Source organism: Leiobunum rupestre, chromosome 10 (genome assembly GCF_980474605.1).
Source record: "Leiobunum rupestre chromosome 10, qqLeiRupe1.1.hap1, whole genome shotgun sequence".
Classification (NCBI taxonomy): Eukaryota; Metazoa; Arthropoda; class Arachnida; order Opiliones; family Sclerosomatidae; genus Leiobunum; species Leiobunum rupestre.
The window spans coordinates 43,183,252-43,243,201 of record NC_143393.1 but is presented as its reverse complement, the minus strand read 5'-3'; the positions used below and the strand labels follow the sequence as shown (position 1 = coordinate 43,243,201).

The 59,950-nt window shown below is 35.8% G+C and overlaps 4 protein-coding genes and 1 long non-coding RNA gene across 5 annotated transcripts in view; all 5 read left to right on the top strand.

Annotated features, from left to right (window-relative positions):
• Positions 1 to 4,370: 4,370 nt before the first annotated feature.
• LOC149925975 (uncharacterized) lies at positions 4,371 to 5,140 on the top strand. Its single transcript, XM_090160604.1, has 2 exons — positions 4,371 to 4,540; positions 4,602 to 5,140. The coding sequence occupies exons 1-2, from the start codon at positions 4,529 to 4,531 to the stop codon at positions 5,016 to 5,018; spliced, it is 429 nt and encodes a 142-aa protein (XP_090016730.1). The 5' UTR covers positions 4,371 to 4,528; the 3' UTR covers positions 5,019 to 5,140.
• Positions 5,141 to 6,283: 1,143 nt separating this feature from the next.
• On the top strand, positions 6,284 to 6,823 carry LOC149925974 (uncharacterized). Its single transcript, XR_016477002.1, has 2 exons — positions 6,284 to 6,464; positions 6,528 to 6,823. It is a non-coding gene; the product is annotated as an uncharacterized LOC149925974 (long non-coding RNA).
• Positions 6,824 to 22,642: 15,819 nt separating this feature from the next.
• On the top strand, positions 22,643 to 25,576 carry beta-PheRS (phenylalanine--tRNA ligase beta subunit). Its single transcript, XM_090161997.1, has 16 exons — positions 22,643 to 22,815; positions 22,910 to 22,965; positions 23,026 to 23,123; positions 23,186 to 23,242; positions 23,310 to 23,382; positions 23,449 to 23,564; positions 23,646 to 23,796; positions 23,866 to 23,974; positions 24,037 to 24,169; positions 24,236 to 24,287; positions 24,348 to 24,614; positions 24,671 to 24,751; positions 24,811 to 24,903; positions 24,970 to 25,087; positions 25,159 to 25,320; positions 25,392 to 25,576. Exons 1-16 carry the CDS (start codon positions 22,758 to 22,760, stop codon positions 25,541 to 25,543), a joined length of 1,776 nt encoding a protein of 591 aa, XP_090018123.1. The 5' UTR covers positions 22,643 to 22,757; the 3' UTR covers positions 25,544 to 25,576.
• A 5,914-nt stretch (positions 25,577 to 31,490) lies between these two features.
• LOC149925972 (uncharacterized) lies at positions 31,491 to 38,095 on the top strand. Its single transcript, XM_090160725.1, has 3 exons — positions 31,491 to 31,591; positions 34,413 to 34,660; positions 37,578 to 38,095. Exons 2-3 carry the CDS (start codon positions 34,423 to 34,425, stop codon positions 37,967 to 37,969), a joined length of 630 nt encoding a protein of 209 aa, XP_090016851.1. The 5' UTR covers positions 31,491 to 31,591; positions 34,413 to 34,422; the 3' UTR covers positions 37,970 to 38,095.
• A 20,417-nt stretch (positions 38,096 to 58,512) lies between these two features.
• Positions 58,513 to 59,950, top strand: part of LOC149925971 (uncharacterized) — a 4,197-nt gene continuing 2,759 nt past the window's right edge. Inside the window, exon 1 of the mRNA XM_090161834.1 lies at positions 58,513 to 59,950. This exon is cut by the window's right edge and continues 2,759 nt beyond it. Within this exon, the coding sequence (XP_090017960.1) occupies positions 58,513 to 59,950 (1,438 nt within the window).

Sequence of the window (59,950 nt, the reverse complement as noted above, 5' to 3'; positions counted from 1 at the left end):
CAGGGGGAATAACAATAATTGATATACTTCAAACTTAAGCCAGAAAATGTACAGCTAAATTTAGAAACGAATTCATTGATAACAAAAAGTACAATCAAGTTTATAAATGAATTCATTGATAACAAAAAGTACAATCAAGTTTATAAATGGATTCATTTATAACAAAATGTACAGCTAAATTCATTGATAACCAAATGTACAACTAAATTAATTGATAACCAAATGTACAGCTAAATTCATTGATAACCAAATGTACAACTAAATTAATTGATAACCAAATGTACAGCTAAATTCATTGATAACCAAATGTACAACTAAATTAATTGATAACCAAATGTACAGCTAAATTCATTGATAAACAAATGTACAACTAAATTAATTGATAACCAAATGTACAACTAAATTAATTGATAACCAAATGTACAACTAAATTAATTGATAACCAAATGTACAGCTAAATTTATAAATGAATTCATTGATAACAAAATGTACAGCTAAATTTATAAATGAATTCATTGATAACAAAATGTACAGCTAAATGAATTCATTGATAACAAAATGTACAGCTAAATGAATTCATTGATAACAAAATGTACAGCTAATTGAATTCATTGATAACAAAATGTACAGCTTAATGAATTCATTGATAACAAAATGTACAGCTAAATTTATAAATAAATTCATTTTTAACCAAATGTACAGCTAAATTTATAAATAAATTCATTTATAACCAAATGTACAGCTAAATTTATAAATGAATTCGTTTATAACCAAATGTACAGCTAAATTTATCGACTTAAATTTTGTTATCAGTTAATTCATTTATGTCGTATGAAAAATCTGTGTGCATGGCTAGATCATTAAGCTTTTTTGGCCACATACATTTTAGGCCATCTAGCATAAATTAAGATAATTGCGTAAAACCGGGAACGCGATTTTATGTTTGGACGAATCTATCCAAATAAATTTTTCGCTCAATATGTTACTTGCATCTTCAATATCAAAATAACTTCTTTAAAAAGACTGAATTCGGACCAAAATAAAGGCAGAAGGAATTTTTTTTTCTCTGATTGCTATTTATCCTAAATTTTATTTCTGTGAGGGCTTTGCCCCAGTATGTTTTTACCTGTTAGGGATGCATTCCCTCTATGTTGACGGGAAACAAAGAAGGTCGAAGCCTAGGGCCCCTGCCATGGGTTAATACGGCGATGATCATTGAGAGCATATGTAACCTAATCACATGTAACATCTCCATGGAAAAATTTCAGTAGCAGTCAACGAAATAAACCGGATGGATTTGATATTTTACACCGATGAGCTTTTTCGTCATAATGACGTCGTAAGTTGCTGAACGCTTTTATTCAGTCATCGGCGTTTTTTAAAATGGCGTAGCTTTTATAGTAGTTTTACGTCAGTCATCGGAAAAACCGACTCTTCCAGCCGATGACTTCGGTGAGCCAAACCTCAGCTCGCTGCTTTTGCTAGTCGAGTCGAGCCAAGCTATCAAAAAGCTCGCTCAGCTCGGCTCGTGAACAGTCCTACTTTTGTGACACACTAACCTAGGGTGCGTCTAGTCTAGTTTGTCATACTGTGTTCTGACCAAAAATAATTTATCGGTCAGGAAAATTCTTAGCGTAAGATTCGAAATAGACGCGTTTCTTTTACCAAGAATTCTTTGCCTACGTGTAAAATTCATCTAAAAACGCACAAGTTTCTGTTAGGCGTTGGCTCTAGACGACAATTCAAAATGAGCAGTATTTTAAATACTATTTTAAATACATTTTCAGTATTTGATATTTTATTTTAAATACTATTTTGTAGTAATTTGTTGCAAAATACAGAAATTTTGAAAATGAAATACTTTTATCAATAATCATATTACAATCGAACATATGATGAAATTTTTGCTACTATATCCCATATTTTTATTGCGGATTTCAATGGTTTTAAGTACGCAGTAGCGCGAGAATAAAAGGTGTGATTCCGGTGAGTTGTCCATTGATTCACAATTGTTGATTTTATCAAATGTCTCTACGCTTGCCCAACTTGTTGAAATGTTGCCCTGGAATAGTTAAGCCAATGCAAAGAATATAAAGCTTTATATTCTTTGGCCAATGCCTAAGAATGAGCTCATAAGCTTTTTAGTGGGAGAGAAAACGGATCCACAGCTGAAGCGGGGAGGCAACATTTCAACAAGATGGCCAAGGTTATTTTATAAAAAGAACTATTAATCTGTTTAACACGAGAATCTGGTCTCGCAGAACACAAAATGTTTCCTACCGAGTAGTGCTAGCCAGTGGCGTAGCGAGGAAATTTGGCGCCCAGGGCAAAACTCCCAAATTTGCGCCCCCCCCCCCCGGCTACCCATTATATACCCATTATCAGGCTTGCCCCCACCTTAGCCCGGTCAGACTTAAATTACGAAGTATGACAAACAGATAATTGTTATTATAATTAACAAAATAATTCAATTTTTACCTTCTATATTATAGCATTATCTCACAAAACTGTCCGTAAAATTGACAGCCTTCAGTCATGTTGGAGAACTTTTAAAAATATCTAAATGGCAAAACTGACTACCGAATGGCAGAAAATGCCACATTCACAATTCAACTTTTTAATTTTCAACAATAATGAGTGTAATATATAATACAATATCCGTTTTAATACTTTGGGTGCCTCTTTGGCGCCCCTCGGACCGTCGGCTCCCAGGGCGGATGCCCCGCTTGCGCTCCCCTCGCTACGCCTCTGGTGCTAGCGGCTTTGTATTTCTTACCCTTGCTTTTAAAAGAGAACGTTCTTTGTTAGTCATTTCAGCAGCGGTTATGACAATGAAAATTTTCCAATAATTTCAAATTTATCAATTTTTAAAGTAGTTAGATAGATGTATCAACTCTATCATGATAGCTTTAGAGATCTACATGTAGATGAGCCCTGTTCTTCAGATTTATAAGCGTTGCGTAGATTGCCATCTGGCCCATCTCTCGATTGAAAGAAGTTTACCCCTGTAAAGAAAACTCGGCGTCGAACAAACTGTAAACCGACCTAAAGCAAATTTTCCTAAATGGAGTATTTAGTATTTTATTTTACATACTTTTTGCAAAGAGTATTTGGTATTTTATTTTACATACTTTTTCCAAAGAGTATTTAGTATTTTATTTTAATTGCTTTTTCCAAAGTGTATTTAGTATTTTATTTTAATTACTTTTTCCAAAGAGTATTTAGAATTTTATTTCAATTACTTTTTCCAAAGAGTATTTAGTATTGTTGTTAATTTTCCAGAAAAATAAAATACGAAAACATTAACAGAAAATTTTCCGAATTGCGCAAAATTTTCCACAAATCAGAAAAATAAAAAATTGAAACATAAATTACTTTTTAAGGGTTTTTAATTTTTTTTTCAACTTTTTATCGATATAAAATGTCTAATAACAGTAAACGTACTACAAAAAATTAATAGTGTTTCATTGTTAATCAGTTTAAAGCTAGTCTCTAGAGGTTTAGTTTTATATTTCAGATTCGAAAAAATGAGGCGAAAATGCCGCTTTATTTAAATTTGCAAACAATATTAGACTTATCATGGAATTAAAACTTTTTTTAATTTTATTCCGAAAAATACAGACAATTTCCGACTTACAAGACTAGTACTTAGTATTTTATTTTAAATACTTATTATATCAATTAAGTATTTAGTAATTTATTTTAAATACTTATTCTAGCAAATATTTAGTATTTTATTTTAAATACTTATTCTAGCAAGTATTTAGTATTTTATTTTAAATACTTATTCTAGCAAGTATTTAGTATTTTATTTTAAAAACTTATTCTGGAAAGTATTTAGTATTTTATTTTAAATACTTATTTTAGCAAGTATTTAGTATTTTAACTTAAATACCGAGAATGGAGTATGTTACCCAACACTGAAAATGAGTAGGTACTAAAATTACTGTTAGACATTAAAAATCAATGACCAATAATGACGAAATATTACTTACCATTCGCCATTCAGAACTGTCTAGTTTCTCAGAATGAAAAATTTCTGAGTTTCTCAGTTAGAATTCTGACAAACTAGACGCAACCCTACTACCTTTAATTTACATATTTGACCTAAAAAGATAAAGTTCAAAACGTATAGTCGTTTTTTAAATACCGAATTTTCAATTTCGGGTAAGCCTAAAACAGAACTGATACAGCCGGAGTAGGTTACTGCCTTTTTGAAGGTAAGTATTAGAAAACTAGAAAGATATTTTAGACAATTATGCTTTATATAACGACTCGTCGGAATCGTTTTTTTTGTTATATTTCATAAAAATATTTCATTTTATTATATCTGAGTAATAACTTGGCTATGCTTTATAAGTTATCACGGAAACGATAAAAGTCACACGAAATAAACGTTCCGTATTGTTGAATGACATATCCTCCATGACGTCCAAGCTGACAATAGCCCGTATAAATCAGCCCCTTCTTTCGAACATTTCAGTTGTTGTTGAGCGTTCATTTTGAATAGGATCAAAACTTCGGCAATATGGCCTGTTTGGTAAGAGTTTCCGTGTTTTTCAAACGATTTTCTCCAACCTAAAAACCTTCAATCTTCCCAGGGACGTTTACTGTTGTTCGCTTCTTTGGTTTTGATCTCGTTTGGAGGCCCGTTGAACTATCCTTTAGTTACGCTAGAGGCAAGACCCGAAGAAACTGTAGGAACACTACCACCAAGACCCGAAGAAACTGGATTCATTGGACTACCTGGTATGGTACAAAACTGTACGAATCCGCTAGAGCCGTGCTATTCGAAAATAGACAGCGCGCGGGGAAGTCAACAAAGATTTGGAATCGGACTTTCTGGTACCCTGCAAAACTGCTCGAGCCCCACACGACGTCGCAAACAAATTAACTATCCCGAGGAACCTAATGTAAACCACATTCCGAGAGGTCAAGAGGAAAATAAAGGCTTTGGAATCCCTGGTATAGTGGAAAACTGTTCCAATCCCGAAAAGCCGTGTGATCGGAATGGTTAATTACGGGTCAAATTACTCTAACCTCATCGAGGTTACAAAACTACCCGGGCGGACATTTACTATTAACATTAGTAACATAATTATTACGTTACTTATGCTATTAAGTAATTTCTGACAAAAATATGTAAAGGGAGTGAAATAAAGTATAATTTTTTAGATTCGTACATCATGAACGTGACATAATTTTTGTTATTTTAAAGGAAATATCAATATTGTTCCCTGCCTCCTATAGTTTCTGACATTTCGCTGAGCAGTGGCGTAGCCAGAAATTCGTCAGGGGGTCAGTGGCGTAGCCAGAAATCCTTCAAGGGAGGGGATAAAACTTTGTAAAATACCTGAGAGGGGTGGAGAAGAGGGTTAAATTTTAGTAGGGCCAAAGTTACACCGAAAGGGGGTTTGGACACGGAAATCCTCCGCTTGTCTACGCCACGGAAATCCTCCGCTTGTCTACGCCACGGAAGGGGGTGTCAGAATACGTAAAGGTTCGGAGTTAAACGTAATTATACAAATTAAATTCTTTAACCATGGTCAAGGTATATAAACTAAAATAAAATAAACGACGGATACTTCATGGTTTGTACATATTTATTTCCAAAAATTTATAAAATACTGCGAGCTTTCGGGTATGACACCCCTTGTCAAGCGTATATGTTAAACTAAAGAAAACGAAAGTTAAACGTACTTTAGAGCATTGACCCTACGAATTTTAATCGTATCGAGTCAAATAAAAATATATTTAAAGAATATTGAAAGAATTAGAAATATGTCCATAAGACCCTACATCAATGTAGTAGACCAGTGCTGAACTTTGAAGTATGGAAAAGTACCCAATAAAATCATCAAATATCAAGACCAACAACTAATATTTTAATTACCTTCGACAATACATATCGTTTGTTTGCAGTGCTACCTCAGCGCACTTAGTGGCTAGATATGGGAGTATTTAAAGTGAATGCGCTTATAATACATTAAAAAAAAGTATTTTTATCGCGTCTTTTGTTTACTTAAAATAATTTATTGACGAAAAAATTTATTTAAAATAATATAGTACACAATGAACAAAAATCAACGAGTTCGAAAAATATATTTTTCCATTTGACATTACTCGTCACAATGCGTCGTTGGCGCTAAACACGTGATCATGACGTTTTCAAACTTTCGCAATTCGCATTTTTTTTATTCTCAAGATCATGGTTGACATATTTGATAAAATAAAAGCTTTTGTTTTTTCGCTTTGAAGGGAGGGGGTTAGCCTGTTAGGGGATTTTTTTGACTCTTTCGCTTTTGAGTTCTCGAAGTGAAACGCTTCGAGTACGAGTTAGGAAACCGCGACGGAGAGATCAACATAGAGTTTCTTTCGACGTTTTAAATCCGGTTTCTCGCACTGAGGATAAACACTTTGTCGCGGAAATACTTAAGCTTTTCTCAACGATGTTAAATATCAAGGTAATTGTTATTTTCTCTGAATGTAAGAATTTAATTTCAATATAAATTTATATTTCACGTTAGATTTTGATAATTTTGGTCGTGTTGTCCGTGGCTATGTCGGCCCCTGGAGGACAGGTTGACCCTTTCAATTCTTCGTTCTCCGGCGTTACGGGTCCAGTTTTGGCCACGCGGAAAGAGGTTGGGGATAATAACCAGCAAGGCATCGGAATCGGCGGAACTATTGTGAACTGTTCAGACCCTCGCAACGTCGACAAATGCTTATAAACACTTTGGATTTTAATCGGGAACTCATTAGTGATTGTTTAAATGGTTTACCATAATTACACGTATAGAGATTTTCGTAATAAAATGTTTCTTATGAAAATAAATAATCTTGGTAATAAATTTTTTTTCGTGGTGGCTGGAGCATACGTGTAGAGCCTAGCAACCCAATGCCACAGCCGCCGCCGTTAATGTTTTATCACGCCGCCGAAATCTTTTCCGAGTTTTTCTTCGTAACTTAAGTTTTAGTTCCACATGATATCTCCGACGTTGCGCTTATGATCTAGCATCTGCTACACATTAAAAAGTCAAGAACGATTTTTATAAACTTATCAAAATATAAGCAAACGATGCAAAAATCATATTATAATGCAAGTATCATTATTTTAAAGTAAAATTAACCAATAAAGATGAGGAAAAACTAATAGCATCTGCTTTAGCCGCTCCCTATCTAGGTCTCAATGGCGAACCAAAGGGGGCGCACTGATAGTTTTCGGTCGCGAATAGTCTGACCTAAAATTTGATTTCGTTAGTCGCGAGTCCTACTTTAGCTCAAAAATATTTTTATGGGCAGATTCTGTAAATGTTTCGGCGCCTTTTGTGAACACCTCGATTTTGTCCTACTCTGAGTGTTACCCCCAAGGTTGCAAGAGATGCTGCCAAAAGTAGCATAAGACCCAAAAGTGTGCCAGCACGGTGTAGTAGTTAATGAGGGTTTGCTGCAAAATAAAAAAGGGAAACGAAAGGGGGGTCGGAAAATACGTCATCAAAATCGAGGTACTCCAGCGCCGCCGAGTGAGGCGTTTTAGAACGTATATCTACGGGCGAGTAAATTGAATAGAGAAAATTGCGACAGACTATAGACTAAATATAATGTTGGTAGTAGGGTCATTCCATACGATTTCGACCACTCATGTCACCATGGGTCAATCGATTTTTTTTAAATTTTAAACACAGATAGATCTGTCTAAAAAACTTTGATATCCCAGGTTTTAGCTGAAAATATTGAGAAGGTTTATAATAAACACAGTTTAACCGAAACCCCACATTTTTTGGTATATCGTACCTCGATTTCAGTACCCCTTCGCTTTAAGTTTAATAACTTTTTATAAATATATTTTATTTTAACAAAATAACACAATCTTACACATTTTGACAAGGCCAATTCAATCAAGGACAGTAGATACAGGGACGAGAAAGCAGGGGGGAAAATTTCGATTTTAAACGTCTTCATATTCAAACAAACCGCGGCCATTGTTAAGACGTGGTTCATCATGGACAGTATTATGGTAGTTAGTTCTTACCATTTTGATGTTAAATTAAAAATAAAACTACGAGCGTAAATAATAAAATGCCCATTTGTTTTGAACACTTAAGCCTCGTTAAGAACCGCTAAAATTAGGTGACCGCCATTTTTTTTGTTTACAACTAACTCTCCTTGCGTTTAGGTCGTTTTAGGTGATATATTCCAACAGAGGCCGCCAATACACTTTCTCGTCCCTGTATCTACTGTCCTTGATTCAATGGTGGAGTTTATATAGTCCTAACTAGAATTGATACCAGGTTATTAGATGTCAAAATGTACATTTTTATTTTTGGGGGGTCTCATTCGAGGGGTTAAAGGGTCATGTGGGCGATTGAAAACACGAAATATAAACACACTATTAGATAGCTCTATAAAAGAGCTTTAAAATGAACTCTTAAAAAAGGGGTATTTTCCTTGTTTTTATTTGATAAATCAATAACCATTTTCTTGAAATTCAACACTTTTGAAATTTTTTATTTTTGATATCAAACAAAAAATGGTTTAAATCTTTTAGAAATTATTACTACGTATTTAACGATGTGTGATAAATAATGCTCGAATATTTTCTAAATCATAATCTTTAAGAATAAAGGATCTAGCCCTGGAAGAAGTCGCTGTAGACGTTGATATTAGTTGCAAAATCAAGTTAAGAGGTACATGGCATTTGTCGTCCCGCTTAGGCCATGACAGACTGTTAACTCCAATGGCAACTCGATCAGGGTTCGAGCAACATTATGAACATCCACGCCAGGCCCGGTCCCCGGTAAAATATAAATTTCGGGCCCAAGGGAGCCATTACAACTGGAGATAATTATCCTTTTTCGGAGAGAAACCCGTGTAGTCCAAGAGCCCATGCCAAAATAAGCAAGTGATAAGGTACACGGTGGGTGATACCATTTTTGAAAAACCTTTCTGATGGATATTCAATATCTACAAGTCTTAATAGCCGGAGTGGGGGCTTTTGGGAAATATAAGCCAAGTGACGTCACATTCGGAGACCCATTAGGCAACCGATAAGGTACACGATCAAAGCGTGGTCCATCTAATAACCATTAGTGTATACAAGGTGAAAGTATTAAGTCTTATAAAGAAAGTGAGGGCATACGTCATATAAGACTGATGACGTCATCACCAAAAACCACCAATAAGCAACCTATAAGGTACAAAGCCAAAAATAGCACCATTCGATAGCTCTGAACCTGTTCTTTCAGAAAAATATCAGTCTTACGACATAAATGGGGGAAAACGGCGTATAAGACTAATTTTGTCACACCCCACCCAATAAATTGAATTTAACGCGCGTTGGCCGGAATAGCCCTGAACTTGCGTGGAGATGCTTACGGACAAAGTCTTTCGTGTCGTTTCTACTATACCAGAAGACGCTGATCACGAATATTTGGGTTTAAGCACTCTAAATTGTGTTTTTTTTCATTACAAAATAGACGTTTCAAAATGTTAGCAAAGAGTATTTTTTAACGAAAGGGGCTTTAGTAAAATGTCGTTCTATAAATGAAGGTTGGCTTTCTTGTTTCGATGTTGCAGCCTGGGTAATAAGAGTAAAATAACGGGAATGTTGTGAAGTTACTCTTTTTAAAATTATAGAAAGACCTGGAAATAAGACTAAAATCCGCTAAAATCACACAAATGAAAGACTTAGAAACTGAACTGAACTTCTACGTATTTTGTAACAAAAACATGTTTGGCGGGCGTAGCTTAATTTGAAGAAGGACATATTAATTTTGTTCATTAAGTAATTAACCTTTTCAGTTTATTTAGAGCCATGTAGCAGTTAACGCCGGAAGCTCCTAAACTGCTGGATATTCGTTTGCTAAGCAGACGCTGTGATTTTTATAATGGGATATTCGTCTGCGATCGGTGGAAATGTTTATTTTCAGCCCTCCTCGATCGGACGCAAAAATAGTAGCTGCATTTTTTTTTTGGAAGCGCGGAAATTCAAGTTTCTTCGCTAAAGACACTGTACCGTGAGTTATATTTGTAACACAATTTGATTATTATGTTATATTACAAATATAATTAATGAAAATTATGTTATATTTTAAAATAGACTTGTAAATCGTTTTGATATGCTATATAGCAATCGATCAAACGTTAGGCCTAACTGGTTTTAAATGGATTCTGATATGAAATGCGTTTTACACATCGGCAACAACGCCTATTTGGAGAAGATACGGAGTTTTACGGAAGAAACACTCGAAACTGCAAGAAAATGCTTAGTAAAAAGAAAACAAATGAAAAACTCCAAGTATGCATCAATTAAATTACCTCACATTCCCAACGACGTTGATGGATTCCACCAAGTGTGCTATAGACGTTTCACCTCAATTTCTTTCTCATATTTTACAACAACAAATAAATATACCGAAGAACCAATACTGGAATCGAACAACCTTCCATTAGTAAATGTTGAAGAAACCTTGCCTCAAAGTATCGACAACTCTGACAACTTTCCCGCACCAAATGTTGTAGACAAATTTCCCCAAAGTACCGACAACTTGGAAAACCTTCCCTCTACAAATTGTGAAGGAACCTTCCCCCAAAATAGCGGAAACTCTGACGCTAGTAATGTATATAAAAAAAATTGCCTTTTTTGCCAACAAGAAGTTAAGAAACACAATCGTATAAAGTTGAAATTAATTAAATGTGAAAGTGTGCATTTCCAAGAAAACGTTAACAAATTCGCAGTGCTACTAAATGACCAGGAAATGTTGTCTCGAATAACAGGCGTCGACTTAATGGCGAAACAAGCGCATTACCACGCAATGTGTAGAGCTTCCTATCAAAAGAGGGCTGAATTAAACGAAGCTTCCACTTCCAAAAATAATAAAGAATCGTCTTGGCATTTATTGAGATCCGCTCACAAAGCGGCTTTTAACAGTTTGTGCGATTATATTGAAGAAACTGTAATTGAAAACGAAGAAGTTCACTTGTTGAAAGATTTAAATAACCAATATACAGCTTTGGTTTCCGAGAATTATAACGTGACCCCTTCTGCAATCTCTTGAATCGAAATTATTTCGGCATTTTGGAGCCAAGATATCGAAAGGAATCCAGGGAAATCAAAGAAGGGGAAATTTTTTCTATAAAAGTGACATGAAATTAGAGTCAGCTTTAAAAATGGCCTTCAACGTTGCATTTAAACTACGTAACGAAATTCTCAAAGGTGATAAAACACCATTACCATCGAACCTACGTGTAGAAGACGTTTTTCAAGGAGAAGCGCATATTCCAGACATTCTTACAAAGTTCCTCACGCTTCTTATAAATGGCCCTGATTTTAGACGTGGAAATACACCTAGAAACGCGCGTAGAATTTCGGCCATTTCCCAAGACTTAATATACGCGGTAACTAATGGTCATGTTAAACCATCAAAGCATCTACAGCTTGGTCTTGCAGTTAAAAGCATGAGTGGAAGTAGAAAACTAGTCGATGTATTAAATAATTTTGGACACACGGTAAACTACAGTTGCGTGGAATAAATTGAGACGGAACTTACTTTTTCATCTCTTGAAGATAAAAGAGTGACCCCGAAGGGTATGAAGCTAGTCGGAAACTTATCAACAGGCGTAGCTTGGGATAACTATGACACATTCGTTGACACCATTGATGGCAAATGTACCCTACATGATATTGTTGGGATTTGCTTCCAGAATGTTGACGAGTGGAATCTAGAATGTTGTGAAATATTTGATACTAACCAAGATATATCTGAAGATAGTACGCAAAGTAAACGAAAACGAAGAGCGTTAACAGCCACTGGACTGGAGTTATCACCGTATCGAAAGAGACCTCGAATGAGATCAAGTGGATTGATTCCTCTGGACGACGAGAGAAGGTCAACAATATCACTCGAATACGAAACATATGAAGTGCTCGATACGATTTGGATGATTTCGTTAGCTCTGAAAATTGACGGAACGCCCCTGTGGTGTGGGTGGAATTCCAATGTTCTCATTGATAACCAACCCCAACAAGCCATATGTTACCTTCCTCAGATAAATCAATCACCTACGTCGCTTCAAGTAGTTGTCGAAACTATGAAAAGGTCGCTAAAAATTGCGCAAGAATGTGGCCAAGAATATATCGTCGTTTCATACGACCTAGCCATAGCAAAATTGGCACTAACCATACAAGCGGATGAGACTCCAAAGTTCGACAACCTGTTCATTATGTTGGGACCGTTTCATATCTGTATGGCATTCTTTAGGGCTGTTCCTAGAAGAATCTGGCGGAACTCATATTTTGGGAGAGTCTGGAATACTCGCAGACGGTTCTTTGAATGGCTTTATTGGAGGATTGCACTACAACAGATGTAAAAGGGGTCATTTACTTCTAGCAACGTCTCTTCAAATTCTCCATTTTCGACAATTTTGTTCGACGTACGAAATAGCTGACGATATTGCGCATGACATAACTAGGCTTTACGATTTACATTAAAACTTTGACTTAGAAGAACTAACGGAAAACCTTAGAAACACGATAAATGAATACGCAGGCTACTGTGAGAAGACCGAAAAAGGAGAACATGGAAAGACGGTGCAGTACTGGTTCTTGTACATCAAAATGATCCGTCTTTATTTGAAGTTATCTCGTAGCGTTCACACGGGAAACTCTAAATTGTTCACGCACTGTATAGGTGAAATGTCAGCCCTGTTTTTTACTTTCAATCAACCGAACTACGCTAGATGGCTAGTGCGATTAGAAGACAACTTGATCAAAATGGAAGAAACCCGCCCAGGTATCACAAATCAGTTTGAAAATGGAGCACTCTCAATTCGTCGAACTAGCAAAAACTTTTCCAGGTCCGCTATCGACCTGACGTTGGAACAAACAGTCCACGCTGATGCCGCGAACGGATTGACTGGAATATCAGCGTTTACGAACTCGATATCTGCAAGACAACGAAGGGCCCAAAGTCACTTCATGAAAACCCAAATTTTGAGTAATTTGTATGATGAACTTGGGCTGCGAAGGAAAGAAGAAGTTAGCCCAGAGCTACGTCCCAATAATGTAACGAAAAACCAACAACAAATAGATCTCATTTTATTAAAAATTGACCAATGCTTAAATCCTTTCGAACAGCAGCACGATAAAACTGAACTCTATAACATTAGCACGGGGAAGTCTACTTCAGATAAAACTTCGAAATTTCTATTGAACGTCTTCCAAACGGGAAAAGAAGCACGTCAGAAGTTTATAAGTGAATGCGTGGAAGACCCAGCACGATTCGATCGACCTATTAAACGTGTTGAAACTAGTACGTTTACTTCGGAAGGAAGTAAATATCAAATAAAACAGAAGGACGGCAAAATGGTGGAAGCGAAAATGGAAAGAGATTGACTTGGAGCTAGTTTTATCGTACCCACTAACCCCGGTTCCACTGTCTCTCGTTCACGTAGATGGAACAATGAACTGTACTGAAAAGTCGGTCCTCTTGCGAAATCTGGAGAGTCGAATAACGTCTTTGGCACCACGTACCATTGATTACACTTTTGTCGATGGTATGTTTTTTCTTCATACCTTGTCCGACCTACCCCCTACATTCGGCGGTGTTGCAAGATCCATTTTAGTGAAACTGTGCAAGCTGGCAGGAAGAGAACTTCACGTCATCTTTGATCGAACCATTTCACCTTCAATTAAAGACTGTGAAAGAGACAAGCGAGCCGTTACTTCATCCACCTGTAGAGCGCAAAGATGGAACATTAGTGGAACAGACATGAAGAGACCGTCTGACTTTGTAGGATCATTAAGAAGCGATCAATTTAAGGAAGAGTTAGTGAATTTTTTGATTAGTGTTTGGATGTCAGATGACTTCGCGCATGTTTTAGGAACCAAAACGATATACGCGACGAACAACGAGAAATGTTACGTGTATTCTTCTTTAAACGGAAAAACGCAATGCCGAGAAGATACAAAGTTTACGTGCTTCCACGAAGAAGCCGATACTCGCTTGTTGTATCACATATCGATGGCGTGCTTTGAGCCATGTAACGTGGTAGTTCGGTCTAACGATACTGACGTTCTAATGATTCTGCTTGGGAACTACAGACATTTGAAAGACGGCGTTCATGTTTGGATGGAAGTGGGACTCCAAACGAAAAACACTTTAAGGTACGTCAACGTTAGCGCTTTATTTGAGAAACTGGGACTTACGCTGTCTAACTCGCTTCCTGGATTTCACTGCTTCACCGGGTGTGACTACACAGCGTCGTTCTCGAGAAAAGGAAAAATTCAGCCTTTGAAGATTTTAGAGAAAAACGAAGAATATCAAAACGCATTCTCGTCTTTGGGATTTTTCGATTTTGTATCAGATGAAACGTCGGATATTTTGGAAAAATATGTTTGCGATATATATGGTTTTAAAAAATTGAATAACGCAAATGAGGCAAGATTTCAAAAATTTGTTAAAACCTACAAACCTAAATCTGGAGCACCTCTCTCTAAGATCAAAGGCACTGACGGAAGTACTTTTCCCCCCTGTAAAGCTGTGTTGAAGCAAAAGTTATTGCGCACAAACTTTGTATGTGGGCTATGGAATAGAGCTACGGAAGCAACGGCTTTATCTGAGGACCCCCTTCGTCACAGATGGAACTTGGAATGTGGTCTATTTAAACCTAAATGGTTTGGCAGCGAACAAGTGCCCCCGAATCTAGAAGCTGTGACATTTGATAGTAGTGATACGGAGTTAGAAGACGAATTGAACATAGAAGTTAGTAGCAGTGACGATAGCGACAACGAAATGTGAAACAGATTTTTTGCTTTACGTCGAACTAAGCGCGACGGCTGGAACTTCGATATTTCAAATGTATTTTAAATCGTTTTAAGCGTGTACGAAATATTTGTGTGCAGTATATAAACTAGTTGTATTTTACATATTCAAATTATTTAAGTCGTTTTCATGCAAATAAATTGATAACTGTATACTATCTGAAAAACAAAATTGGTAAATACTCTTTGCTAACATTTTGAAACGTCTATTTTGTAATGAAAAAACACAATTTAGAGTGCTTAAACCCAAATATTCGTGATCAGCGTCTTCTGGTATAGTAGAAACGACACGAAAGACTTTGTCCGTAAGCATCTCCACGCAAGTTCAGGGCTATTCCGGCCAACGCGCGTTAAATTCAATTTATTGGGTGGGGTGTGACAAAATTAGTCTTATACGCCGTTTGCCCCCATTTATGTCGTGAGACTGATATTTTTCTGAAAGAACAGGTTCAGAGCTATCGAATGGTGCTATTTTTGGCTTTGTACCTTATAGGTTGCTTATTGGTGGTTTTTGGTGATGACGTCATCAGTCTTATATGACGTATGCCCCCACTTTCTTTATAAGACTTAATACTTTCACCTTGTATACACAAATGGTTATTAGATGGACCACGCTTTGATCGTGTACCTTATCGGTTGAATAATGGGTCTCCGAATGTGACGTCACTTGGCTTATATTTCCCAAAAGTCCCCACTCCGGCTCGTAAGACTTGTAGATATTGAATATCCATCAGAAAGGTTTTTCAAAAATGGTATCACCCACCGTGTACCTTATCACTTGCTTATTTTGGCATGGGCTCTTGGACTAGTGAGAAGTATTTTCAAACACTGGCCCCTAGGCTGCACTGGCCCCTGGTAATTTGTACCGGCTTCTCCTCTCTCTGGCCGGGCCTGTCCACCCCGAACACTAATATCCTAGTTCCAAATTCAACTTCATTAGCGTTTTTGTCCAAACTCAAAGTTTCCATTATTTTAAGCAGCACCAAATAAACAGTAATTTGCTCTCGGATATATTACTTATTGGCGATTTCCTTCTGTATTACTATGGAGGAAACCAGAGGAAACGCAAAAACAGTGCAAAATGTTTTTCCTGGCAGTGCTATTTCTCTAAACCGAAAATGGTGGATGATCAGCACCCAGGGGTCGGGCATAGGTCAAAATCACGAAGAAAATTTCGATAAAAATCCTCCAATCCAAAATCGAAAAATTTCTTTCCCGTAAACGTTATATGGAAAATCCTTCAAACAAAATATCCGGATTTTGTTAAAAAATGCAAAATCCCGTAACCCATATTTGACATAAGCGATCCCTCCTTTTAAACTGGTCGGCTTCTTCGACTGATAGTTTGAAATATCGACTCCTTACGTTATGCCAAACGATAATAGCATTTGCAAATACGCGGAACCCTGTTATAAGAACTTTTTTCTTCAATAAACGATGCAAAAATTATTTTAAAATGCCAGTATCATTATTTATAAAGTCAAATTAACGAATAACGACGAGGAAAAACTAATACCGTCTGTTTTAGCCGCTACCTATCTAGGTTTCAACGAAGAACCAAAGGGGGCGTAGCGATAGTTTTCGGTCACGAATACTTTTATTCTTGAATCTCTTCGAGCAAAATTATTTAAAAAATACCTTTTTAAGCTATAGGAGAGAGGCAAATGGAAAAGGATCCGCGAGGAATATGAAATCGAATGTCGAGGCGTGTTGAAGAAAAAGAGCAATGAAGATATTTTTTATCAACGAAATCTTATCTTTCCGTTCTCTCCTTTAGAGATAAGATTTCGATCGTATATAAAACCGCCTGTCGTTTGACTAAGGCGTGTCATATAGCTTCTGCAGTTCTTGCAGTAATGTTGCTACAGTACTAATCTAGTAATATTCGTTAATTGCATATAACTTGTAAATATTCTTTTAATGCTTTTATTAATAAATTACTAGTTAGTTATATAAAACGTCGTTCAATTTGTTCACTCCTAAGCCCTCAAGCAGCTATGCCCTGCGTGCACGTTGTAAACTTCAACAAGGCGCCTTTTTTTAAAGACGTCTTTCTTCGTTAAGCCTAGTTCCCACTTAGCGAAAAAAAACAATTTTCGCCCTGAAAATTGACGCTCGCGAATAAAATTTTCGATTTTTTTCAAATTCACGGCTAAAATTGCGTCTCCGCTGTATCTAGCGAATGTTCTATTTTTTGACGTCTACACCTTGGCGATAAAAAGCTTCAGCCAATCAGAAAACGCATTCCCTCGATCTATTCCGCTCCCGTCCGTCACTTATTAAACCTAGGTCTTTAGAAAAGCGGTTCAGCCAACTTGACCAAGATACTGAAGTAAAGGTAATTATCTCACGAATTGAATCGTTTATTTTTTGAAATTATCAACACGAACATCCATTTGGTTCATTTTGAACCGATGCTTTATGTTAGGCCTAAAACATTACTAAAAACCAGCACGAGTTGCTTACAGCGTTTTAAATTTTCGCGCTGAAGTGAGAACCGCTTCCCCAGCGACCGCAAAAACGCGTCTTTTTTCATTGCGCGAAAATTTTATTCGTCTCGAAAATTCGCCAAGTGGGAACTAGCCTTTACTGTAGCTAATGCTGCTGAATTTCGACGTCAAGACGTCTTTCTTCGTTACTGTAGGTAATTCTGCTGAATTTCAACTTCAACGAGCGGTTGTCTAATTTGATCTTCGATCTGGTCGCACACGTTTAACTTACTTGGACTTTGAGCATTCTTTTTACGGTGCGATTAAAAGTAAGTCTACTCGTCCTCGTCTGAAAAGGCTGAACTCTTGGCTGCTACCTTTCGCAGCGCCTACACAGAACCAGTGAATTACGAGTGGTTTTACTTGGCGCAGAGTCTGACTGGTATTCTGACACCTCTGGTGTCCCTCAGAGCTCTGAAGTTGGTCCTCTCCTATTCATTATTCAGGGTCTATTTTTATGACGTTGGTCAAGGTGTTGTCACTCGGCTATCGATTTATGCTGATGATTTTTCTCTTTCTCGAACCATTCTGGGTTCCAAGGGTCATGCAAAATGATTAAATGAATTAACCCAAATAATTAAAAACCCAAATACTAAGCAGGATCTCCAAGTAGAAACTTTTGCTAAATACAAAAAATACCAAGTCTTCATTCTGCATCGTTTAGGGACTAAACCCGCCTTTTATGGGTGCAATATTGAAGGAGTCGGTCTTGGTCACGTGTCTGAATTTAAATATCTTGAGACGATCACATCTCGCGAATTGTGTCTCAAGCCCGCCGTGCTTTAGGCTTCCTCCGTCGTCATTTCTCTGGTTGCTCTTTTCCCACAAAGTCCTAAGAGTCAAAACTTATGTTTGGCCGATCTAGGAGTACTGTTCCTCTGACATGTGTGGTCTCCGCACAAATCGGCGGGCTCGCATAAACTTGACAAGGTGCAACGGAAGGCTGTTCGGTTTTCAACTTCAGTGGACTACATTCATTTGGGATGCTAGTATAACCAGGGTCTTTAAGAACGTTAACTGGCACCTTGTAGCGATCAACTCTGTGATACATAATCGTGTGGGGGCACTCTCCCAGCTGCCCGTTACCATCTCGCCTTGGAACCACTTTTGTTCTCCCTTTTATGAAGACCTCGGTTCGTAAGAACTCTTTCGTGCCTTCCGGTGTCCAAGAGTAGAACTGGAATTGGATCACTTCAAGTGCATTCCGCATCGATCTAAGTTTTGGCGGGAACTGAAGCTGCATCTTTAGGACTTGAATATTAGTACTGTCAAAAGTAGCGTAAGACCCAAAAGTGTGTCAGAACCATAGATACAAGAAATGTATATAAAGGTCTAGATAAATTTCGGGGCGTCTAAGCCTAACATAAAATACGGAATTGACACCTAGCAGACACCGAGGAGGGCACGTGACCAAAAGCATTTTAGTACTAAGTGCTTGACTTTTCAGCAGGCTGTAGTTTTTAGACACCATCATTTTGTTGGTGGGTGTTGTGAAATAGAAAGAAATTCACCCTTCCAATATTTTTCGCGACTAGAACATTCCTGAACGTGGAAAAACCCCAAGCGCTGGTATTCGGGCAGAGTGCCATTGTTTGAGAGTATCTGCTCTGGTACCTAGCCGAGAACGTTTATTCCCATTCGACCGAAATCCCATTCGACCGAATCCCATTCGACCGAAAGAATTTTAAAATGTAGCCCAATTGGCGGGGTGATTTGGTATTTTATTTATAAGGTATGTACTATCGAAGATCCATGTTTAGGTTAGGTTAGGTTAGAGTTGGTTAAGTTTACTATTTCAGTTTTGGTTCAGTTACTTTTCTTGACTAGGTGAAGATAAAAATATAATTCATGCTCATTCCATTTTATTTTCCGCTCCATTGCAAACGACTTCAGTAACTAAATTGAAAACATAGCAAAAGCCAATTTATATAGCAGCGTTCGGTCGAATGGGACACATAAAAGCGTTCGGCCGAATGGGAGACATAAAAACCGCACGTTTCGGCGGAATTCGGTCGAATGGGACACCTCAAAAACCGCCTTCGGTCGAATGGGACTTCGGTCGAATGGGACTTCGGTCGAATGGGACTAAAGCAGCCGAGAAAGGGACATTTTCCGAGAAAACAGTGGGGGGTTGCAACCGGGCACTCCTCTTTTTGAAAGGGACGAAAATTCGATGTCCGAAAGGAACGGGCAGTTCCAAGGAAAGACCCACAGTGGTCAAACGGTTTTTTATAGTCTTCTGTAAATTTTGTACAATAAATATTTCAGTTTTCACTTTCCAAAATAATATAATAGTGTCGTGATTTCTACACTAGGGTAGATTAGCGCAAGTTTAAATACATCGCGTAATTACTACTTACCCCTGGTTCTCAACAGTGACTTTTAGTATAATTTTTAACCAGGAGACAATGGCTCTCGCGACGATTGCACGAGCTTTCTTACCGATAGATAGCGCCTTATAAGGATAGCCTGCAGAAATTACGCGTTTCTGCTAGCTGTCACCTCCGTATTCACTCCCTTTGAAATATTGTATCTAGACCTTTATATACGTTTCCTATATCTATGGTCAGAACGGTATAGTAGGTAATGATAATTTGTCGCAAAGTAAATAAGGGTAACGAGGGGTGGTCGGAAAATACGTCACCTAAATCTAGATACTCCAGCGCCGCCGAGTGAGGCGTTTTAGAACGTAAGTCTACGGGCGAGTAAATCGCGCCAGATTGTAGACTAAATATAATGTTGCTAGTACTATTCCAACTAGTAGGTTATGTAGTCTATAGTGTGAGTAGGTCTCACTAGAAATTCAAATAGGTGCGAAGGTACAGCGGACACACTTTTGGGTCTAATTATGCTACTCTTGGTACTGTATATACATGTATTTGCGTAACTGTGTTTTTTCACAATTTCTTTATTTCTGTTTTCCTTAAATGGCGTGATGGGCTTCGCTTTTTGCTGGTTTCAATAAACTTTATAACTTTGGGACGAATAATCTCCCACTAAGCTAGAGCGAACGCCTGCGAGAAAGGTGCACGCTTCCGAGTTCTTAAGTTCTAAAGTTTTCAAAACTGGCTATAGGCAATGCCCACCATGCCAGTGTGGTAAAACCATACACCATGTCTATGGGTAAAACGGTTGACTAGCAAAGTACTGGAATACTTGTGTACTTCACTGGTGAATTTGGAGAGATTCAGATGACATTAAGGATGGTCTGGCAAAAAGTTTCAGACGTGGACATAGGATGGAACGAAAAAGTTATTCCTAAGGTGCGTGGAGCCATGTCTCGACCCGCTTAGAGGCCGATTCCGAGACGAGACGAGATTGGCCGGATGTACAATCACGAGGTACGGAAGGGGAGGAGCTACTGGAGTTTCACCCAGACTTTTAGCGGCCCTTTCAATTTGTGTAAACTAACTTAGAGGAAGAACGTGAATGCATTCAAATATTTGACTGTTATTTTACAGTAACAAGTCATTTTCTTGGCACAATCCCGGAAACGATTTGTGGATCGAGCCATCACCAAACGTCTTTCTCGCGATAGGCTTAAAGGGGAACGGTCAAGCTTTAACCTGTTAGATAGCCCTATAACCCATTAAAAACAAAAATTTATGGTGAAAACCGCATCAAAAAATATTGAGTGGTTAATTTTTAATAAAATAGAGAAATTTCGAGACACCTGGTGAGAAGTCGGTGAGACAGAAAAACAACGTAAAAACGCGCGCTGCTGAAGACACAAAAATGTGTTTTGCACGCGCGGCGCGTTCCAGTTATAAGTGACCTAAGCCTAAATTGCGCGATTTTAAAAGTTAGGATAGTTCGCAAATCGCTCATACGTCAAAAAGATTTTTTTTCAAAAATAATGGATGGCGCCACGGGTCATATGATAAAGTTTTCTCGTCATTTTAGAGGAGATGGCACATTCGCTATTTTCAAAAACTTGTTTCGCGGGGAGCAGATTTGATTGGATCTCTAGATTAATTTCCCCAACTCAATGGGCGCTACCTCGGAAATGCAGCATCGGGCCAGATTACCCAATAGGCAGACTGGCCCTGGGCCTAGGGCACCAAGCCTGTAAGGGGTACCAAGAGGTTTCGAAAAAAATAAAAGTACTTGGCCAGCTAATTTTTGCTTGAAACCAAGGCCTATTGAAAATTAAAACGCTTTCATCAAGAAAATTGCGAAATAGTGATAAATTACTTAGCGGCATGTAAAATTGACTTTACACTCATATCGTTTCTGAACGTACATTTATTTTGAAAGTTTAGATGAAACGCGTTTTCTGTGATATTTGTGCATATACTAGTTACTACTACCAAGGATGATAACAGGCTACTCAGTTCGAGTGCTAGAGGAATGTCACTTTCAAAAAAAAGGCTCGGTCAGGAAATAAATATTAAAAGAATAGCACGTGTTATTATGTTATACTTATGCGAAAACTATCGCTACGCCCCCTCGGGCTCGCCATTGAAACTTAGATAGGTAGCTGCTAAGCAGACGCTATTAGTTATTCCTCATCGTTATTCGTAAGTTTGATTTGATAAATAATGATACTTGCATTCTAATATAGTTTTTGCTCATATTTTGATAAGTTTATTTAAGAAAAACAGTGGTCTGTAGCAGACGCTAGATCATATGCGGTTATGCACTACCTCGGAGAAGCAGCATCAGGGCCGGATTACGAAATAGGCCTACTAGGCCTGGGCCTATGGCCTATTGCACCAATCCAGCAAGCCTACAAGGGTCACCAAGTCGAGGTTTCGAAAAAATTAAAAGTACAAAAATTTTATCATTTACTTTTCACAATTTTTTTTTCGGAGAATTTTAGTAAAAAAAAAAAAAAAAAAAAAAAAACCGCGTCCACATTTGTTGATACCATGTAGAACAATAATTTATTAACGTCACTAAAATATCCTCAAGGTCTACATCGAAATTGTATTTTCCATCAATTTGTCAATTATAAGTTGCGGGATGTCGTACAAATCAGATCTAATTCATTAAAACTAAGACCCCGGGTGAAGCCGGGTATTAAAGCTAGTTAATTTATAAATAAATATGACAATGGTTTATAGAACCACTACGGGAATCCAAACATTATGAAATTCATACATATTTCAAATATAGACCAACTTATATGTAGATGAATAAAAATCTTAAAAATTAGAAGATAAAATGCGAAAGAGGTGTATTTACTATTTTGAAAGCTCTTGATAAATGATCATTAGTCTATTTCATTTCCAAGCATTAATAAAATCTTATCATCCCTCAAATGCAGAGTTGGCTCTCCTTAACTTTTCTCCATGCTCAAGCGATTATTGCATCATATCCAAATGCACCGGAAAAGACTTTTTTACCCACGTCAAACGACTACGAGGCCACATGTTAAGCGTTAATATTTGAATATTTTCTCATTTTACTTAATTTTATTGTTTTCTAATTATTGAAAATCCAAAATGCCAACGATCGGTATCAATCGTGACATTCTTTTCAAATATCTGGGACAAGAATACTGTAAGTATTTTCCTTTTATTGGTTATCCATTATTATTTGACCAAGGCTAAGTACTTATCATGATGACATGAATTCATGATTAAAATCCTGACAGCTGAAGAAGAGTTCGCCAATCTCTGTTTTGATTATGGATTGGAACTGGATGAAGTGGTAAAGCATTTAAAATAACGTAATATGATTTTAATATTTAACTAATTCTTTTTGCTTCAGACAACTGAAAAACAAATGATTTCTAAAGAACAAGGAGAAGATAAATCATCTGGAGCTTCTGAAGAAGTTGTATATCGAATTGAAATTCCTGCTAATCGGTTGGTTTTTATATTTGACATTGTTATTTTTAATTAAATATTAAAAATATTTTTTTTTTAAGTTACGATTTGCTATGCGTTGAAGGGTTGAGTAGAGCTCTGTTAATATTTCTTGGAAAGTAAGTTTACTTTATTACATTCAACCGAAAGATTTTTACAAATGTTATTCGGACGTTCTTATATTAGGAGTCAGATTCCTAGATATAAAGCGATAGTCCCAGCTAGTGGACATCTACAAGAATTAATCATTAAACCTAAGGTAATAGAATAAATTTTGTGGCATATCAAAGTACCGTGAAACATATTTCTTGAATTGGTTTTTTAGACTGGAGATGTTCGACCTCATGCTGTGGCTGCTGTTCTTAGGAACTTAACTTTTAACAAAGAAATATACAACAGCTTCATCGATTTGCAAGATAAATTACATCAAAATATTTGTAGGTACGATCATTTAAGCTTTTTTATTCTTTTCAATTGCATAATATCTCATTGTTTAATTTTATAATTGCTCTTAACTATTAGGAAGAGAGCTTTGGTCGCCATTGGAACTCACGATTTAGATAAAATTCAAGGTCCTTTCACTTACGATGCTCTACCTCCATCCCAGATTCGTTTTCAACCTTTGAACCAAAATAAAGAATACACTGCACCTGAAATGATGGAACTCTACTCTGTTAGCTAACTTAATTTAAGTCTTTTGGCTAGAATATAATAAAGCTCTGATAAATGCTATTAATTTCAGACTGACAGCCATCTAAAGCCTTATCTACCAATCATTAGGGATAAAGAAGTTTACCCCATTATTTACGACTCTAACAACGTAGTTCTGTCTATGCCACCCATAATTAATGGTAAAATTTAATAAATTCATCAAATTTCGAGATTAGATGTATATTTTATACTATTTTTACAGGCGATCATTCGAAAATCACGCTTGACACAAAGAATGTTTTTATTGAGTGTACGGCCACTGATTTACATAAAGCTAAAATTGTACTTGATACAATTGTTTGCATGTTCAGCCAATACTGCCAGCAACAATTCACGTAAAACAAATAATTTTTAAAAATTTTATTCAAATTTTTTTTATATTTTTAATTTCATATTTTCAGAATTGAAGCTGTTGAAGTTTTACAACCCGATGGACAAGTTTTCACCTATCCCGTAATTAAATCGTATTTTCCCTTACTTAAAGTAGGTTAATGCTAGTTTGAAATAAATTAGGAACTTAGTTATCGGATTGAAAGTGGTTCACTGGAGCAAATTAACAAGAATTTGGGCATAAAGCAAAATGCGGATCAACTCGCAAAATTGCTGACCAAAATGTGCCTTTTAACAACTCCTACTTCCAGTGATTATTTATCAATTGAGATTCCCCCAACAAGGCACGACGTTATTCACGCGTGTGACATTGTTGAAGATGTTGGTATTGCATATGGATTTAACAATATTCCCAGAACAATACCTAAAATTAGTACAGTTTCTTCCGAAGTAAGGAAATTGATTTGCGTTATATTTTAAGGTCTTTAACAATGTTTGTATTTTAGTTTTCTCTCAACAAACTATCAGACCAACTTCGTAATGAGTTAGCTCAGGCTGGATTCACTGAAGCGTTAACCTTTTCCTTAGTAAGTACACATTTGTTCAAATTTGTTTTATTCTCTAATTTAAAATATTTTTTATGCAGTGTTCAAGGGATGATATATCAAAAAAGTTACGACAAATTGATGGTTTATTAAGCGCTACTCAAATTTCTAATCCTAAAACTTTGGAATTTCAAGTATTCCCTAAAAACAAAACTAATTCTAAACCAGTTTTAATTCCAAATTAAATTGTAATATTTAAGGTGGCACGAACGACTCTATTGCCTGGTTTACTAAAAACTATCCATGCTAACAAAAAAATGCCTTTACCGTTAAAACTTTTTGAAATTTCTGATATTATTCTTAAAGATAATCAAAAAGGTATTTTCCGCTTTGTTTCAAAGATGTTTTTAAACTTTTTTTAAATTAATTTTAGTAATATTTTTTGATAGACGTTGGTGCTTGTAACAAAAGACATTTAAGTGCGATACATTATAATAAATTTCCCGGTTTTGAAGTTATTCATGGCCTGCTGGATCGAGTCATGCAGCTTTTGGGGGTTCCGTTCAAACCCGATAAAGAAGTTCCTGGATACTATATTCAATCTAAAAATGGTTCTTCTACTTTTTTCTTACAATTAATTTTACCCTTTTTTATCATTGACATACTTTAATTATTTTTCTAGACGAATCTTTCTTTCCTGGTAGATGCGCAGAAATTGTTGTTAATGGTTCTGCGATTGGTACTTTGGGAGTTTTACATCCGGAGGTTATAACTAATTTTGATCTGACATTGCCCTGTGCGTCGTTAGAAATTGATATCGAGCCATTTTTGTAAAGTGGATTTCGAAATTTCTTAAATTAAATTCTATAATAGAAAAACGAAGTATTTTATTTATGGTCCAACATTCCTTTAAAAGTCATACTCGCTTGAGCTTCATTAAAGGGCAAATCAGGTTTTAACTTTTAAGTAGTACCATGACATGTATCACCTAAAAATATTAATATCTTTACCACGTAAGCTACACGCGATTTACCATTTTTCCCTATAGAAAAAAAGGTAAAATCGTAAAAAAAATATATCCATGTCGGTCGTTCCATATCAGGTTTTAAGTAGTACTATGAGCTACACGCGATTTACCATTGTTTATTTGTACAGCTGTGGAGATGCGGTGCAACTTAAATTATTTTATTTTCAAGGCACGTGTATATCAATTTTCCTATATGTTAGAAGGATATGAGGCGAGGGACGAAAAATGGCAACGCCGTCGGTTAGTCATGCACGATAGAGAATCCGTCTTAAGATTCCGTCAAGGACAAAACATGGATTAAGCACCGCCAAAATTTGTCCTTGAGGGAATAGAAACAAGACGTCCCACGTTTAGAGGCTCTCTTAATATCAACGGCGCTGCCGGCGTTTTGAAAACACGGGCTGGCCGGAGGGGTACCTATCCTTCTAACATATAGGATCCTTGTGTATACCCAATTCCGAAAAATTTATCAGCATGCGCTCTCACTATAAGAAATTATTCGCGACTGAAACGAGTCTAGGTGGCATAACGGCGTTAGTTTCGAGGTAACGCCTTTGATCTAGCGTCTGCTACAGACAAATTAAAAAGTTATGAGAACGTTTTTCCTTAAATAAACATTAAAATATAAGCAAACGATTAAAATGCAAGTATCATCTACAACTATAAGTCTTAAAGTTTGTCCTTTTATTTATTTATTTATTTGTATGTCATGTTCCTAAAAACTCGAGAACGGTTAGCTCTAGAGCTTTGAAACTCAATGTTCAGGGCCTAATTTCCAACTAAACGCGCCTAATTCCAAATACCTAACATGGTTATTAATCTAATTCAATTTTACTAATAATTTTATTTTACTGCACTTGGACTTTCGTCTCTTTGTTTCCGGTTATCTCTTTTTCCGGCTAGTCTCGACTTTCAATTTTTTCTCGCCCGGGGGGGGGGGGGGGGGGTCGAGGCGGAGAGGGAGAGGGGATGGTGATTGTGGCTTCCCCTATCTCCGGCGCCGACCCTTTGCTTCCCTTCTCTCGTCTTGAGTTTCTTGCGCCCGTCCCGACCTTTTTTAACGGGTTCGTGTGAAATTCGTAGAAGGGTAGTTGGTGTGACCATAAGTTAATGATACCTCATTAACTTATGGTGTGACATAAAGGGATTTCGTAGAAGGGGAGGTTTACTTGAGATTTTTAAGTAGTTCAGGACTTTTTGTTACACGTGTTACGAGTCTTACGTTTTTGCTACAGCGTTTACCTTTCTTATGTACAAATCAGATCTAATTCATTAAAACTAAGACCCCGGGCGAAGCCGGGTATTAAAGCTAGTTATTTATAAAGTCAAATTTATGTATAACGAATAAAAACTAATAGCGTCTCAAACTTTCAATGGCGAACCAAAGGTTGGGAATAGACCAAAAGCTCTTACTACCTAAGAGCCTCCTATCATTATATCATATGTAACATAATTATCCAAAAACATAACTGTTTATTGAAGATAATATTATTTAATTATTAATCAAAAGTCCGATAAATTTAAAAAAAAGTTTAAGCCATTTATTATTTTGTAAACTAGTAAAATTGAAACGCCAGTGTGGCCCTTTACTGGTGGAAGGCTCAGCCGTGGCCCAGCCTCGGTACTTCTCCTAGTACACCAGAGTGCTGCGGGTGGAACACTTCTACAGGCGCTGCCTCGGTTATTTAAATAATACCATATGTAACATAAGTATGCTTCTGTATAATATTTCCATTGAAAAAAATTCAATTCACGCGGAACATACATTGATCGGACCCAAAAATGCAAAAATGCCTATAATCCTTGCGCTATTAAAAAGGTTACAATGGAAATGAAATCATGTGATCGCGAGGCACGAGCTAAACTTGACATTGGGAAAGCCAGAAACGCGCGAGGAATTCTCACTAACTTCCGTTTCCCATCAGTAAAGTTGATGATGCATATTTCGTCACGGAGTTGTAAGTGACGTAATTTACGTTATATCCCGTGAACAAGGTTTCATTAACGAAAATGCTTTTATGGCATACTTATGAGTGATTATGTTACATATGATAATACTAATACTAATACTGCAAACGCGGGTAGTGGGAATCCGCGCATTGGCGAAAAACCTCATTTAAAATTTAAATTTTCTTTTGCCACTAACACTTATCACTTTAACCCTAACGGTTGAAGAATTATGCTACACATCCCTATTGGACAAGTCCGACCACCGAAGGTCTAGGTCCTTTCTCTACGATCAGTGGTCACTGATATCACGTGATTTCGCAAAAGGGACAAGGAGTAAAAAAGAAAAAACCCTAATCCCCAGGACGCTCTCTATTCAAAGTAGTGACTGGTACGATGCTTTACGCTTCGACTTCAGCTCCGCTGGGATTTCCCTTCGTTTAAGCGTTGCAACGGTTTAAGTCGTATTAAAGAAATCCAGCTTCTCACTTTATGCCCCCTTTTGTAGAATTCTAGAAACTAAGCTTATGTTTATTGTGTTGGTTGGAGCTAAGTTATCACTGAGGCGAACAGGTGGTTTTTTTTTTGCTGCTTTTCTTGCACGACGGACTTCCCTGTCCCGGGCCAGTCTTTTGTCATATACTCTATATCAATGTTAACAGAGTACACTACCAAAAGCAGAAACCACAGAGTTCGCTGCCTTTGTTTGTGTACTCAAGTAATATTGATTTCGAGTATAGGTGGTTCAAAAGGGAACGTTTTGTTAGGGCCATTTAGGACTCTTAGAAATTGGAATTGAATGGGAGTTCTTTTTTAGGGGGCTAGATGACCAATTTTTAAAAATAAATAAAATTTAAAAATCACATTTGGAGGCCCCAGAGGCAATTTTTTTAAACTTTTAGAGGCCCCTAAAATAGGCTTAAAATTTTTGAAGTTCTAAAGTTCTAAAGTTTATTGAGCTGGCAAAAGGCGAAGCCCATCACGCCAGAAGTAGAGTATTTACAGAAAGAAAATACAGGATAATAGTAACAGCAATAGGTTTAGTAATCTAAGCTTAAATACAGTTTTAGTTCTTTGGAGAATTTTGGCCGAAGCGGGATACACTTTAAGTGATCTGGTAGCGAGTTCCAGTCCTTTACTGAAGATGGCACAAATGAGTTTCTCCGGACTGACGTCCTCATGAAAGGGAGGACATAAGAGCCACCAGAACGAGATCCTCGCGGGGGACGCTTCCAAGGCGAGACCGAAGCGCTGAGCTCGGAGTACGCCCCACCCGACTTATGGATCACCGAGTTTATTGCCGTGAGACGCTTGACCATCCGACGTGACGTTAGAGTTGGCCAGCGGACATTCTGGAGAACCCGGGTTATACTAACGTCCCAGGAGTAGCCCACAGAGGTCGCGAACCGAACGGCCTTTCTTTGGACCATTTCCAGTTTGTGCGAACCGGCGGCCGTGGACGGAGACCACACTGAGGAGCAGTATTCTAGTATTGGCAGTACGCACGTGCCTACTTGTGCCTACTGCTGGCGGGGGCACTGCTCAAAGCAAGTTACACGCTGAAAAAGGAAGTTGAACGTCACTCAAAGCAAGTTAAACGCTGAAAAAGGAAGTTGAACGTCACTCAAAGCAAGTTAAACGCTGAAAAAGGAAGTTGAACGTCACTCAAAGCAAGTTAAACGCTGAAAAAGGAAGTTGAACGTCACTCAAAGCAAGTTAAACGCTGAAAAAGGAAGTTGAACGTCACTCAAAGCAAGTTAAACGCTGAAAAAGGAAGTTGAACGTCACTCAAAGCAAGTTAAACGCTGAAAAAGGAAGTTGAACGTCACTCAAAGCAAGTTAAACGCTGAAAAAGGAAGTTGAACGTCACTCAAAGCAAGTTAAAAGCTAAAAACGGAAGATGATGGTCTCTTAAAAAATATAAATTGCTTTTATAAAACAAAATATTAAATTAAAAAAAGGTTTTAAACACCGAACATGTCAGCGGTGATAACATTGCTTAATTGTTATTAAAAGTTATTGAATGAATGGATGAATGAATATTTATTGATTCTTTGCAATAAAAAATCCCTTTTAAATCGGGGAGGAATTAATTTTTAAATTAATCCGAGAGATGAAATTTAATTTATAGTTATTTCTTTAAACACGAATTAGAACATGTTTACGATAATATTCATGTTCGAGTGGGGGGGGGGGAATCAATATTGAAATCGTACCCCTTCCACCTAATTTAAAATTAGGACCGTTCTTAGCGTCTGCTTTGATCGCTTCAGTATCGGGTGGCTAGAGATACCCTAGAGATAATATTATTCCCAAATAAATATTTGTTCATATTTATTTGGGAATAATATTATCTCTAGAGTATCTCTAGAGTATCTCTAGCGCCCCGATACCAAGAGCCGATATTAGGTGGTTTTTTTTTCGCCTGTCCCAGGACAAAAAGTGTAAACTTTTTACCCTAAAACGTTTTATTCGCCTGTTCTCGGGGTAAGATTTACCCTGTCCCGAATTTTGTTCGCCTGTTCCAGAGCTCAAACGTTACACTTTTTACTCCTCCTCGAAAGGAGGTGTAAAGGGAGTAATCTAGCTTATATAGAAAATTCGTCTGCTTAAATTTCGTTTCATGAAAATCTAACGGGTTTTGAACATCTTCACATGTGACAAGCTTTTAATAACGAATATCCAATTGTTAAATGCTATTTAACGACTTTAAAAGTTGCTTGATGACTTAGACCTCAGGTGGTGTCTTGGGTATTAGCCTAGCTAATTATTATTATTATTAAATAAATAAGAAAAATTAGTCCTATATTGATGATCTCACCACCGGTCGCCATCTTAAAAACAAAACAAATATATAACCTTTAACCTCTAAATACTCCCTTCTTACTCCAACTCGTTTTTTTCGTCAAGATAGAATTGGAGTAAAATGACGTCATAGGGCTACACTTTTGAACCTGCTCTAAAAACCCAGAACAGGCGAAAAAAAACCACTTACTGAAGCGAAGAAAGCAGACTTCAGACTGCTCTAGTACAATCGCATTCCTTTTTCAATTACTTTCCATCAAAGACACCCTTCACTAATGAAACATCGCTTAAAACGTCATTAAGACGTTTTTTTATTTGACCTGATTAGATGTTTATTCAACTACTTTCCGTCGCGATGGAAAATTATATCCGCTCTTGAAGGAAGGAAACCTCTACCGCCCCAAAATTTGAGTTGAACATTTTCTTTCCAGATTGTTGCCTCCAAGAATGTATGTATTTCCACTGAGAATGACTATATTGAGACGATTTTAAGCGTTTCAACCAATCCCCCTCATGTTCTAACAGTAAGCCCCTTCTATCTAAACTAAATCAAATCAGCCTGGTATCTCATTGGTTCCCTGAAACTGACGTCTTCGGACGTGATTGAAGCGCCCCCCCCCCCCCCCCCCGGGGACGTTTTAACTCTCGCCTCTTTCGTTCCGGGGGAAACAAGACAGAACCGCCGCTGCCAAGTCATTTACTTTTCGGCGCGCCGCCGTTAAATTTTGATCCCGCCGCCGAATTTATTTTTAGATTTTGTACGTAACTTTATTATTTTTTCCTTCAAAAAGATTTTGGAATATTTTTTTCAAATTGTCAAAAGGGGGAAGACGCTTTGCCCCTTCGCGCCGCCACCACCGAAAAAATTAACGCCGCCTCCGACTCAAATCAAATCGGCGCTCTAACCCCATGATGCCCGCGGATTCTCTCGACATAGTCATTCTCCCTAAGAAGAAATAAATACATTCGTGGGTTTTTTTGTTTTGGCAATTGTACGCGTTTAAAGAGTGTATTACGTAAACGCGCAAAAATCCGGTTCTTATCATTCATTTCTATTGACTAGGAGAACCGCTTTTACATCTTGTTGACTGCGAAGATCTTGGGTGAGTTCCATTTTATCTTCGATAATTTAAAATATGTCCAACGATTTAGTAAGCAGCCTGTGCCGGAAAATGGGGATATTAAGCACCGTACAATGAAACGCCCAAGGAGACCGTTTTTCGATCACCACGATTTTATTAGGATTTAGTTTGCAGAACTTAATCCTAATAAAATCGTGATGATCCAGAGTGAGAATGCGTTTAGCCCAAAAATAAGTTTAAAAACGATTTGTAGGGACTACAGCGCTTTCCTAAACAGCATTTGTTTAATCAGCATTTTCCAAAACAGCGTTTTTCAAATCAGCGTCTTGTCAAAATAGCGCTTTGTCATAACAGCGTTTCTTTATATAGCGTTTCCCAAAACAACAAATTGTTCAAACGGCGCTTTGTCATAACAGCGTTTCTTTATACAGCGTTTTCCAAAACAACAAATTGTTCAAACGGCGCTTTGTCATAACAGCGTTTCTTTATACAGCGTTTCCCAAAACAACAAATTGTTCAAACGGCGCTTTGTCATAGCGGCGGTTCTCAAAACCGTATTTTGTCGAAACAGCGTTTCCCAAAACGGCGCTGCTTTCTATAGCACTAATAATATAGGCCTATTGTTATACATATTTTTCTGGAATTTCGGCAAATTTCATTACCTAATGGTTTCTGCCGATAGTTAGTATTGCAAACTTACCTAACCTAACCTAACCTAACCAAACCTAACCTAACCTAACCAAACCTAACCTAACCTAACCTAACCTAACAACTGTTATACATTTTCCATCGTCAATTCATATAAATGTTAAGAAACCGTTGTCTTGACCAAAACCGCTGTTTCAAAATCGCTAATTTGAGAAACGCTATATTCAGAAACGCTGTTTATGGAAAAAGTTGTTTTGACAAACCGCTCTACTGAGAAACGCTTAACCAAAAAACGCTGACTAAACAAAACGCTCTTTCGACAAACCGCGGTATTGAGAAACGCTATTTCAACAACCGCTGTTTTAACAAAGCGCCGTTGCAACAAAATGCTGTTTTGAAAACGCTATTTTAACAAATGCTATTTTAGTCAAGCGCTCTATTCCCTACATACCTTTAAAAACTAATACCCAACATTCTAACCCTGAATATTTCAAAATCACAAGTTGTGGAAACTTAAAGGTCCTTTAACGAGACTTGATCTAGGCCCTACTATAACAAGGGCGTAGCTAGGGATCAGGGTCTATTTTAGTAGGTAGTTCTGCCGTATTTGGGTAGTTCTAAAATTGGTTTTGCCAATTAAGGTATTGTACTAAGAAGAATTATAAAATACTCTGACAAACTCTCGCTATAGCCAGGGCCGGACTTAGAGATCCTGGGCCCATAGGCAGATAAGGAGTCTGGGGCCCCTTTTCACGCGCTGCATTTATTCTTATCCCTGGAACTAGGCTGTGCCTGAATTACCCTGATTCAGCGTAGAAGTCTGAGCTCTACGGTTATATTACTTAATTAATAAAAGCTCTTAACAATCGTCGACTAAATATGCGATAATTATGCAACATTACGATTTAAGGCTGCGTCCGTAAACTTCCAGGCAGAAAATTTGGTAATTTTAAAACAAAATCTTCTAGCTAGGAATTTCTCCAATATAAATTACGATTGATATTATAGATTTATGCCTTCAAATACAGTAATTATGGTCACTGGAGGGCCCTTCCGAGGATGGGCCCCTAGGTTGGCCTAGGCGGAAATACGGCCCTGGCTATAGCGCCATCGATCGAAAACCAGCGTTTTACATTTGGGTACTTCTGAAAAATTCTTAAAATATGTTAAATTTTTTACCCTCTTTTTTTTCTAATTTCTACGTAAAATCAAAGATTATCTAATGCTCAAAACAGTTTCAGTCCTTTATATTTCATTACTCAATTAGTTGTATTTATTTTTACTTAAGACGACCATGGCCCAATTTTTACATGACAAGAGGGGGGGGGGGAGGAAAAATATAATTTGATTTTTTTTTTAGCGGGAGGAACTAGAGCGTGAGGGTAATTGTGGGCACATAGCGTGAGACGATTTGTTATTTATATCTGTATAGCAGAGAAAAATCCATCAGTTTATGAGCTTCTCGCGTTGACCGCTACGTGGCTCTATGAAAACTAACCTAACTATAAATAAATACATTATTGGCTATAGTAAGCCCAAATTTTATACTTCTTCAAATGTGAAAAGTGTATATTATTTTAACAAGCACTATATAAACAGTGACTTGCCGGTCCTGGCTCTCGGAAATATTACTTCTTAGCAATTTCGTTGAAGATGAAGTGCCTATTCGATCACTCGGCCACCTGAATTAGGTGGTTTTTTTTCGCTTGTCCGGGGACAAAAAGTGTAAACCTTTTACCCTAAGACGTTTTATTCGCCTGTTCTAGGGGTAAGATTTACCCTGTCCCGAATTTTGTTCGCTTGTTCCAGAGCTCTAAGGTTACACTTTTTACTCCTCCTCGAAAGGAGGTGTAGAGGGAGTAATCTAGCTTTGTCGTCTGCTTAAATTTCGTTTCACGAAAACATGACGGACAAGCTTTTTATAAATAACCTTTAACCTTTAACTACTCCCTTCTTACTCCAACTCGTTTTTTTCGTCAAGACAGAATTGAAGTAAAATGACGTCATATGCCTACACTTTTTAACCTGCTCAAAAAACCCAGAACAGGCGAAAAAAAACCACCTAATGACATTAAAAGTCGTTGGCTGGCATTTGAAGTTGGGCCTATAGTGGTGCTTTGGGTATTAACCTAGCTGATAATTATTATTTATCCATTTGTCATTTTATAGCAATTATCATCAGTTTTACTTTCAGACTTTCGGAAATGTATCTAATTTCAATAGCGGCCATAGTCTGCGGACTACTTCTGAACGTTGAAGGACTAACCCAACAAATCAAGAGTGCGTCCCAAATTCCAAATAACGTCACCAAATTGCAACTTCACGGTTTGGTCACTTCCGTTTACGATGGAGATACGTTCAAATTCTACCACGTGCCAAACAACGCGGCGAACCCCAGTGGACGAATCAACTATCGTGATACGTTGAGCGTCAGATTGATAGGTAAAACCCGCGACAAGGCAGGATTTCAGGATTCCAACCATAGATATAAGAAATGTATATAAGAAATGTATATAAAGGTCTAAATAAATTTCGGGGCGTCTAAGCCTAACATAAAATACGGAATTGACCATTGAATTGGGAATAATACTGCTAGAATTACAATTACGATTTCGGTTGCCATGGTTACGCGGGACCTGTTCTGAGAAAACTGTACGAAATTCATCTTTATAATTAGGCGGTAGCACCATCTATATTTTGTAAAGTTATATCATTCGCGCAAAAATTCAATTGCAATATAGTTGCCACCACTAGAGACAGATGCCGCCACGGTTAAACGATATAGTTGAAAAAGTCTCCATATTGAACGAAAATGGTCCCGCGCCAGCCAGATTTAGTTGTACCTCTATTTATTTCCAACTCAATGGAATTGACACCTAGCAGACACCGAGGAAGGCACGTGACCAAGAGCGCGAGCTCTCTTAGCATTTTAGTACTAAGTGCTTGACCTTTCCGCAGGCCGTAGTCTTTAGACACCATCTGTTGGTGACTTTAGTATAATTTTTAAGCAGGAGACAATGGCTCTCGCGACGATAGTACGAGCTTTCTTACCGATAGATAGCGCCTTATAAGGATAGCCTGCAGAAATTACGCGTTTCTGCTAGCTGTCACCTCCGTATTCGTTCCCTTTGAAATATTTTATCTAGACCTTTATATCCGTTTCCTATATCTATGATTCCAACAGTCGCACACGCGTCAGTGTTGGAAATAAGGCGGTGGCGTCGGTCAAAGACCAGTTTATTTTGGGCTATGACCAGTAAATTTAATAGAATCTGGGGGGTTCACAGGTCACAATGTCCAGTTTATTTTTAATTAAAAGTATAATTCTATACCTAAAAGAGAAAATGATAAAAGCGTTGCGCTCTCAGTTTCTCATAGCCATAGAAATCTCATAGGTAACTAGAATGCTGCCGCCTACGGCCGAGCTTGACGCCAGTTCGCCTTGAACCTTCAGACAATGAGAGGCCGTAGAGTGGTTCCGCCAAGGAGGATAATAATCCTCCTTGGATCCGCTACTATAGCGGGAGATAGGTGATGTCATTCTCTCTGGTGACATTAAATTCTTGGCAGAACCACTCTTTGAGCTCTGATTGGCTGAGATCTGGCTATCGTCTGCCACGGCGTTTGGCCCATTTGCCAGTTACACGGCAGCATTCTAGTTACCTATGAGATTTCTATGCTCATAGCCAATGAAATTGCGGATTTTGACTCCAATCTTGCAGAAATTTATTTTGACGTTCTTCTGCTACAATCAGTCAGATCATAGACAGTATGTATCCTGTCTATGGTCAGATTCGTCGAACTAAATGCGAAACATCTAGATCAATCTTTAAGAAAATAAGCAAAGAAGACATTGCAATTTCTTTATGACTTTTAGAAACAAAAATAAGGTAAAAAAGGAGTAAAACTGTTTTTATTCGAAGAACAAGAAGATGATTAAATATTTTTTAAAGTTCCTTAAGAAATGTGATACATATCAAAGCTCTTTGGTTTGTGATAAATAAAACTCATTATATCGCTATTAACAATCAGTGGCGTAGCTAGCATGGGTGACACCCGGGCGGATATCATGGTGTGCTACTTACAAGTTTTTATTTTTTTCACGGTCGGGTGTCACCCCCAAATTACGCCCAAATGGGTGGCACCCGGGGTGGACCACCCCCGCCGCCCCCCTAGCTACGCTACTGTTAACAATTCACTTTGATCAGCACTTTTAAAAAGCTTATTTCCAACACTGACACGCGTACCCTGGCAGCCAATCTGGACGTTAGTTTCGGTTATTCCCGAAAACTATGGTTGGCGCCGTATAGGAAACGAATTTATACCGTATTACTTCGTTCTCTCTCGGTTTTTCTTCCTCGCACAGGTTTTTCAGGTGGAACGTCTTTCTCCCCCTTACGAGACTGTTGGAACCCTTTAAACGGAGTATGAACTTCTATATTTACGCTGGATCAATAAATTTCACATTTTGGCCACCAGGTTTAACAGAAGCTAGGAAAGATTGGCGCTAGTTATGTTAAAAACAAGTCGTAGCGCGTGTTAGCGGACTATTTTTTTTTATTTAATTCATACTCCCTTTAAGCTAGGAGCAACAAACACAACACCCCACACAAGGACAACGCAACCCGTCAAAAGTCGTGGATTTTCGTGTGTACGTTTTTCATTGGCTAGACGCTTTAGCGCCTGCTGCCGTCGTAAGGGGAAAATTCGGAAATTGTCTCCCCCCCCCCGCCCGTAAAACGTTCAGCGTAAAGGCTCGTGACGCTCGTCCAATGAAATTCGTACACAACCCTTCGTTAGCGTGTTTAAAGGCTAGCTGCGTTCTCCTTGTGTTTGTTGCTCCTAGCTTTAAGGATTAAGACCTTTAGAGGCCTTAAGCACCATTTGCAGTTTTGAACTATAGGGAAATATCACTCCGTAGCTTTGAGCATGGCCGCCATTGTGGGGGGAAATTTTTTATCAATAGGAAAAAGCACGGGTGACGTAGTGGCACGTCATACTGTAAACTCCCTATATGGTCCATCGTAATTTTGACAATATAAAATGCCTGCGTTGTCCCCTTGCTTTGATGCACTAAGCACCTGCTTAATGGTTAATCCAGCGTCTTGAGCATTTTCCGTTTACTCATCGGGTTATCGATAAACAATTCAAAAATAAAATTACCATTAAATCAAAAATTTTGAAAATACTACAACCCAGCAAAAGACTGGTGGATCAACATTTTCAATGTTAACAAAGACTAGTACTCCCTATCGATCCACTAAGTAATTTCTTTCATTACGGTAACTAGGGAGTTAGATACTTCCATCCGAAACGGTTTTATTAGGGCCTTTCTCTAATTGACATTTTAATCAATTAGGTATCGATACACCGGAAATGCCCCGCCAAGGAAACCCTGGACAACCGCTTGCCCAAGAGGCCAGGGACAAACTGCGAAGCCTGATTCTCAAGAAGAATGTCGATCTGGTGGTGTACGCTAAGGATCAGTACAATCGCTTGTTGGGGTCTGTGTCGGTAGATGGGAAACCCGTATCACTAACGATGATCGAAGCCGGCTTAGCCTACGTTTACCGAGGAAGGGGAGCCCAGTACGGAGAAATCAAACAAGAACTTTTACGAGCCGAAGCCGAGGCTAAGCGAAACAAAGTCGGCGTTTGGGCACTCAGAAATAATCAGTCTCCCAGTTCCTACAAGAGACAACACTCCAGCGACTCATTGACCCGAAGAAACTCAACCAGTTCTCAAGGTTAAGCCTTGGTACATAATTTAATTATCAACAAACTTTAAAATAATGTACCGCCTTTTATTGCTATTTACTTATATTTTTATGTATACGACATGCTAATGCCTTATTAAAGAAGGATATAATTATGAAAACTGCGAAATATTAGAATTTAAGTCAAATAAGCCAATCCCGCTTATAATGGGCGCTTCAATTAAACATAATTGCCAAGAATTAATATTTACGACTCACGAGAGCCAGGTCCTGTACAGTATGCAACAAGCACGGCCAACTTTGATCTCTCGCGCTAAAGCGGCCAACCCCATAGAAATCTCATAGGTAACTAGAATGCTGTCGCCTACGGCCGAGCTTGACGCCAGTTCGCCTTGAACCTTCAGCCAATGAGAGGCCGTAGAGTGGTTCCGCCAAGGAGGATAATAATCCTCCTTGGATCCGCTACTATAGCGGGAGATAGAAGACGTCATTCTCTCTGGTGACATTAAATTCTTGGCAGAACCACTCTTTGAGCTCTGATTGGCTGAGATCTGGCTATCGTCTGCCACGGCGTTTGGCCCATTTGCCAGTTATACGGCAGCATTCTAGTTACCTATGAGATTTCTATGGGTTTGGCCGGTTTTTCGTGTGAGAGAAAAATATTTATATGGCCTAGGCTTTCCGCGCCGTTTTTCTTATCTTAAATTATTTTTGTAATAAATGTATGATGGCAAATAAGCAAAATACTTACAATTTTTAAGTGGTGGCGCGTGACCAACGTCATAATAACTATGCCCCTCCCATCCTAGCGACTGAGGCCAGACTACCTAATGCAGTTCGATAATCATGGTTAATATGACTACATTCATGATATCACGAAATATTTTTGGATGGTGATGTCTCGCGTGCAAATAAAGATATTAATCGAAAACCATCGCAAAATGCACAAAATCAGCCGTCTTTGACTGGCTTTAACTCCAAACGATTATTATCCTCCTTGGCGGAACCACTCTACGGCCTCTCATTGGCTGAAGGTTCAAGGCGAACTGGCGTCAAGCTCGGCCCTAGGTGGCAGCATTCTAGTTACCTATGAGATTTCTATGGCCACAACCCCTTTCCTTCGTGAAAACTCCGCGGAAAATAGTTTTGAGACCAACGAAATTATATTTTTTTATATAGATTTTACTTTAAAATATTTTTATTGAACATTATTTTCGAGGGCTGCAATTGAAAATGCCGAGGTTGTTGTTTAAAGTCGGAAAAGTTCAATTGACCTTCGAAAATTCCTCGAAAATTGAAAAATCCCATGAAAACCTTTGAATTTGTAAAAAAAACCCTTTATCCCATTTCTCAAAAATAGCCCTAAAAAATCCCACGACATGGGATTTTTCCCACGATTTGGCAACACTGAAGGGGGGGGAGCTACACTAACGCCAAAAAATGATGAGAGACGTTTTTGAACTAATTTCCCATACGCGATTTTCGTACGATCACCTGGGCCGCTATGAGCGCGAAGCAGATCTCGAGACGGCCGTGGCAGAGCACACTTTAAATAGCGGCAGTCCACGCGTCAAAAACCCTGAAAAAAATCACGGGACTCCTAAAAAAATGTCTTTAGAAGGGGGTAAAGAGTCCACGGGACTCCCTCAAATTATATCGTTAGCTGTGTAAAAAGAGGGAAAATTCCGAGAATTAAATAAAAAGTTGAATTATTGTTCTCTTTGAGGCATCTGTATAGTCATAAGTGGTATTACTGGTATCTATATTATAAGGAGCGCTTGGTACGTTGGTCGTCGTCCAGTAGCGGCGCTAAGGGTGGGCTGAAGTGGGCTTTAGCCCCCCTGCATTTCTGAGAGGGGCCACATATTTATATTAAAAGGGCCACATATTTATATTTAAGAGGCCACATATTTGAAATTTCTTTATGTTTTTATTGCCAAGTAAAGTTTTTCAGGGGGAAAAATCTTTAAAAATCAATTCGTTTACTCAAAAAGATAGTAGACCATAAACAGATAGATTCGGGAGGCGAAGGGAGCGGAAATGGAGAGAAAGTTTAATGAACAATTGAAAGAAAAGAAAGGGGCTTGAGGGAATTTCGGGAAATACCCCAGCGGGCATGCACGTCAATGCTCGGATACAAGTTCAGAAGGGGTCCAGTAAACGCGACGATAGCCACAACAATAAAACGACCTTGCTCTTCTCGCTTCCTGGAAAATTCTGCGGTTTTTCGATTTCACCACTTTTGCGAAATATGGTCAATTCCAGACTCGACCGCTAAGCTGCTTTTTTTTTAAACATTTCTTTCCATTTCGTCTTGAGCTCCAGAACGAGTCAGGTCTTTAGTCTTTCTGTTCTATTATTTTGGCAAGAGCGGACTTCTACCTCCTCGAGGTTTAAAGAAGCCCTAATGCGCTTGTTTAAAATATAAACACTTAGCTAAATGACTAGTTGATAGTTTAATTTTATTTCAAATTATTTCAACAGCCTTTTAAAGGCTAATTAACTATTAATAATTAATTTTTCCAAACAGCCTTTTTCAAGGCTAGCTAACTATTAGTAGATATATATTTTGAAAGTCTTTCTCGAATTATAAGTAGTTTAGTCTTTTCTGTTCTAATATTTTAGCAAGAGCGGACTTCTACCTCCTCGAGGTTTAAAGAAGCTCTAATGCGCTTGTTTAAAATATAAACACTTAGCTAAATGACTAGTTGATAGTTTAATTTTATTTCAAATTATTTCAACAGCCTTTTAAAGGCTAATTAACTATTAATAATTAATTTTTCCAAACAGCCTTTTTCAAGGCTAGCTAACTATTAGTAGATATATATTTTGAAAGTCTTTCTCGAATTATAAGTAGTTTAGTCTTTTCTGTTCTAATATTTTAGCAAGAGCGGACTTCTACCTCCTCGAGGTTTAAAGAAGCCCTAATGCGCTTGTTTAAAATATAAACACTTAGCTAAATGACTAGTTGATAGTTTAATTTTATTTCAAATTATTTCAACAGCCTTTTAAAGGCTAATTAACTATTAATAATTAATTTTTCCAAACAGCCTTTTTCAAGGCTAGCTAACTATTAGTAGATATATATTTTGAAAGTCTTTCTCGAATTATAAGTAGTTTAGTCTTTTCTGTTCTAATATTTTAGCAAGAGCGGACTTCTACCTCCTCGAGGTTTAAAGAAGCCCTAATGCGCTTGTTTAAAATATAAACACTTAGCTAAATGACTAGTTGATAGTTTAATTTTATTTCAAATTATTTCAACAGCCTTTTAAAGGCTAATTAACTATTAATAATTAATTTTTCCAAACAGCCTTTTTCAAGGCTAGCTAACTATTAGTAGATATATATTTTGAAAGTCTTTCTCGAATTATAAGTAGTTTAGTCTTTTCTGTTCTAATATTTTAGCAAGAGCGGACTTCTACCTCCTCGAGGTTTAAAGAAGCCCTAATGCGCTTGTTTAAAATATAAACACTTAGCTAAATGACTAGTTGATAGTTTAATTTTATTTCAAATTATTTCAACAGCCCTTTAAAGGCTAATTAACTATTAATAATTAATTTTTCCAAACAGCCTTTTTCAAGGCTAGCTAACTATTAGTAGATATATATTTTGAAAGTCTTTCTCGAATTATAAGTAGTTTAGTCTTTTCTGTTCTAATATTTTAGCAAGAGCGGACTTTACCTCCTCGAGGTTTAAAGAAGCCCTAATGCGCTTGTTTAAAATATAAACACTTAGCTAAATGACTAGTTGATAGTTTAATTTTATTTCAAATTATTTCAACAGCCCTTTAAAGGCTAATTAACTATTAATAATTAATTTTTCCAAACAGCCTTTTTCAAGGCTAGCTAACTATTAGTAGATATATATTTTCCAAACCGCCTTTGTCAAGGCAAATTACTATTATTAGTTATTTTTCTAATATCTTAGAAACTAGTCTTATTATTTACTAAGATAAATATTCCTCGAGAATTAAAAGGATTTTAGAGATACATTTTAGATAATTATATCCGGTAAATTTAACTATTTAAGTATTGACAAATTTTAAAAAAAAATGTAGAAATGAGTGGGAGAAAATTTCCGTCCGGAAGCCAAAGTCGCAAAAAGCGAAAAGCCAGTCAAGAATTTTTAAATTCTCAATCCGAACCAAAACAAAATAGTACTGACAATAAAATAAGCTTATTGAAGGACGCTATAGGGGTTCATGTTGAAAGTAATCTTTCAACTAATAAATCGAACGATGTTATAAATAAACATTCTATGTTGCAAACGAGTCAAAATGTTTTCGATAAAGTTGTAGAAGGCATTGAAGGATCAGTTATTGATAATATCTTAATAGGAGCTCCTAGTGAAAGTGAATCAAACAATTCAAATGACATTGCACTTTCATTTGTCGCTTCCAGGAATTCCCGAGAACTCCATGAGAATAGCAGTATCGTGCACCATTTAACTCCTGCTCTATCTGATTTAAATGCAACTCAAATTATTCCTGACATTAGTATCGACATGGATTCTCCACTCGCTCAACCAAGGCTCTTATCATTTCCCCAAACGATTATTAAGGGTCAAAAACGAAGTTTCAATAGTATTTATTATGTAAAATATCCCTTTTTGGAATATTCTGTAGAAAATGACATGGTATACTGTTTTTGCTGCCGTCATTTTCCAAGCAGTGGTAAAAAAACATATTTCACAACAGGTTTTAAAAATTGGAAAAATATGAATGGGAAATTTCACGAACATTTTACTTCCGAGAAATCGACCCACCAATTAGCGGAAACGAAGTACATACATTTTTTACAGTCTAAGAAACGAGGAGCTATAAATAAGCAACACCGTTTAGATACTATTCGAAACAGAGAAGTTTTATCCGCCCATGTGCAAATTGTTTTAACATGCGCTCAACAGGATATCGCGTTAAGAGGGCATCGAGAGAACGACGATCAGCAAAATCGTGGAAATTTCATTGAAATCCTAGAATTGTTAAAGCGCATTTCATCTGACTTAAAGAAAAAAGTAGATAGCATGCACAATGTAGCAAAATATACCCACGGATCAATACTAAACGAGCTTATTAATACTAGTGGTGCACTTGTTCAAAGAATGATTATTCAGGATATTAATGATTCGGGTGGTTTTTACGCAATAATTGCTGACGAAACTAGGGACAAAGGCGGTGTAGAACAACTAAGTGTTTGTGTTCGATTTATCACCACTAAGAGAGAGGTTCTTGAAAGGTTTTTGTCTTTTGTTGATTTACATAAATTTGACGCTGAATCTTTATCTTCCGCGATTATTAATATTCTTTTATCAAATGGGTTAAAAATATCAAACTGTGTAGCGCAAACATATGACGGAGCGAGTGTAATGAGTGGAAGTAAGTCGGGAGTGAACATTAGGATTAAGGATGCTGTGGGTGGGATGTGTCCATATGTGCACTGTTACGCCCATCGCCTAAATTTAGTTTTGGTGGATACCTGTAAGAATGTACCAATAATTCGTGAAACACTTGGTTTGTTACAGGCAATTTATACATTTCAAAGTAATTAGCCCACCCGTGAAAATACCTTAGGTATTTTCACGGGTGGGCTAAATATTTTGTGGCCCCTAAGAATTTTGTGGCCCTTACCATTTTAGTTACCCCTTATAATTTGGTGGCAGCTGTGGCTTGCCCTCCAATATGTCTCTTATAGCTTCTACATATTTAAAAATTTGAAAATTTAACTCAAAGTATAAATTGCACTCTTCTCTTTTTTTACTAAACTCGTCAACAACCAACAAAGGATTGTCTCTTAACCTATTAGATAAATCTCTATTTATAGAGAGCAAGGCTAAATTTGTTAATCGATTTTCAGACATTGTTGTTCTTAAAAATGATTCGAGTCTATTAAGTGTACTAAAACTACGCTCTGAAATAGTATTAGCAACAGGTATGCATAATACAATTTGGAAATATTTTACGAGATCTGGGAATGCCTGCTCGTATGTCAATAAATATTTATAGCAATCGGAAACATTTTGCAAATTTTGAGGTTTAAGATATTCATTGGTTTCAAGCTGCGTTTGCAAACTTTCTGTGTTTATGTTTTCACCGCTTTTGGTACTAAATAACATTTTAGCAACGTTGACCTGATTTTTCAGAGACTCCATTTCAAAATTAAATCTTTTGTAGTTTTGACAAAACGCAGTAATTTTTTCAACGTTCAAAAACTCGCTCGAATTTGGGTCTGATGCGCAAAGTTCTTCATAAATAGAACAATTTTCTAACAATCTTTTTTTCATTTCTAATACGAATCTATCTAAAATTTCAAAATAAGTTGCTTTAAGTTGGTCGCCAATAGTTTTGAACTCCGTTTCCCAACTTCCTATAATACCCGTTATTATGGTACCTTTTAACCTTTTGTTTTGAATAATTTTTCTTTTCATGGGTACTTTGACGGAACTATTCTTTTCTGGTACTGGAATTGAGGCTGAGAGAGCTAATTGTTTCGCAACATCCCAAATTTGATCGAATCTTTCAGAATTTCGGTCTGTTTCTAACTTTTTTATTGTGGCACCGCAAATTGCTACGGCTTGAGTTATAACTACTTTTGGATTTTGAAAATATTCAGACAACACATTTGTTACGCCTAAAATCTCATCTAATGCTACGACCATTAATAAAATGCTGAAAATTTGAAGCTGGGAATGGTACCCTCTACATTCGGCTGCTTCCTCAGATTTGCCACTTTCAATTAAGTTTTCTAAAGCTAAAACTACAGCATTATATCTAGTTCTAAAAAAATGTATACATTTTTTTTACTGGACCATCTAGTATCACAACTCTGGGGTAATTTTAATATTACATCGTATTCAAGCTCTTTTTGGGCCTCTTGAAAATACTCACTTTGAAATGTATAAATTGCCTGTAACAAACCAAGTGTTTCACGAATTATTGGTACATTCTTACAGGTATCCACCAAAACTAAATTTAGGCGATGGGCGTAACAGTGCACATATGGACACATCCCACCCACAGCATCCTTAATCCTAATGTTCACTCCCGACTTACTTCCACTCATTACACTCGCTCCGTCATATGTTTGCGCTACACAGTTTGATATTTTTAACCCATTTGATAAAAGAATATTAATAATCGCGGAAGATAAAGATTCAGCGTCAAATTTATGTAAATCAACAAAAGACAAAAACCTTTCAAGAACCTCTCTCTTAGTGGTGATAAATCGAACACAAACACTTAGTTGTTCTACACCGCCTTTGTCCCTAGTTTCGTCAGCAATTATTGCGTAAAAACCACCCGAATCATTAATATCCTGAATAATCATTCTTTGAACAAGTGCACCACTAGTGTTAATAAGCTCGTTTTGTATAATTCCGTGGGTATATTTTGCTACATTGTGCATGCTATCTACTTTTTTCTTTAAGTCAGATGAAATGCGCTTTAACAATTCTAGGATTTCAATGAAATTTCCACGATTTTGCTGATCGTCGTTCTCTCGATGCCCTCTTAACGCGATATCCTGTTGAGCGCATGTTAAAACAATTTGCACATGGGCGGATAAAACTTCTCTGTTTCGAATAGTATCTAAACGGTGTTGCTTATTTATAGCTCCTCGTTTCTTAGACTGTAAAAAATGTATGTACTTCGTTTCCGCTAATTGGTGGGTCGATTTCTCGGAAGTAAAATGTTCGTGAAATTTCTCATTCATATTTTTCCAATTTTTAAAACCAGTTGTGAAATATGTTTTTTTACCACTGCTTGGAAAATGACGGCAGCAAAAACAGTATACCATGTCATTTTCTACAGAATATTCCAAAAAGGGATATTTTACATAATAAATACTATTGAAACTTCGTTTTTGACCCCTAATAATCGTTTGGGGAAATGATAAGAGCCTTGGTTGAGCGAGTGGAGAATCCATGTCGATACTAATGTCAGGAATAATTTGAGTTGCATTTAAATCAGATAGAGCAGGAGTTAAATGGTGCACGATAGTGCTATTCTCATGGGGTTCTCGGGAATTCCTGGAAGCGACAAATGAAAGTGCCATGTCATTTGAATTGTTTGATTCACTTTCACTAGGAGCTCCTATTAAGATATTATCAATAACTGATTCTTCAATGGCTTCTACAACTTTATCGAAAACATTTTGACTCGTTTGCAACATAGAATGTTTATTTATAACATCGTTCGAGATATTAGTTGAAAGATTACTTTCAACATGAACCCCTATAGCGTCCTTCAATAAGCTTATTTTATTGTCAGTACTATTTTGTTTTGGTTCGGATTCTAGCGATTTGTTTTCGTTGTGGGAAAGTTGATTTTTTAAAGATTCAGTAGTGGTTGGTAAGTCAAGTTTGTTCGCAATTGCATTTAATTGAGTTTGTTCTAAGACTGGAATTGATGTTTTGAAGTACTTATTTAGAGCCCCTTTTTGAGAATTTAAAAATTCTTGACTGGCTTTTCGCTTTTTGCGACTTTGGCTTCCGGACGGAAATTTTCTCCCACTCATTTCTACAATTTATTTTAATTTGTCAATACTTAAATAGTTAAATTTACCGGATATAATTATCTAAAATGTATCTCTAAAATCCTTCTAATTCTCGAGGAATATTTATCTTAATAAATAATAAGACTAAGTTTCTAAGATATTAGAAAAATAACTAATAATAGTAATTTGCCTTGACAAAGGCGGTTTGGAAAATATATATCTACTAATAGTTAGCTAGCCCTGAAAAATGCTTTTTGGAAAAATTAACTATTAATAGTTAATTAGCCTTTAAAAGGCTGTTGAAATAATTTGAAATAAAATCAAACTATCAACTAGTCATTTAGCTAAATTCCATCAAGCCCCTTTCTTTTCTTTCAATTGTTCATTAAACTTTCTCTCCATTTCCGCTCCCTTCGCCTCCCGAATCTATCTGTTTATGGTCTACTATCTTTTTGAGTAAACGAATTGATTGAAAAGGGTGAACAGTTATGTTTCAACTGCGATAGTTACGGACACGTCTCGAAGGACTGTCCGAAACCTCAGAAGAGACCACGGTGTACGAAATGTCAACGCAGTGGGCACGAAAGCCAAGGACTGCAAAAACACCTCCCATCAGAGGCCCCCGAATCTGGCAAGCGCAACGACGAACGCCACGACCAGAAATCACAATGTACTTCACGTCGAGGACAATACGAAAACCACAGGCCCGAATGCCAAGTATTTCAAAGAAGCAACGATCAATGGCTTACCTATCAAATCCTACGTAGACATGGGAAGTCGATGCGTCACACTTCAGGAGAGCGCAGCAAGGACGTTGAACCTAACGCACGCACCAGTTCCCCGGGAATAATGATCAGCGGATACGGATCTGGAAGCGCACGCCCCACTGACTGGACGACTGGAAGCTAAAGTTAAGGCGGATCAGGCAAAGGCGTTGGTAGACATCTACGTAGTTCTCGACCGCGTCCAGACAATTTCTCTCTTAATTGGCCAACCATTAACCGAACACGACCACGTTACGATCGTCAGACGTAAAAACACCATCCGATTGTACAACGAAACACATTTCGACGAGGACGATAGTAGAGATAGATCATATTTAAACATGTAAATCCAATATGGCCGCCAAGATGGCCGCCAAAACAACCCCAAAATTTTTTCCAAAAACCAATTTTTGACCTTGGAAAAAATCAACAAAATATTTTTGTTTTCAATCTCAAATTTCACCTTGAAGATGCTCCTTGACCTCGACGCCTGACCCTGACCACAACCCCTAAGCTTCGGTCTATCACCCCAACAAGTTTAAACACGATCGGACAAGCTCGGCCCGAGATATCGGCGGTAATATGTGACCCCCCCGATTACTTATGTTAATTAACTTTTGATATCGTTTTTTTATTTTTTTAGTTTTTTTAGCCGTTTAAAATGCTAATTAGTTAATTGCGAGATAGGGAAACCTTCGCTTTATAGCCTTAGCAACTTTTGGCCACACCCAATCACGTGATATCCAACTTACCCCTGTTGAAAATTAAACTTTGTTTATTTATTTATTTCCAAAAAGTAAATAATCAATACACATTTTAAAACAAATTACAATGGTGCTGGTCAATATCCGCCCGAGATATAACCACTTATTTTTTACCCCGGTCGAAATGAAATACAATTTATTTACATTTGAAGATACACTGTTTTTAACATTTGCAATACAAAGGTATAATTTTATCAGGGAAATTGGGTTTCAATAGTACACTAATACATTCTAAAATAATATAATCAAATAACAAATCCGAAAAACAGTTATTTTAAAATAATAAATTAATAACATAAACAATCAATAAACATTTAAAAAACATTACAATGAACTTAATCGGGCGATATCCGCCAGAGATATAGTCACTAATATATTATGGAAAAATTCAATTTATTTACTTTTTAAGCAATTCAAAAGTATTATGTTATCCACCTACAATAAAACGTATTACTTTACCAATATAAAAATAATTCTTACATTTTTGAAGATACAATGTTGTTTTTATTGATACTTTTGCTAGTGTTCGCAATTGTTTATTCATTATCCACAAATTTTCCGATTTATTTTAAATAAGGATGGGAAAAAGAATATCATTTTAACTTATTTAACTATGTTTTTTACGCAACGATGCATTTATTTGAATAAAAGCGGTATTTATTGTTTGTTTTTATTTAAATAATAGGCTTATTCACTTTCAATTATTTAACCATTTTGCAATTTTTATTAAACTATTAGTTATTTAAATAAATATTGAAATATAGCCGAGCTTATTTTATTCATGGAAAAAAATTAATCGACTGCCGAGCACTAACTTTTGCAACCCAAAAGACTATAATTTTACCCAAATAGATGGCTGGTTAATTTTTAATAGTAAAATAATATATTCTAAAGTTGGAAAAAACATTTTAAATTACATAATCAATAAGAATTCCAAAACCATTTATTTAAAATAAATAAAAAATAATTACCTTTTTTAAATTAAAAATAGCAACATTGTAAATAGAATTTTCTCTGACTATACACAGTGAACGAACGGCCGTTTATTGGTGACTAAATTAAAACAAAATTAAGTTTAATAATTTTAATTATTTTTAAATTAAATATGACTTACTTTGATTTATAAGTTTATTTTTCTGCTGAACAGCGTTACCAGAAACACGCAAAGCCATCGTACAAGACACGGTCTATGAAATTCTGCCGGATTGCGAGCTATATCTTTAAATTCATAAATTATAATTACCTCTAGGATAGAACTGGTTCAACATTCTATTGCATTAGCCTTGTAAAACTGATTTTATAACCACACCCTAATTATCGTCATGCGTAGAATTTATCAACTCATTACAACCTTGTAAAACTAGTTTGGAATTTTCAACAATTGACTGTCACACTTTCAAACGCAAAATGTTTATTATCATCTGGCATCATTGATCCTACTCTTTTTTTTACTCACTTTTGCATCTCTGCGCCAGATTGAATTAATCAATAAATTATAAACGCAGAACACGTTTCGCCAGGAGACATTCCACAGAGCCAGTGAGAAGAAAAAACTGGTTTTTACAAACAAACGCTAGATATTAATAAAATATCAATTAATAAATTGTCTAATTGAAAAAAAATGTAAATAAAAATGATTTGTTTTAAAAACAAAGCTTATTAACAATTTACTTTTTGAAGATAAAATCGTTTATAATACTTAACAACTATTGATAATAATAGTAATAATAATAATAATACTTCTTTCGCAAAAGACTAAATGTATTGGCTACCAGGATAGTGCAATAAATAAATAAGATAAAAAAATGTACACCAATAAAATTATTTTTTAAACAATCGCAAATTAAATTATACAATTAATAAGCATTTAAAAATAAAACAATCACAAAATATGTGTAAAATAGCCTATTTAACTAAGAGATAATTAGTAATATGAAAAAAAATTAAAGGTTGTAAAAATAGAATATTAACAAAATTATATATATTATAAGGATACAAATAAATATAGTTATATGTACCTTAATTCGTAGAAGATATTTCTTTACTACGAAATTAGGTATCAGGTTTGAAATGTGGGCTAAATCTTGTAATTGTTAATTAGTATAATTAAATGAATATAATGATAAATATTAACTAACAAATTATTTGATTTTATGCTGATGCAATGTGTTTACGTAGTTAAAAGAGCGGTTTTTATGCTGAATTCCCCCTACACATTACATTTGAACAACAGCATCATTGCTAATAATGGAATGGCTTTGGTTTTTGAATATAAACAACATGTTTTTAAATTTAATTATTAAAAACGTAAAAATAAATAAAAACAGTATCATTTTTGTATTTTATATTGCCAGCGTAGTTTCTATAAATCAATTATCTGTAAAAGCTTTTATTATAAATTAAGATAAAATATATAAGAATCATAATTAAAAAATAGCCAGATTTTGAATGTCTCACTAGAATAAAGTGAATTTTCTCAAGCAACGTCATTTGTTGAACTTGTGTGCTTTTTCGAACGTACGGGCGCAACGGTCTTAGATTTTGTTATTCTAATAAATAGATAACAACTAAACATTAATTAACACAAATTATATTCTGTTTTCAATCCAAGGTATCAGATTATGAACAATTTAGCTTAAATTATTATTTGCTAATTATACGACATGTTCTACAACCTGTATCATAAAACCGTTTGATTTAGGGATTTCAGTTTTAAAAGCAGATCAGTTATCGTATTCCCAATCACAAAGACATTTCAACTGTTAAGTACACGTTTTTTAATTTTACATTAACTGTGGAATTCAAAATAGAAATATTAATTGCAGAAACATGTTCCTTAAAAAAGAGGCTATTTAAATCGATTATTTTTTTAATTTTAAACACTAATTAACGTGTCCTTATTAATTCTGTTAAATTCACAATGCGCTTCTGATTTCATCTGTCTTATTAAAATTTAAATATTCGGTTTTTATGTTTGCAGAGCGAATTTTACATTTTCAACTAATGTTAAATATGTTAGGAATTCTATTTATAAAAATATTTTAAAAATTAATTTAAATTTTATTTTTAATATTTGTTAAAAAATTCAAAACAACCATTTACTTTCATTGAAGATATTCAATAATAATTATAATTTATATTAACCAAAACGAATTTTGCAGATAAAAAGGATGTTTATATATGTTGGTAAACAAGACAGCACAAACAAATATACTAACTTAATATTGAGTTAATTAAAAAATAAAATAAAATTAAACCAAAAACAAAAATAAGAATAATAATTTAATAGAAAAATAATCAAAAGATTAATTAAAAATAAGTTTGAGCTCTATTAAAAGAAAAATTAATTAGTTTATAACAATTTAAATATCAATGTTATAAATTCCTCTATCCGTAAATAATATTTGTATCTGTTGTCAAGTAGTTGAGATTTAAATTTAAAAAAATAAGTTTGATATTTTGAAACAAATGTTAGTTTGATGTTCTAAATAAAATAGCCTTTGTTCAATATTTCAATTTGAGTTGATTTTGATTTTGTTGTTTTTGATGTATAAAAATCATTGAACAATCGCTTATAAACCCAATATCATTTTTCTTTATATGTGCACGGTAATTTTCCACCAACTATTTTACTTTCTATTACAAACATTGAAGATTTAAACAATATTAGCAATTGGCGGCTCAAGGTTTTAACTTATATTACATTACAACCATTTTCGTTCCGAATACAAGATCTTTACGACGTTCTAATTCTATAATAAAGAAAATCTACAATTAACGTGGAAATTGTAGATATCCTGTCCAATACCAAGATCCACATTTGGAAAAATTATAATTTTATTTAAAAATCTATTTTTTGGACAAAAGATTTCCGTCATAGTCCTACAAAACTGTTAAATGTACTCATAAGACAAGAAAATTTACACTTATACGAAATGTTTAGTATATTTTCTACAAAATCATGTTTGGATGTATTATGCAATAACCGTATGATTAAATCTTATAAGAATTAATGTCGTTATCGCGATGTTTAGTGTTATTTAAAACTTTGAATGCTTGAATTAGTAAAATATTTCAAACAAGGCAAGAATAAGTTCCACTTAACCGAGAGAAGAGTATATGAATCGCAAAACACATTCTAGCCGGGGGGCCACACTATTAATGGATAGGTAATTAACTTCTAGTCGTTTTACCTGTGGGTAAAAGTGATGAAAATGTAGTCAATCGAACCTCTGGTAAAACTGGGGTGTTATCATGTTGCCGAGCTTGTTCACCTTGGTATTAGGTATTAATTTTACGGTCTGTTATTGAACGTTCACAATTCACTTCTCTGCGATTCAATAGGATTTATTGACCATCGCCTTGATTAATGTGTATTGTATGTTACAATTATAACAATAAGTTTAATTTATTTATTCCGATAGTTGGATTTACCACATACTATACAAATAATCCTTTAAAGTTGATCATAGCAAATTTAACATATTAATAATGGTGTCCTAGGTAAAATATTTACATGCCAAAAGAACATTATTAGATAAATAGACCAAGCTTAAAGACCATTTTCAATATAATAATATATCAAATGGGGTTTGAATTTTAAAATGTAAAATATATTATAACAGATTTGACATACTATGAATGACATTATTTTTGCGGTATTTATGAAGATTATAGTAGAATACCGCATTAGGAAACATTTTCATAATGTGAGTTTTAATGTAGTATGCAATTGTCAATTTAAAAGTAACAGTCCATCAGTTTGATATTTAAGAACATGTTGCAAATTATGTGATTATTAAATTTTAGAGTCATTCCAGGTGAGATAATATTAAATTATTTTAGAATAAAGTCTTTATCTTTCAAGATTTACTAGTTCTATTAAATAACATGGAACAATGACAACATTTTTATCATCAGAGTAAATCAATCCTATTTCTTTTGAAAGAAATTGTGCACCGTTTTGCAAAATAGTGCAAATTAATATATCTTTTGTTGCGATAAATTCTATATTATTAGTGATTTGAAGAAAAAACCCATGGGCAATTTCATATAAAATGGGTAAGTTTTAATACATTTCGGCTAAATCAAATTAAATTGGGTAAGTTCTTATATTATTGGATTAACTGAAATTATTATGATTGACTTGATAATAAATTGAAAACTTTCGAATACATTTTGGTAAATTCTTGTATCTTGGGTTAATTGAAATAAATAAATTTGAAGAAATTCAAATGTTATTTTTTATTTGAATAATTTTTGGTAAATTCCAATGATATTGCGTAATTAATATCATTTTGTTTAGTTTTTTTAATTTTGACTAAGTTCAATTTACAAAGTGTAAGTTCATTTACCATTGGGTGGTGCCTTAGGTATTAATTTAGGTGATTATTATTATTAATGGGAATAATATCGATACATTTATTATCTAATTAAAATAAATATTGGGTAAATTTATGTAATGTTTTTGTAAATAGATGAGTGCTTGCAACGAACAAATAGACCGAATTATTGTAGAATAATTACGGATTTTATCGGAACATGAGGTATTTGGTGGCAGGTGTTTTGAAAACAAATGGCATAATTAAGAACTAGCTCAAAAACAGGTAGCTGATTTAAACAGCCCTATAATATTACAAATCTTTGTAAAACTTCAGTTTTGGGAAATACCGCTAGAAGACGCCAGTCACATTTAACCATCATGTGAAACGAGTGACTACAGCAACTTTTTCTTGATTTTTATAATCATCCAGCATTTATCAACGAATCTTTTCCGATGACTGACAGTCAGTAAAATACGTAAAAAATGCATTTTGAAAGTAAAAGGATAAAGAGTTTCAACTCAAATTTTAAGGCAACCCTTTTTAAATGTAAACGAGTTGGCAGTTGGAGAAAGGGTGATCATCCTTTACTAATTCATATACAGCGGTATCCGAATTGCAAATTTGTTCAGGATGAATCTACAGAAAATGTTCCCGTGCTACGCAAAACGAACAATCCTTGGAATTTAAGCCCAATGCGATCTGAATTGGTACGAATACAATCGTTTAAAAATTTCCCGATCGATCACATAGACGTAAGAGATTTGGCACAAGCGGGTTTTTACTACACAGATTTCAAAGATTGTGTCAAATGTTTCTCCTGCGATGGAAAGCTGATATGCTGGAAAAAGAACGATATTCCTTTCGAAGAACACGCAAAATATTACCCGAGATGTAAATTTGTTTTAAAGCAGAACTGTGGTAATATACCGTGCGAGTATCGTTCAAATCAAAAACCCTATTCTAGCTTAAACGAGAAGGTTTTGTTCTATTGTTTAATTAATAATTTAATTAAGTCTAGATCGAAAGAAATCTAAACCATTTTGTAACATTTTATAATGAATTTTTTAGCAAAATATCGGTCGATCGAGTACTATAAAAAATATTATTTAGTTAACATTTAAATTAAAACAAAAGATAAAACAAATATTAAATTGTTTGTAATTTAGACTAAAAATATTACGTTGAATAATAAAAAAAGGTATTATGAGTTTGAAAGACTTATTTTTGAACATGTTTTCAATACTTATAATTTTGTCTAAAAGAAAAGTTAACTACCGAAAAACTCCTAAAATAAAACAGTAAAAATGTTTCAAAGTTAAAAAACCAATGTTTCAAACTTTAAAAAAATGTGTGTGGAATATATAAACCTTACAAACCACCATGCAAGTTACAAGCAAGTGTTTTGATAGGTCACAAAACGTCAAACATCAAAGAAATTGGTAAATTATATAAACGGCAAAACTGACAATCAAATATACAATTATACAAATAATGTCAATCCTTATGTGCAAAGATTTATTGAAAAGTTACTCCATCGGATGATATTACTGAAAGCACCCGAATCCAATTTCTACAGGGTTAACATCCAAGGAAAAATTGAACGAATTTTTTACACAACATAATAAAAAATTGAAATTATTTAGAAGTTTGTAAACTTTTTTGAAATTACTTTGAATAAATTTTTTTCAAACCTTATCAAGCTGGCTTATTTCATATTTACTAAACATTTTGGCTGAGGCAAGGAGGTTTGTACTTTTTTACAGACAAAAATACATTTAAAAAATCGAGATTGTTAATTTTGTGCGACATTATCATTCGTCTAACTTGTTTTCCTCTTGTAAATGACTAAAAACTATGCAAAATTGGTTGTTTGAAATGTTTTTCGTGACATTGTGTTCAATTCGTGTAAAACTGTTTTATAAAAATTGAAACTATTGCGAAAATATAACAAGTAGTAAATTTATGAAATTTTGTTTTAATAAATATTTATTTAAATGTGATGACAGAGAATACATTATTTATTTACAAACTGAAAACACTTTTTAAATATTGTACGTCATTTAAACAATGATCCATTAATTCCCTTACGTCAAATGGGCAATAACCTATAAAATGATCAAAAAAATCTTCTTCCACTTGATAATCCTGTGAAATACGAAAGGCAGCGTAGATTTCTACGAAATCACAGAGTGCTTCTCGCTATTATAAATCAAACAAATTAACGATGTTTCGTGTAATGAAATTGATTTCTTACTATTTTGTATGATTGCTTAAATGTATCGGCTTTTTCCGAAAAATTGATACTGTTACAACTAGTCGACTGTCCGACCTAAATTTTAAAGATACTACAACAACAAAAAACAATTTTAAAACAATATAAAATATTTTAAAAATACAAGTTTTAACGTACCCTTTTTAAAAACCATTATGTATTTAATGAATTCTTCAAGAGAAATAGTACCAAAAATCCACTTTTTTGGGATCAAAATACACAATTTTTGCCGAGTTAATTAGAAATTCAACGTAACGGCTTTAAAACACAGTAAATTTAGTTCTAGCTAGATCGAATAAAACGTGCAGGAATGGTTTAATAGAGCTCGTTTCTCACCGTCCTTCCTTATCGTAAGGCTTTTTCTCCCGGTATACCCTGGAGTTGGTGCGCGTAACGTTTTCCCTCACGCTAAGATAGCCCGCCGGCTAAGACAGTTGGGGAAACTCCGCCTCAATGAGGGTTGTTTTATCTGAGCCTTTAGTATGTAATAGTATTATGTAAATTTATAACGCTACCAAGTAAAAACGGTTTTAAATGTGCGGTAGATGGCCAAGTCAAACAGCGATTTATAATCCTCCTGTATTCATCCATACAACATATTATAAATATAACTATTAAAATATAACTTAACATTTTTAAAGACAATACAAAAGTAAATTAATTAAAATTTAAAAAATGCAGCCGATACATTTAAGCGATCGTACAAAATAGTAAGAAATCAATTTTATTACACGAAACATCGTTAATTTGTTTGATTTATAATACATTTTAAGACTCGCTTTTACTGTCTGCTACGTTTTACAGTCTGTGAGGTTAATATGTTAATTTTTGGGTTTTAGTTCTTTAACAATTAATCTAGTTTACATCTAAAAAGACTAACTTATACCGTCAATGGGTTCTTATTTGTATAAAATTGATAATAGAACTTTTTTTGCAAAACTTTATTTTTAACATAAAACTCAAAAATGAATAATACAATGTTATAAAATAATTTTCAACTCTGAACCTGAAATTAAATATGTTTGTAAAAAATTGTTATAATTTGTTTTTAAATTATCTTACATCCTTCTAGCTATCACACTCTAAAATAAAAACTCTGATTTAAAATTTAAACCTTTATTAATATTTTACAACATTTTTTGTTGACACAAAGGAACTATCGTTAATAACATTTAACACGCTATCAATAAAAAACACTAAATCGTCTATCGCCTTTAAGAACCCAGTTTTTGGGGCTCCTTCCAAAAGCATTTCGTGAGAATTATGCTCTTTATGAAAATATATCATTCTTTGTGCAATCAAATCCATTTCAAGTTTTCGATTCAGTTTTTTCAATTCTTTATTTATATGTTTAATCAGTTCATAGTCCTTAAACGGTTCCTTATTTTCTTTATAAGTCATTATTCGCCAACAAAAATCAAAGCGAAACTAGTTTGTATAGAAAGCGATGTGGTTTGTTTTTTCTAACAGACCACGTAATATAAACTACATTAACAACCCGATTTTAAACAGGTTACACAAAAATATTTTATCGTTACACCTTGAAATAAAAATTATAAATAAAATTTTTTTTAAACTTGTTTTGTGATATTATTTTACATTTCCAATTTGGCAAGAATAAATGGACACAAATGAATCTGATTACCGCGAACTATTAATGGTACATCACAATCTTTCCGTCTTTCAACAATTAAACCGTAGAAAGGGCATTTAACAATTAACACTCGAGCCGCTGTCGCGCGAAAAAAGCCCCAGGTGGATAATTCATCTTAACTCAATAATCTTTCTTCTTCCGAAAACCTTTGCAAATATTCGTAAGAAGGTTTCTTTCATATGAAAGGTAACAAACTATCAAGGAGTATTCTTTCTGCTATATATTCCGCTTGAAGTTTTCGTTTCTGTTTTTTCAATTCTATAATTGTATGCTGTAGTGACAACAATTCATTCTCCTTACACAATTCTTTATTTTGTTCAGCACTCATTTTTTTCGACTGTCGTCAACAGATTTTATTCTGTTATGTGTCAAAAGTAATGAAATAGGCAAAATCCATAAAAATCAAAATTTTTGGTATTTGTTCATAGAGTGCCGGTTTTAAATAAAATTCTTCTTTTAATTTCATTTTCCATGAAATCTAACGATCGTTTTGTCGTTATAAAATACCAACGAGCTTGTGAAAATGATAAATTTACTAATCTAAGTTATATATATTATATTTGCTGTTGCCAATAACTAAGTCTTTAAACAATCTTGTGACGTATAAGCTAAAATGTAAAATAATAATAGATGGCTGTATGTATTAAAAATGCAATATACCAACATACATACATTTTTGTAACGAAATTTTCCATTATTTAATATTTGTACCCAATTAAATTAATTATAAATATAATTAAAATAAAGCATAAGCAAGCGACAATAAAAACCATTGACTGTACGCTTAATAAAGAAACCATTCAAATTAAAAAATACGGCCTTCTAGAAATTATAATAGTGGTAATAATAAATGTAATTATAAATGTATTTCATAGTTTACACATAATATAGGTTGTTTACATTAAAAGACGGGAGATAAATAACTCCATATGTTTGGGCGTACGCGACTTCTTGTTTGTCTTATATCATAATTGTTTTTAACGCTTATCAATCAGATATTAGCATTTCTTAATCAATATTACATTTTTTAAATTCTGTATAAAAACCGTTGTAAATCTCAAAAAGGCGTCAGTTTGATTCCTGTTCGTCTCCTGTAAATATGATTTTAAATTAAAAGTTTGCATATCATGAACCGTCGTTTATTCTGTTGACATCTATCACGAACATATTTTTGGTCCGTCGAGCCGGATACAGTCGCGGTAATTAGTTGAGGTTTCCAATTCCTTGCCGTTACCAGTATCCAGTCTTCGTGGGAAGTAGTGTCACCATTCAGAGTCCGCTTCAAGTGCGTAACTTCCATTATCAATCGGTATGGATCATCATACAGCTCGCAGACGATCGATCAAGGGTCAGATTACCAGGTTCGAGGCGGTCATCACGAATCATGCCACCATGCCCATCACACCAGTCGCAGTGGCAACGTACAAAAAGAAAGCCGATGCATTAGCCGCCGATTTGGAAACAGTTCAACAGTACATCAGTACCAACTGCCCAGTAGATGACTTCAATGCGCACGAAGCAGAGTACAATGCTCTCGTCACCCGTATGGAAAACATAGTTATATTCTTCAACACGCTCAATATTCAAGTGCCAACCGTACCAAGTAGTCTACCGACAGCTGATATTAAGCTACCGAAACTAGAGCTTCCAGTCTTCGGAGGAAACTACATAGACTGGTTCCCGTTCCATGACCTCTTTACAGCCACGGTTCATAACAATGGAACTCTATCAAGTGCCCAGAAGTTTCAGTACCTCAAAACATCTCTACGCGGTGAGGCAGCTATGCTTATCCACGCGATCCCAGTCACGGATGGAAACTACGCCGAGGCATGGGATATTCTTCTCAATCGGTTCAACAACACTCGAGAGATCGTTAACGCTCACATCAAACGGCTACTTAATCAAGCTTCTGTCAGAGACGAATCAGCAGCTTCGCTAAAACGCTTGATTGACACGACGGCAGAGTGTATTCGCTCTCTGAAAGTTCTGCAAGAGCCCGTCCAACACTGGAATGCCATACTCATTTATGTAATTGGAGAAAAACTCGATAACGAGTCTAGAAGACAATGGGAGCTATCGCTGACGTATGAGGAATTAACCACGTTTCTCGAACAGAGAGCTCGAGCCTTGGCCGCTTCCCAATCCACATCGAGAGAAACCAGAAGCAAGCAAGCATCAACGCCATTTCCCAGGAAATATCCGGTATCACATCACGGTTCCATACGAGACAACGCATGCTCGATCTGCACTGACTCGCACCCCACATTCAAATGCCCATCCTTGCTGAAGGCTACGCGTGAAGCTCGATGGAATTTAGTCAAATCGCACTCACTTTGCTTCAACTGCCTAAGAAACGACCACGTCAGCCACGACTGCAAATCCGGTAATTGTCGAAAATGCAAGGCGAGGCATAACACTCTTTTGCATCAAGATTCGCAAGAGATGAACTCCACGTCCCGTGAAAACTCGAGAAGCGAAGTCCTTGCACATGTATCCCGCCAGCATATCGAGCCTTCTCAAATTCTACTGCCGACAGCGATCATTCAGGTCCGGGGTGGTAACGGTTCCATCTGGCCAAGTAGAGCGCTGATCGACTCTGGCTCGCAAGCGAGTTTTATTTCCGAACAGTTCATGCAAAAGTTACAAGTCAGACGAACTCACCAGACCCTGACGATAGGTGGAATTGGTGCGACCAGTCTCAGCCAATCTAGAGGAGGTGCAACGCTGTCCATCAGTTCCAGTAGCGATC

Bases quoted from the DNA above. Each gene is read 5' to 3' on its own strand.
- LOC149925972 (XM_090160725.1), top strand. From the start codon at position 34,423: ATGTATCTAATTTCAATAGCGGCCATAGTCTGCGGACTACTTCTGAAC. The intron at 34,661-37,577 runs GTAAAACCCGCG...TTAATCAATTAG, and splicing joins GTTGAGCGTCAGATTGATAG to GTATCGATACACCGGAAATG.
- beta-PheRS (XM_090161997.1), top strand. From the start codon at position 22,758: ATGCCAACGATCGGTATCAATCGTGACATTCTTTTCAAATATCTGGGA. The intron at 23,383-23,448 runs GTAATAGAATAA...TTGGTTTTTTAG, and splicing joins AATTAATCATTAAACCTAAG to ACTGGAGATGTTCGACCTCA. The intron at 23,565-23,645 runs GTACGATCATTT...CTTAACTATTAG, and splicing joins TTACATCAAAATATTTGTAG to GAAGAGAGCTTTGGTCGCCA.